At 31.8% G+C, this 66,188-nt stretch overlaps 8 protein-coding genes and 2 pseudogenes across 18 annotated transcripts; 6 read left to right on the top strand and 4 right to left on the bottom strand.

The window, feature by feature from the left end:
- The first annotated feature begins 3,321 nt into the window (after nucleotides 1-3,321).
- Nucleotides 3,322-8,396, top strand: LOC111307634 (aspartate aminotransferase, mitochondrial-like). 2 transcript variants are annotated; one of them, XM_089751584.1, is made up of 11 exons: nucleotides 3,430-3,734; nucleotides 3,821-3,906; nucleotides 4,528-4,734; nucleotides 4,863-4,968; nucleotides 5,536-5,640; nucleotides 5,726-5,898; nucleotides 6,087-6,246; nucleotides 6,363-6,458; nucleotides 6,565-6,659; nucleotides 6,766-6,874; nucleotides 8,267-8,396. In XM_089751584.1, exons 1-10 carry the CDS (start codon nucleotides 3,573-3,575, stop codon nucleotides 6,869-6,871), a joined length of 1,296 nt encoding a protein of 431 aa, XP_089607710.1. In that variant the 5' UTR covers nucleotides 3,430-3,572; the 3' UTR covers nucleotides 6,872-6,874; nucleotides 8,267-8,396. The 2 variants fall into 2 exon arrangements, with proteins under 2 accessions (XP_022761424.1, XP_089607710.1); XM_022905689.2 differs by lacking the exon at nucleotides 8,267-8,396 and having other exon boundaries at nucleotides 3,322-3,734; nucleotides 6,766-7,091.
- On the top strand, nucleotides 8,261-11,244 carry LOC111307633 (weak chloroplast movement under blue light protein (DUF827)). The gene is made up of 2 exons (XM_022905687.2): nucleotides 8,261-8,440; nucleotides 9,573-11,244. Exons 1-2 carry the CDS (start codon nucleotides 8,261-8,263, stop codon nucleotides 11,079-11,081), a joined length of 1,689 nt encoding a protein of 562 aa, XP_022761422.1. The 3' UTR covers nucleotides 11,082-11,244.
- Nucleotides 11,245-11,710: 466 nt separating this feature from the next.
- On the bottom strand, nucleotides 11,711-13,627 carry LOC111307208 (cytochrome P450 71D10-like; annotated as a pseudogene). The gene is made up of 2 exons (XR_016331954.1): nucleotides 12,586-13,627; nucleotides 11,711-12,462 (listed from the first exon to the last, which is right to left on the bottom strand). The product of XR_016331954.1 is annotated as a cytochrome P450 71D10-like (transcript).
- A 2,807-nt stretch (nucleotides 13,628-16,434) lies between these two features.
- On the top strand, nucleotides 16,435-20,896 carry LOC111307632 (uncharacterized). Of its 3 annotated transcripts, none has more exons than XM_022905684.2 (6): nucleotides 16,435-16,532; nucleotides 17,321-17,431; nucleotides 18,551-18,738; nucleotides 19,521-19,718; nucleotides 20,258-20,317; nucleotides 20,591-20,896. In XM_022905684.2, the coding sequence occupies exons 2-6, from the start codon at nucleotides 17,326-17,328 to the stop codon at nucleotides 20,720-20,722; spliced, it is 684 nt and encodes a 227-aa protein (XP_022761419.1). In that variant the 5' UTR covers nucleotides 16,435-16,532; nucleotides 17,321-17,325; the 3' UTR covers nucleotides 20,723-20,896. The 3 variants fall into 3 exon arrangements, with proteins under 3 accessions (XP_022761419.1, XP_022761421.1, XP_022761420.1); XM_022905686.2 differs by having other exon boundaries at nucleotides 16,435-17,126; XM_022905685.2 differs by lacking the exon at nucleotides 16,435-16,532 and adding an exon at nucleotides 16,577-16,714.
- Nucleotides 20,897-21,019: 123 nt separating this feature from the next.
- Nucleotides 21,020-26,092, top strand: LOC111307631 (CBL-interacting protein kinase 2-like). Of its 6 annotated transcripts, XR_016331989.1 has the most exons (3): nucleotides 23,561-23,669; nucleotides 23,757-23,815; nucleotides 24,180-24,288. XR_016331989.1 is itself a non-coding variant. In XM_089751655.1 (2 exons), the coding sequence occupies exons 1-2, from the start codon at nucleotides 21,027-21,029 to the stop codon at nucleotides 26,010-26,012; spliced, it is 1,440 nt and encodes a 479-aa protein (XP_089607781.1). In that variant the 5' UTR covers nucleotides 21,020-21,026; the 3' UTR covers nucleotides 26,013-26,092. The 6 variants fall into 6 exon arrangements, 5 of the variants coding, with proteins under 5 accessions (XP_089607781.1, XP_022761416.1, XP_022761414.1 ...); XM_089751655.1 differs by lacking the exons at nucleotides 23,561-23,669; nucleotides 23,757-23,815; nucleotides 24,180-24,288 and adding exons at nucleotides 21,020-21,086; nucleotides 24,633-26,092; XM_022905681.2 differs by lacking the exons at nucleotides 23,561-23,669; nucleotides 23,757-23,815 and adding an exon at nucleotides 23,216-23,332 and having other exon boundaries at nucleotides 24,180-26,092.
- Nucleotides 26,093-26,773: 681 nt separating this feature from the next.
- On the bottom strand, nucleotides 26,774-31,348 carry LOC111307629 (uncharacterized; annotated as a pseudogene). The gene is made up of 4 exons (XR_016331988.1): nucleotides 31,179-31,348; nucleotides 29,267-30,995; nucleotides 27,861-28,924; nucleotides 26,774-27,110 (listed from the first exon to the last, which is right to left on the bottom strand). The product of XR_016331988.1 is annotated as an uncharacterized LOC111307629 (transcript).
- A 6,505-nt stretch (nucleotides 31,349-37,853) lies between these two features.
- On the bottom strand, nucleotides 37,854-39,924 carry LOC111307628 (CBL-interacting serine/threonine-protein kinase 14-like). The gene has a single exon (XM_022905676.2). It carries the CDS (start codon nucleotides 39,403-39,405, stop codon nucleotides 38,110-38,112), a length of 1,296 nt encoding a protein of 431 aa, XP_022761411.1. The 5' UTR covers nucleotides 39,406-39,924; the 3' UTR covers nucleotides 37,854-38,109.
- Nucleotides 39,925-51,906: 11,982 nt separating this feature from the next.
- Nucleotides 51,907-54,278, top strand: SAUR21 (ARM repeat superfamily protein). Its single transcript, XM_022905675.2, has one exon. It carries the CDS (start codon nucleotides 52,102-52,104, stop codon nucleotides 54,154-54,156), a length of 2,055 nt encoding a protein of 684 aa, XP_022761410.1. The 5' UTR covers nucleotides 51,907-52,101; the 3' UTR covers nucleotides 54,157-54,278.
- Nucleotides 54,279-56,184: 1,906 nt separating this feature from the next.
- LOC111307207 (uncharacterized) lies at nucleotides 56,185-58,177 on the top strand. The gene has a single exon (XM_022905221.2). The coding sequence runs from the start codon at nucleotides 56,822-56,824 to the stop codon at nucleotides 58,052-58,054; it is 1,233 nt and encodes a 410-aa protein (XP_022760956.1). The 5' UTR covers nucleotides 56,185-56,821; the 3' UTR covers nucleotides 58,055-58,177.
- Nucleotides 58,178-62,603: 4,426 nt separating this feature from the next.
- On the bottom strand, nucleotides 62,604-65,940 carry LOC111307205 (uncharacterized). The gene is made up of 3 exons (XM_022905219.2): nucleotides 65,262-65,940; nucleotides 63,757-64,087; nucleotides 62,604-62,969 (listed from the first exon to the last, which is right to left on the bottom strand). The coding sequence occupies exons 1-3, from the start codon at nucleotides 65,801-65,803 to the stop codon at nucleotides 62,742-62,744; spliced, it is 1,101 nt and encodes a 366-aa protein (XP_022760954.1). The 5' UTR covers nucleotides 65,804-65,940; the 3' UTR covers nucleotides 62,604-62,741.
- Nucleotides 65,941-66,188: the final 248 nt, after the last annotated feature.

Below are 66,188 nucleotides of genomic sequence, written 5' to 3'. Positions count from 1 at the left end.
TATAAATTCTGATGCTATGAAGAAATACTATGCTTGAAATAAAAAAAATGAAAAAAAAAAAAAAAGAAAAAAAATGGAAAAAAAAGAGGACTCAAGACGAAAACCCTAAAATGACGGTTTAAGTCATAGGGGTTTATTTAAGTTAAAAACCTAAAAAAGTAGCTTAGATAAGGAGAATACAACACCAAATTTGAAAATCCGTTGGCATAAAGATTAAGAAATTCGAAGGAGCTCTAAGTTTTTAAATACATCAGATGGTTAGGTTTTCAGAAAAACTTTGAGATGTGTTATCATGATTATCTGATTGTTCATTTTTGGGCTTTGTCCCCCATACTTATCCTTGTAATTCTTTCTTGGCCAAAGTTTGCCAACATTTTGTTAATAAAAGATATTTTATTTCACTTTTGTGTCCTTATTCTATTGACGGTTTCTTAACCATTCTTATTTTTTTCCTCTTAATACTCTACAATGGAAGAAATGTGCAAATGCATTCTTACTTTTTGAGTATGAAATAATGACTGATAAATGAATAATGGCATGAAATATTTTTACATTACATTAAAGAAATCTAGAATGATAAAGGCAGAATCGAGATGTTCAGTTCCTGATAAGGACATTGAATTTGGAAAGAGATTTCTTACAGAAAGAATGTGAGTGGAAGAGATGATTGAGAGTTACACTGGCTCGATCTTAGAAGAGCAGCGTAATTGGGTCTTCGAAAAATCAAGGGTTCGGGGCCCAAGAAAAGAGCTTGAGAAACTTGAGTACCACAATTAAATAGGAGTTAATTAGTCAACATTTGCATAACACGCATTGAATTTCATATGCATTGCATAGCATATACTGCATAAATTCAAGAAGCATGAGTATTCCAAAATCTCACATAGAAAAGACAAATATGAAGACATTTTTAAATTTGAGAAAAAGCTTGTAAGGTAAGTTCCTAATCCTTGAACTAGGATGTCTCTTGGTATTAGGGTTGATTTATAAGACCTTTGGGTATAATCTCCTGAAACTCCTTCAAACACGATTTTCAACTCCTTTGGACATGAGTGTCAAGAAGCAATTTATTTTTCCAAAGTCGTTGAGCCTCTGTTTAGAAGAGCTTTATTTAATTTTCAAAGTTGTGATGCCTCTGATTAGAGGAGCCATTTTTTTTCAAAAGTCGTTGAGCCTTAGATTAGATGAGCTATTTATTTTTCAAAGTCGTTAAGTCTCTGATTAGAGGAGCCGTTTATTTTTCAAATTCATTGACCTCTATTTAGAAGAGCTTTATTCATTTTCAAAGTCGTTGAGCCTCTGATTAGAGGAGCTTTGATTATGTTTTTCAAAGTCGTTGAGCCTCTACTTAAAGGAGTTTTGATCAAATCTTTAATACAAAAAAATGAAAAAAAAAAGGTCGAGTTGAGTCTTAAATGGGTGTCTACGTTTTTGCATAATTTTTGTTTCACAAAAAATGTGCAAAGAGGAGCAGCTGTAGACACCCAATTTGGTCCAGGCCTGGATCAATTGGGCCTAGTCCAAATGGGTAGGCCCAGTTTATTTTGTATTTTTGTATTTCTTATATTTTTATATTTTTTATTTTATTTTACTTTATTTTGTATTTTATGTATTTATTATTTATTTATTATTACTATTTATTAATATATATTTATTGTATTTTATTTTTATTTTTATTATTTATTTATTTATATATTATTATTATTTATCTATTTATATATATTATTTATCTATTATTATTATTATTTATCTATTAATCAATATATTATCCTTATTATTTTTTTTATTTTATTATTTTATTATTTCTTTTTTCTTTTCTTTTCTTCTTTCCTTTACCCGATTGGAGTTGGATTAGGATAGAAATTTGAGTTCTACCGTGAATGTGAGATTCAATCAAAATTCAGATTGGATTCAAAGATTGAATCCCAATCCAAAAGGGAATAAGGATTGATCAAAAACTCTTCTAATCAATCCCTATAAATAGATCAACGGATCAAAAGACTGAAACACAGAAAAAAAGAGATACGGGCTGAGAGAAAAAAGACAGACCCGACCCGAGCGTCAACCCGCGTGTAACCCATGTCTCCGAGCCATTTTTCGAGCCGAACCGACACCTCGAATCGCATCTCCAAGCAGTCTTTTCTTCTTCAAGCCGAGACGAGCCGAGCCCTCAAGTCGAGCCGTTCTCAGGTTTTTTTTTCGTTTATTTATTTATTATTATTATTATTATATTAGAATTTTTAATATTTTTTATTTTATTTTTATTTTTTTCTTTATTTTTTATTTTCATTTTCATTTTTATTTTTATTTTTATTTTTATTTTATTATTTTATTTTCTTTAGATAAAATTCAAAAAAAAAATTTTGAGGAAAAATTGAAAGTATCAATTTTCCTTGAAAATAAGCTTTCTAAAAAAATATTTTTGAGAAAAAGTTGAAAGTATCAATTTTTCTTGAAAATAGGCTTTCTAAAAAATATTTTGAAGAAAAGTTGAAAGCATCAATTTTCCTTGAAAATAAGCTTTCCAAAAAATATTTTTGGAGAAAAGTTGAAAGCATCAATTTTCCTTAAAAATAAGTTTTCAAAAATAAATTTTTGAGGAAAAGTTGAAAGTATCAATTTTTTTCGAAATTAAAGTTTCAAAAAAACTTTTGAAAAAAAGTTAAAAGTATCAATTTTCTTTGCATAAAAGCAATCATCTTTTTCTCTTTTCTTTTTATTTTCTTGATTTTTTTTAATGTTAAATAATCCGACGATGGAGTCTCTGCAAGTGAAATAGTAATTTTCTTGCATATTCTTGAGGTGAGGAAATTTTTTCAATTTTTTGCTAAAATTATTAGAGTCAATTGAAAATAATTTTTGATAATTAATTACTTGGTAAATTTTTAAGGCTTATTGGATAACACAAAATTAAGTTGGTACCATCTTTCGATGAGTATTGTGAGGGTGTTATAACCTTCCTCACATGTAACCGAACTTTCAAACCATGTTCTAGTTAGTAAACCCGAACTTATTCTTGTAAGGACCCTTAAACTTAGATGTTCTCTGAAAAGATAGATTTTTTAGGTGATCAATCATACCTAAGTAAAAAAAATTAATGATGACTCATTCAAGTCAATTTCTAACGATAAATCTCCGGATCTAGACGTTATGATAAATTTTATTATTATTATTATTATTAATTTTATGACGGCGACGGTTATATTGCCTAAAATATAGGATGTGTATAATAAATTACTAATAAAAGAGGGCCATAATCAGGTCATTTCACCATGGCCCATCTGTTCTCTCAAATCTCAATATATTTCTTGCAATTCTGTTGGCTACAGCGGGAAAAAGAAAAGTAAAAGAAAAAAACCAACGAACAAAACAGAAAAAGCCCACTGAAAAACATAGTCAAAACTCCCATCTTTTTGAACAAAAAATAAAACCATGGAAGATTAAGAAAAACACCGTTGATTTTCCTTTTTCCCAGGCTTCCATCGTCTTCGTATTTATATACTCAACTATGAGTTACCTGAACACAACAGAACCAAAGCAGCGGCAGCTTTTCGCATTTCTTGGTGACGATTATGTGGAGATACCTGAGAAGAGGAATATCAACTTCCACCAGGGCCAGAGCCAGTCCATGTTCATGGTGGGACCATGTCACTCCAGCTCCTAAGGACCCCGTCAATGCTGTCACCGAAGCTTTTCTTGCTGACCCTTGTCCTTACAAGATTAATCTTGGAGTGGTATTTTTTTTCTATCACAATTGCTTGTTCCTCTTTGGGCATTATAGGAAATAATAGTAATAAGAATAACTCTTGAAAGTTTTCAGGGAGCTTACAGGGATGATGAGGGGAAACCCATTGTTCTTCAATGCGTTAGGGAAGCAGAAGGCAAGATTGCGGCTACCAATTTCTTGTGGGTTTCATTTTCATCATAGTTCTAATTTTTTCCCCTTTTTTTCGATATTTGATTTAATTCTATATTTGGTCCTTTTTAATCATTCATTTTATTAAGTTCTAATTAAGTTCAATATTTGATTTAAATCGATATTTGATTTAAGCATAAGACAGCCAGTTAATTAGAACTTAATATAAAATTTCAATTCTTTCCTATCAGATATTGATGCTCATTTTTAGTTGGCATCTCTGTAACGAATTGAAATTTGTTGAATGTCTTTGAGGGCAATATCTGATGCATATGTTGAAAGCTGCATTTGCAATGAGATTTTGGGTATAACTTTTTTTTATTGTTATTTTTTACTTTTTGATTGAGTTCATTAATTGTTGAAAATTCCAGTGCTTTTGTTAGATAATATCCTGAATTTCTTGACCTTTGGTTTTGAAAGTGCTATATCTATAGAAGTAATCCTCCTACCTGTCCTTTTGAAATGTTCTTGCTGATTTATTATTTGGTAAATTAACATGTGCTTACTCCTAAATTTGTATAGACTCTTTGCTTACCTTATGAGTTCATTGTCTTTATACATCTTCTAACTCCAAATATCTTCTAGTCTAATGTTCTGAGATGCATTGACAGGGAGTCAACATCTACTGCAGTTAGCTCGAAATTTGTTGAGGAGAGTGCAAAATTGGTTTATGGAGAGGATTCAGATGTTGTAAAAGAAGGGAGGTTTGCCGGAATTCAGGCTCTCTCTGGAACTGGTGCATGTCGTCTCTTTGCCGAGTTCCAGAAACGATTTTTCCCAGATTCAAGAATATATTTGCCTGATCCAACTTGGTCCAAGTAAGATGTCTTGTACCTTTCATTTCATTCTATTGTTTAAAGTTATAAACATGGCTATGCAAAAGATGTTTTCACTTTTAAGTCCCTAAACCTATGGCTGAATCACATTTTATTCCTGTTTCACACAGTCACCACAACATTTGGAGAGATGCTCATGTTCCAGAGAGGACATTCCACTACTACCATCCTGATTCCAAGGGTTTAAACTTTGTGGCACTCATGGATGATGTCAAGGTACATACAATGATCCACACTCTCTCCCCACCCTCTCTTGCCCTTCCTAATGGGCTCCAGGACAATTATATTAAATTTTCAACAAAATTATATGTCAAATACATTCATAAAACCACCAATCAGTCAGATATTGACATGTTTCTCACCTATGTATGATTCCAGCAAACTCAAAGAGGAACCTAGTTCCGTCAAGTATAAAATAGATCCCCAATAAATTCTTCTTTTGATATGAATTTCTCTAGAACATTGCCAGTGATTTGCAGACCTACATACATATACATATGTATAATGCACATTCACATAAATGTACATACAATGAAGAAGTTAAAACTCTGTTAAATGCTTAATGCATGTCTAAATGGACATGAAGTTAAATATTTTAGTTACAAAGATACTACATATGTATATGCATATTCATTTTTGCTACAGGAAGCTTGGATTATATGCAACACCACAATATTTGCATTGCCTGGATGCTAGATCTGTGAAATACTGTTAAATGTCTCAACTATGATCTGAAATCAGTTATTGACTGCTTTTGTTTTATTTGTTTGATGGTTCCCATAGAATGCGCCAGATGGTTCTTTCTTCTTACTTCATCCTTGTGCACATAACCCTACTGGGGTTGACCCTAGTGATGAGCAGTGGCAACAAATCTCATCTCTGTTCAAGGTAATGGCAATAATTATATTATTTTGAAACATTTTTCTCTTATATCTATTACTGATTTAAAATTCTTGACTTTACTACTTTTTAGGTAAAGAACCATTTTCCCTTCTTTGACGTGGCTTATCAAGGTTTTGCAAGCGGAGATCTAGAGAGGGATGCTCGAGCAATTAGAATTTTCCTTGAAGATGGCCATCTAATAGGTTGTGCCCAATCTTTTGCAAAGAACATGGGATTGTATGGTCACCGAGTGGGTTGTCTCAGGTTAGCAAATGTTGTTCATTTTTGTTTATGGTTGGATGTATATTTATGTAGTTCCTTGAACTTTTTACTGAGTGTGTGTGATATAATAAGTCATACATTAGAAGGCTCAAGTTTTAAACAGAACCCTTTGTATTCTGGTTTGGTCCTTATGGTTATTCAAAAATCTTACCTGGCATTGATTGTTCCAGTGTTCTCTGCAACAACAAAATCCAAGCAGTTGCAATTAAGAGCCAGCTACAGCAGATTGCCAGCACAATGTACGGCAGTCCACCTATTCATGGTATAGCACTGGTCTCAAAAATCTTGAGTCATCCTGACATTAGGGCCATTTGGCATAAAGAGGTCAAGGTATATTTTTCAAGTTTCTTTTTCCTCTTCCATTCTCTCGTTACTTCAATTTCCTCAATTACAAGTATTAGGATGATGGGCCTGATGTGCCTTTAATCATATCTACATGTCATAAGTTCATGGCAACTCACGTTCAAAGGATGAGAGCTACTGTACGGGAAGCTCTTGAGAAATTAGGTTCTCCCCTCAATTGGCAACACATAACTAACCAGGTCAGTAATGTAATTAGAAGCTTCCCTGTTGCTGCTTGAAGCGTAGAGAAAAAAAGGCATTTCAACAGTTAGCATTTTAACTCATCAGAATATGCGAAAATTACAGGTTGGAATGTTTTGCTTCTCTGGCTTGACTCCTAATGAGGTCGATCTGCTTGCGAAGGAATTTCATATATACATGACAAAGGATGGACGAATAAGGTATATTTATTATATAAACATTGGTTTTCCTATGATATGCATATCAGTAGTTAGATATTGTACAATTATGAGCTAATCCAAACTTCATCATATGGCAACATGGCAGCATGGGTGGAGTGACCGCAAAGAATGTAGATTATTTAGCAAATGCTATTCATGAAGTCACCGCATTTGATCAGGATGCCAAGATATTACATAACTTCAGTGCATAAAAGGTTAATTCTGACAGTTGCTTAACTTCCCTTGGTACTAAATTTAATTTTCTTACATTAAACAATCTTCCTAGAAGTTGGGGAATGAATTGAGCCCTGTAATGTATTATTGGCCGTAGCATATGTTGTAGAAAATTTGAAACTTTATTGAAACTAGAATCAAATTCAAATGATTTTAGGCTGTAAAGCCTGCAATGGAAGCATGAACATTTCGATCAAATTCTATTTACTTTTGGCTTTTTTACCGTGGCAATGCTACTGCTTTATGCAATGCAACGGTCAGGTAATGATTTTATACCAGTAAAAAGCGAATGCAACAGGAAAGTACGGCACTTTCCATCCCAATAACTTCTATGTCCTCTTCACTCTTTACCACGGATTAAAAATAATTGTATTTTGACAATAAAAAAATTTTAAAAATCGTAATTTGAAAATAAAAAATTATAAATATTGCAATTTAAGTTTTTTATAAAATAAAAAATAATTTAGTTGAAATTGTGTATATATATATACATAAAAAGTAGTTTAATTCATACTTCGATGAATTTTGATCTGATTGAATTTTTTAAAGTTTATTTAAAAAATAAATCAAATTTTGAGTAATAATAAAATAAATCGAGATTGAGTTTCAAGTAAACTTATTTTGATCTAACTTGATATATATTATTTTAAATTATTTATTTAATTTAATATTTATATATTTTATATTTATTTAATTTTATATTTAAATTTAAAAATAATATTTCATTAATTTTATATCGAATCAAATAAAATATAATTTTATATAATATTAAATTAAATCAAATTTAAATATTAAAAAATAAAAAAATCATCGAATCGAATTTTTGAAAAAAATGCTCGTCTCAACCTAATATGATATCCATATATATTTTCTATTATAAAAAAAAAAAAAAAATTTCAAACAAGAAAAGATGAGTTGTCTTTTCCCTTTAAAAGAAATAAGACAGAGAAATCTCAACCGTCCAACATACTCAAGTTAAGGCTTTTGTCCTAAAAAGTCCGTTAAGAAATATTGCCGTTCAAATTCTGTGTCGCCCCATTGCACCCACACGCTTTTAATTTCTTTTTATCTCTCAATATTTCCGTTCCGCACAAGGGTAATCACTTTGAGTAAATCTCTCTTGTTTTTTTTTTTTACCTCACAACTCCACTTAAACATCCTGCAAATTTCATAAAAATGAAGGATATTTATGGAAATTTACTCTTTTCCCTGTTTCCCTCTCTCATGGTTGAGTGCCGTTTCCTCTTTTATAGTACACTGTCGCTTTCATTGTCTTTCACTCGTTCAGAGTTTCAGACAAGTGCAAAAGCTCCAAACCAACTTTTTTTAGTTGTTTTTTATTTGAGGGTTTTGTTTGGTTTTTTGGAATGGAGGTGGGAAGCTGTGAATTTGGTGATTCAGCCACCAAAATGAGTGCTTTGAACGGTGGTGTCAGAGCTGAGATCGATACGTCGGCGCCATTTGAGTCAGTTAAGGAGGCTGTCTCTCGATTCGGTGGAATTGGTTACTGGAAACCCTCTCAACATAAGCTCATCCCTGAAACTGAGGTTTAATTTCTACAACCAAAAAAAAAACAATCTTGGTTTTTACTTCTGGGTTTTTTTTTTTTTTTTGGACAAATGTTTCATTCCTTTTTTTTTTACTTTTTTTATTTTCTGTTTTTGATATTTGGGTCTATTTTGTTTTAGATTGGCTATTGACTCATTTATAGGGTAAAAGTAATCAATGTGGGTTCGTAAAGTTGTACTTTTTAGCTCAGGATTTACTTTGAAAATTTAAGGCTTTGTTTGGTTATTAGTATCACATTAGGTAGTTGATTTTTCCCATTTGCATTTTGCTGCATGAGGTCCTGCTTTGAAGTAAAAGAAATGGTAGAAACCAACAATATAAGTGTTTAAAAAATGAATAAATGACTAAAATGCAGTATCAGTTTTAACATGATTCCTCTATATATTATGATGGTAACACCATTAAACTTTTCATTATTAAAATTTCTTTTCTCAAATTTATAGTTTGCTTCTTGCATTTTTTTCCTTTCCTTTAAAAGTGCGATCCAAACATAGTATAAAGTTTTATAGCTAGTAAAAGAAAAAGGTGTATTGAAGAGAGTAAGTGGGAGAGAATAGGCAAAGCTTGGCAAAGATGCTCACTAGGTGGTTTCAGAGTTGATTAGCATGGACTTTGCATGAAACTGACTTTGAAGCATTTAATCTCAGAAACTCTCGGCTTCATGTTACTTGAACCTTGAAGATTCTTCTAGTAGTCTGCTCTCTTTACAATCATCTTTTGTTATTAGTTGTCTTGAAGGTCTCTCATGTGAATCAATTGGTTGTACTTTTGGGGGGTTTTTTCTATGTGTTCTTTATTTTAATAGTTTTCATGTTCTTTGAATGTTTTACAAAGTTTAGTCACTTCTGCTTATGGAAAGAAGATAGATTGGTTGTACTTTTGGGGGGTTTTTTCTGTGTGTTCTTTATTTTAATAGTTTTCATGTTCTTTGAATGTTTTACAAAGTTTAGTCACTTCTGCTTATGGAAAGGAGATAGATTGTTTTGTTTGTCTTTTGCGCCGCTAATTGATGCTAAGTGATTAGTGCATGTATTACCTCACTTTTGATTCCTCTACGTATGCATTTTGTTGACATTTGCTTGTTTTCTGACAAGTTCTAAATATTCGCAGCATGATATGGAAGAAGTGGACATTGCAAAATTGGAGGAGCAAGCAGCACAATTGGAGAAGGATCTCATTGTTAAGGAAAGAGAAACATTGGATGTGCTAAAAGAACTTGAAACGACAAAAACAACTGTAGAAGAGCTAAAATTAAAGCTGCAGAAAGAAGCTTCCGAAGTAAATGTGACCGTTGAGATGAATACAGATGTCAAGAATGTGGCCTCTACAGTGAATGACGCAGAGAAAGAAAATCATCAAGGTGGCCAACCAAACTTGGCTGGAAATTTGAGTCCCCGCCCATCATCATCTCCTGGTTTAATCTTAATGGAGTTGAACCAGGCCAAAGTGAATCTTTCCCGGACAACCAATGATCTCGCTGACATTCGAGGTTCTGTGGAATCACTAAACAAGAAATTAGAGAAGGAAAGAATTTCTCTTGAGAAGACTCGAGAGAGGCTAAGTCAGAATTCATCAAAGATATCATCCCTTGAAGAAGAGTTAAATCAAACAAGACTCAAACTGCAAGTAGCAAAAGATGCTGAAACCAAAAGCAGTGCTGATAATCCTTTGGATATATCAAGGGGGCTCCAACGATTGAGTTCTGAGGCTGAGCAATACAAGAAAATCGGAGAAGCAGCAAGATCAGAGGTTTCAAGAGCAATATCTGAGATTGAACAGACAAGAACAAGAATAAAAACAACTGAGATGAGGCTACTTGCAGCCAAAAAAATGAAGGAAGCTGCTAGAGCTGCAGAAGCTGTGGCTCTTGCAGAGATCAAAACTCTTTCAAGAAGGAAGAGCTCGTGTGGCGTTCCTGTGCAAAAGGCTGAAGGGGTGACTATTTCATTTGAAGAGTACTCTTCCTTAATGTGCAAGGCTCAAAATGCCGAGGAACTTTCTAATAAGAGAGTGGTTGATGCTATGCTCCAAGTTGATGGAGCAAATGTTTCAAAAATGGAAGTCTTGAAGAGGGTAGAGGAAGCCACTGAAGAAGTCAAAACTAGTAAGAAGGTCTTGGAAGAAGCATTGAACAGAGTAGAAGCTGCAAATAAGGGCAAGCTGGCAGTGGAGGAGGCCCTTCGCAAGTGGAGATCTGAGCATGGTCAGAAAAGACGTTCTGTACACAACTCTACCAAGTTCAAGAATTCTTACCCGTCTCACAATCGAAAAGATTCTCACTTATTAGATGTGAATGGATTGAATCTGGTTTGTGATGGTCCAACTCCTGTTTTGAAGCCAACCCTATCAATAGGGCAAATACTAAGCCGGAAGTTGCTTCTGCCTGAAGACTTTGAAACTGAGATGCTGGCAGAGAAAGGCACTGTGAAGAGAAAGGTGTCATTGGGTCAAATGCTCAGTAAACAAAATGGTGATTTCACCTTAACTCCCAAGACAGAGAGAGAAATCGGTCAAAAGCAGTTCTCTGGAAAGAGGAAGAAGTTTGGATTTGCTCGGTTTTCCCTGCTTTTAGTAAAACAAAGCAAGAAAAAGAAGAAGCCAACTCTTAACTTGAGGTAGTGCTATAGGGTACCTCAGTTCCAAGTGAATCCACTGACTTCCAATCACTTGTATTCTTGACTTCATTTCCCTTCACTTTCCCTGTTTTATATTGTTTTCGTGAGGTTCTATATATCCTTTGTTCGACTAATTTATATCCTAATTAGATGTGACAATTTGTGTATCTTAGACATGTTTAAAATGTTAGGTCTAATCCTGATATCGTTATGTGAGGCTATGTTGCCGTGTTTGAAAACCCTGTTGCTTTAACTTTACATCAAATGTGACTAAAATGTTGTGCCACTATATTCATCTGTTGGATTTTCTTGCAAAGCATGAAGTAATCTTTCCCCATCCATATACTGTCAGAATTTACAAGACTATTAGTAAGGGAAAACCAACTTTCTAAACGTCCTTCAATAGATCATTGCCTTCAGTACCTTTCGGAACATTTTTTGTTGTTGTCTTCCTGGTATTTTTTGTTCCTTTCCAATTTCCTTTTGCTGAAAGAAACAAGAATATAATTTAAGAATATAGCATGAAGTTCAATTAGGAATCCATTTAAGAATATAGCATGAAGTTCAAGCTGGGAAATCATGACAAACTCAGCTGAAATACACACTACAGCCATAAGCAACTGGGATTACAGGTCAAAAAGAAAAACAAAAGAACTAGCTGCGGTTGCTTGGACTGTAAAAGTTATTTGAACGCCATAAAGATTCTCCTATTATGAAGAACATGGTCCAATGATTCAATGACATTGATCAAATGAACATCATGTATTTATAGCACAGGCAAAGGATGATAAGGAATGGGAATTGCAAACAACTGTTTTCTTCTTATTGACATACCAGGCGCCTCAGTCATGTCCAAATCTTCAGGCTTCATTCCATGAGGAAGTTTCGAATCAAAGTGGTACAACAATTGTGCGATTGGCAACTCAATGTTACTAAGAGCAAATGATATACCCGGGCATATCCTCCTTCCTGCACCAAATGGGATGTATCTGAAATCTGTTCCCTAAAAATCAATCGAACTATCAAGGAACCTCTCTGGATAAAATGTCTCAGCATCATTCCAATAATTGGGATCCCTTCCAATTGCTCCTGCATTTACAATGACTTTAGACTTGGCGGGTATATCATAACCATCAAGCTGACAGTTCTCCCGGCATTCTCTTAGTACCAGAGGCACAGAAGGATGCAGACTTAATGTTTCCTTAATAACTGCTTTTAGGAACTTCAGTTCATGAATGCCTGCTTCATCCACATTTCCTCTACCGTCGAAGACCTGTCTTACCTCATTTTTTTGCCTTTTCCATAAGTCTCGGGTTCTTCAGCAGTTCTGCTATTGTCCATTCAACAGTTATCGATGATGTTTCACTCCCAGCACTGAATATGTCCTGGAGGTGATTATTGAACACTTAGTAAGGGTACTTCAATCATAGATGTTACCATTGGTTAGCTATGCATCAAACAGAAATGAAGTAAACAAGTGACAACAAATAAAAAACGGGAAAACTCACCAAGATGATTGCTTTAATGTTATCAACAGATAAAGGAAAAACCAGTTCGCCATTCTCTTGAAGATCTAAAAGAATATCAACCAGATCTTTCACTTCTTCGCCATTGCCATTGCCTAATATTTTCTTCCTCTCTTTATGCTCAGCAATGATGTCCTCAAGCACCCCATCAGCTTCTTTATGTAGCTTCTCAAATTTGGGCCTTCCACTAATCAATTCAAGCATTCTAACAGAGGGGTACATATCTACAATGGTGAAGCTTCCTGACAACATACTAACTTGAGTGATGATGGATATGAATGCTTCTTGGTCTTTACATTTTCCATTGAAGGTTGCTATTGATGTTATGCCATATGTCAATGAGAAAATTTTTTTGCTAAGATTGATTGGCAGATTCTTATAGATAAAGAAATTGTGTTGATGGGATTTGACACCTCCTCTTCTCTAACTTTTCTGAATGATTCAACGCGCTTCGCACTTAAAAGTTCTGTTACACAAATTTTGCGTAGATGCTCCAGTAACTACCATAGGGGGAGAAAACAATACTTGTAGAATCATAAGTCATGATCTTGGAAGCAAGTATAGAGGGTCTAGAAGCAAAACTGATATCATTGGTTTTCAAAGCTTCTTTGGCCAATTCTGGTGAAGAAATTATAATATTGGAAACTGCTTCAGTCTTCAGATGGATGAGGGAGCCATGCTTCTTAGCCAAGTCTGTCAACGTTTGATGAGGTAGCGAACCAACAAGTTGGTGCATGTTTCCTATGAGAGGTAGTTTCCATGGCCCTGGAGGCAGCTTTTTGACAGGATTCTTAGATTTCAATATCTGAACTATTCTCACTAAGATGAACAAGAATATGAGGATGTTAAGCAGGATAGAAAAAGGAGAAAATCCAAGCTCCATAAGGATGATGAAGCAATGAAGGTTGATTAATGATTGCAATATAGTGATACGAATATGCATGAAGGGTTCTGTTTGATTGAAGTTTTGCTATCAAATGGGTGACTATTGTTATTATTTATATTGAGAGAGTCCTGTCATGAAACTAAAAATATACCTCAATCCCAACAAATAGGAAGAGCCAAAGGGAACCCTGACAAAAACAACCGACAATAACTCAAATGCAAACCCAACAATAAGAAAGAAGCTCATCGCGTTAACCTCATGAAAGCCGCCATATGCTTTAATACAAAGCCCGGCATCACAAAAGGAGAGACCTCTACATGACGCTTGTTCCTAAGAAGAATAAGCCTTTGAGTATCAATATGACAAAACAACTAGTGGGAACGTACAAAAGCCATCAGTCAAAGTTAGGAATCAAAGGCAACGCATAAACAATCATTGATTCAGCAAGAAGAAATCCGCAAGATCCACATAGCTAACAAGCCAACCTCAAAACCCCACATAAAAAAAACTACAAGTAAGCGAGTATAACTCAGACCAACAACGTCTAATTCATTTGTTTGTTTCATCACGATTTCCTGAGAAAAATTCTCTCAAACCCGTAGCTCCAAACTGGGTAGTCTCTCGACCATGAACATTTAGCAAGCATCCCTTCTTGTAAGGGCGTAAACGAACAAAATTTTCGATGACCTATTCATAAATATGTTTGGTTTATATTCATTTATTAAACAAATCGAACATGAATAAAGATTTGTTTTATTCATTTATATTTGTAAACAAGTTCATTAAAAATTTATTTAAAACTTATTTGTTTATTGTTTATTTATTTATAATAATACTAATAAAATTATATTTTTATCATCTATCTTAATTTTATTCTAAAGTTCATTTATATTTGTTTAAGATTTATTTGTTTATGATTTATTTGTTGTTAATGAATATATTCGTTTATGAACATGTTCGTTTAATATTTATAGATGAACTCGTTTAATTCAATTAAATCAAACGTGAATATCTTATCATTTAAACAAATCGAATTCAAATGAACAAAATAATATTTTTACTAAATACAAACCGAAACCGAATATCTAAAAAAAATAAATGAAAAACTACAGACATATTATTTGTTCGTAATCGGTTCGCTTACAGCCCACCTTTTCACAATTGTGAGTTCCATTTGCCATCTTTATTTTATGGGAGTATTGATCTTTAGTATATATCAGGATTCAGGATGAATGAAACCAACAATCAACTAGAAACAGACGAGCTTACAAAGGCAATGGCTAGCAACAGTAAACGCACCAATTATATTCAGAATGCAGGCAAAAACTTGCCAACTAAAGGAAAACCTTAAACAAACCCCATTGATCAGTCACATCCAAGCATTCTAAAATCAGAAAGCTTAACATTGAGGTTTTCAACCCCAATATAGTCCACCATGAAATGAATAATAATATGAAAGTGATGATATCATCTACATTTCTTCATTCACTGCTTCAAAAACTCCATGGCCCCCTTGGTGCAGTTACTGATCTCAATGATCAAAGCTTAAGAACTGAAATATTCTGATTCATAAACATCATGATGAATACTTCCATGATTGCAAGAAATTCTTCAACAAATATCTCTTGCTTTTTGTGGTACAATATCCTGAAATCAAGTCACCAATTTTGGTGTGAATTGCTTGAACTTTCAAATTTTGTTTAATCTGGGAAATCAAACAGTAATATATATATGTTGTATTTGAAGTTGATAAAAATTAAATTCTAAAGTTAACAGTTCCACATTCAAACAATATTAACATATGTTCAAATCTTTATCAAACATGAAAATAAAAATATTAAAGTTAAATATTATAATGTGAAAAGGAAAAAAGAGAAAAAAAATTTTGAGATATAAAAACAACAAATTTGTTATAAAAATGAATATTTTGTAATTCACAAAGTTAGATTGCTAAAATTTATAATAGCATCTCTTTTTTTTTTTAATTTTAAGGACGAAAAATTGATGTCCTTATGTCCAAACTTCAAGTCACTCTCACGTTAGGTAGCTGTCCTTTTCTCATTAGTATTATCGGAGGAAGAAAAGGATGTCTCTGTTTATTTAAAAAATTAAAATTTTATTTTCATAGATTAATTGGAAAAAAAAAAAGCCAATGTAACATGATAGAAATGACAAGTCACCTAAATATAAAATAACATTACGTATGTAAATTTTATGATTTTAAAATTTATTTTAATTGATTCATATAATTAAATAATATTTAATAAATTTAAATTTTAAAATCTCACTTATAATGTGTTTTTATTTCAAATTGCAACTTGGATTTTATCAAATAAAAATAGATAAATTTTAATTTATTAAATAAACTTTCTTTTAAACTCACATTTGATTATTATATATTTTTTATTTTTATTTATATAATATAAAATTAATTAATTAATTAAATAATATATGTGTATATTAATATCCAATGTCTAAATATATATTAATCATATTTATTTGTTGATTAATTTTTTTAATATGAAAATTATATTATATATTTGAGTAATGTTTCTTTGCATAAATGTATATTTTACTTATTGCAATTTCATTAAAAAATGAACTTTAGAAGATAAAAGTATTCTTTCTATTCACTTAAATTGTCATATTTTGACTTTTATTAATCAAAATTTTGGAAATTTAATTTTTTTTATTTTGTATATATTATGAATTAAAATATGAAAAAATCTAAAAAATTTAAGTGAAGCAGTTCTAAATGCGTGTATTTATAAAATGTTTAAAATAATAAAAACCAAAATTGATAAATTTTAACCCAAAAATAAAATGAAACAGTAACGAAATAAACGGAACAAATGATTAACTAGGAAAGAATGTAACAGACCGCAGCTTAGCAAAACCTCGTGAACGGATGAGTTTAAAAAGGGTGGAGCCAAACCCAAGCCAATGCCAACGACAATTCAACGCCTTGCCCAACCAGACACTCAAAAGGAATAAGGTTCCTTTCCATACAATCTTTCTCAGGCGCTGACCGTTCTTTCCAAGGGTAAAAGCTTTCGCTTCCAATCAATTTCTTTCTCTTTTTTCTTTCAATTTTCATAGATTTTATCTCAACCCCAAATATATATTATGTTAATCTGGCTTTTTTGCAATTAATTTGTTTCAATTGTTGAATTTTATGCAGAAATCTTTGATGGGTTTTCTTCTTTTTCTTTGTTAAAAACTTTGGTTTGTCTTTCATCTATATTATTGTTAATATTGTTTTTGTTCATCATGTTATGTTTTAATTTAATCATTGAAAGATTCAATATTGTTTTTGTTCATCATGTTGATGTTGATCTGCTTTTGAGTAGTTTGATTAGTTTCATCTTGTATTTGTGTTAGTATTGAAAGAATCAAGAATATATGTTAAGTATTATAAGTTTTAATTATTGGTGTTGGAATAATCTGTGAGTTTTGAAAGATTCAAGAATAATTTCAGATTTTTTTTGGTTTTCTCTTCTAGATTAAGATTAATCGAGGCTGTTGCCTCAAGAATACTTTGCTTGTTCTAGAGTTACTACCGGCTTCTTGCTATCTCGGATGTATGATGTTCTTTCGAACGATTAACTGGAAAGTGAGATATAGCTAGTGATTAAGGGTAATTTTAGTTTGTGTATTGGTATTTGTCCCTTTTCAACTATGGCCACAGCTCTTAAGTGATTTGGATGCCATTTAGAACTGGCACGACATAGTTTAAAAATTTTGTCTAAAAGACATTTATTTTTGTTTCCTTTTAGTGTCCTTCTAAATTTGCATTATGGGATTCTCATGCTATTTAATTAATAACTCCAGGCAATATGGATGTGAGATTTGGGTTCTTGTTCCTTTTCGTGTTGGGTGCTAGCTGGGCATGTGATGCTAGACAACTAGAAGTTGTTGAGGTGGTAATCTCTGATGCATCAGGTAATTCTGTTAGAGTTTTAGTAATCTCTCGTCTCTCTTCAGTTTTTAAAGATTCTTGTTTTCTTTTCCTAGTAGTGGCGGAGGGTGAATTTTTATGTTGTGAGGGTTTTGTTTGTTTGTTGGTAAGACGAGAAAGATGATTCACAGAATCACTCTGTTAATGAGTAATTATCCATATTCAGATGAAGTTACTGCCTAATAATTGCTGATCTGAATCTCATGATGAATATGTTCTAAGGTCCCTTAAATTACTTGCTTGTGAAAATGTTTGAATTAAATTAATGATTAAATTGGCAGCTGAATTCCAAACTTGGTTGGGGATTTGAGATAGAGCTCGCAATTGGAGGGCTTGGTTCAAGTTTTTGTTTGGATTTGGTTTTTCTATGTTCCGAACATTTTTAATTTTTGGCCTTTAAGATAATATTGGGTTAGCTTTAGGTCACTTTTGGGATTAATTCAGGTTGGGTTTCAGAAGGGTTCTGCAGGCCTTTTGGGTTTGGTAAAGATGGCTTGTGTTCAGGCTAGTTGTGCAGGTCAACATGGTTGGTCTGATTTTTGCACCTCAAATGTGAAATAACTTTGTATATGGTGTATGAAGATGGGGTGCCTGATGTGGTAACTTGCCACCCTATGTTACTGCTTCCTTCTGGTTATAACATTTGAGTAAAGCAGTGAAACAATATCTCCAATAACCTTTCTTCTTACCTTTTGGCTGTTTGAATTAGAGAATCTTAACATAACAAAATTTACTACATCAAAAATTGTATCCTCAAAGGTGATCTGATTGTTGCCTCAAAATATGTAGAGGCTAATTCACCGACATTGATTATCTGGGCTGTTTACTTCAACTGTTAATGTATCTCTTGCATATTGCATCATGAATTAATTTCCATATTTAGAAGATGTTTGAAACTTTGGCACATTTGCCAAAAGTGATCATTGACGGTAGTGAGATCCCTAAATGAATGCTCGTTGATTATGTACTGAGATTCAGATGCCCATATACTTTCCTTTGTCAATTAAGAATTTGATTTGCATATTGTTTAACTTTTTAAACTAAGATTGTTCAATGAAAGAGAGGAAATAATCAGCTGTAATGACATGGAATTCCTGGTTCAGTTGTGCAGATAAACCAGGGGCAAGATGGGGAAGTAGTAGAAAAGGTTGCTCGGAATGACAATGTGTGCACCTTGTGTGAGGAATTTGTTACTGAGGCAATTGATTTCCTTTCACAAAACAAGACACAGACTGAGATAGTTGAGAAGCTTCATGAGAGCTGCTCCCGTATACCATCATTTGAGCAGCAGGTAGTCATCTAGCTTAGTTGCATGGAGGTGGCTTATTGAATTTTTCTGGTGTGAATTAGAAATAGATAATTTGTGTCCATCCTCCATCCTTCAACCCCCAATTGGAAATGAAAAAGTAGAAGTAGAAAAGCAAAACTTTCTCCTTCTCCACTGACTTCCTTCTTCTTTGAGTCTTGGCTTTCTTGTTTTTCGTCATCCTCTTTTATATAGGTGAAATTCTTTCAATGTTTGGTGTTGGTAGAGTTCCATTCATCAGAACCTGCTGACATTCCACTTTTCAGGCTGTCTAGCCAGAAGCATGCCATGGTTAATTAGATGATTGGACTGATATATATACATCTTTTCCTCATGCATAATGAAAGACCAGCAGGATATATTCGTGTATAGGTCAATTTTTTATCATTATATTAGATTCATTGACTACAGAAATTTTCATCATTATATTTGATTCATTCATTGACTACAGAAGCATGATACATCAGTTTAAATGGTAAATCTGCCTTTATCAATTAAGGCCGAATAGGTTACAGGTACGATAAGCATTAAGTCTCATGCAGTAATATCAAACATATTTTACATAGGTATAGTTAAGCAAAACTTTATGGGGCAGAAGGGGATGGTTAAGTGCCAACTCAGCAGTAAACCTAAAAGCATAAAATATTGAAAATCATTTTCCCAATTGATGTTCATGGATTTTTATTTTTTTTTAAATTGGTGTTTTTCCTTTTGTTCTCCTCCTAAGTCCAAAAATACTAAATGACTATCTGATCTGTACTTCACAGTGCATTTCACTGGTGGACTATTATGTTCCTCTCTTCTTCATGGAAATCTCTTCAATACAGCCTGAAGATTTCTGTACAAAGGTCAACCTTTGTCAAAAAGTTGCACTTATATCTTCACAAATCCGTGAAGATAGCTGTGGCATGTGCCACCGTGCTGTTTCAGAAATACTAATTAAGTTGAAAGATCCTGATACACAGGTTTGCAGTACTCCATCTTTTTTTAAAAATAAATGTCTGCCTACAAGGGTTGCTCTTATGAATAATTGGATATCCTCATGCCCGAACAGAATTTCTGTTTTGTTTGAATCAGTATGTATGCAACCTTTTCCTTTCTTCTTTTGTTGGAGTGGATGGAGGGGGAGGGTGGGGCGCTGTGGGTGGCATTGTAGATGGTTCTCTTGCATTCTCTTTTCTTTTATTAGTTTCCTTTTAGCTGCTCTAAGTCAGTAAAATGTTCCTAGAATATAGATGCAATGTTGGGTTATCATGCCAAAATGTAAGCAATGTCAGTGACATATAATGTATTTACCGACAACATGAGGGTTGGCAGGACTGGTTTGTAAGTGGGGAGTGGAGATGTTGATGTGTTGCTAGTATACTGTGTTATTTCCAGATATTTGATATGGTATGCCTGCTTCCAAAGCTGGATCATGTGGATTATTACCAGTATATACCTTTTGCAATATAAGAGATGGCAATATTGCTAATTTGATACTCCTTTTCTGCCTCGATGCCAGCTGGAGATACTTGAGCTCCTATTGAAGGGATGTAATTCAATGCAGAACTATGTGAACAAGGTTAGTATAATTAAAAAAACTTGCTGGTACTTTTAACCTTGAGTTTTGTTATGCATCCATTATAAATCTCCATTGATAGGTACTTTTAATGTAACTGTCTTTTTTATTCAAGTTGTTGTGTTTAAGAGTCAAAGGGTCACATTAACAAATGTAAGAAGAAATCTCCCATGTATAGAATTTGATTCATTGCTCTCCTGCCTGGTTCTTGATTTCCCCCTACTTCCCATGGACGACTTATAACTCTTATCTGTTATCTTGTGTTTTTCTTGTCAGTGTAAGAGGCTAGTTTTCGAGTACGGGCCTCTGATCCTTGCAAATACAGAGCACTTTCTGGAAACAACTGATGTATGCACCATACTCCATGCCTGTAACGATTCCAAGCAAGCATCACTGGCAGATTCATAATTGTTGCCTCAATTATCTATAAAACCACAAGGATCTGTTGTTGTAATATAGTATAAAAAGGCTTTCACTCCCCGGTTTGCAAGTTACCATGGATAAGAATTACAATATTAATAGGTTGTAAGACACGATTTACTACTGATGCACTTAAAGCATTCTTTGGGCTTGGATTTTAGACATCTTTGCTTACGTGAAAAATCAGTTAGACACACAAACAGTACCTTGTGCTCGGCATGTGTAACATTGACATGTTGGTATCCATTGAAATTTCAAGGAGAGTGGTGATACCACAGCAGTGACATGGTGAATGAGCAATGGTTCAGTTTTGGCCAATGAAACGACAAATGGCACGTTTATCATGCATGCTGTTCAGTGTTCAGAACTGATGTATACACGTGGAATGACGGGTCGAAGTAGAAACCAAACATGAGTAAAAGCAAACCAAAACCGACAGACTTTAGTTGTCAACCTTGCTTAGACCCAGACCCACTATCCAACCTTGTCCATTTCACAGACTTCATCGTACGATATTGTCTGCAAAACGTATTGACACGTTTATAAAGTTCCAATTTGGCAAGTACAACGCAACACTAAGTTGTCTAACAATTTCCCTACCGGAGGATTAGAAAGAATAGAAATCTATCATACATTTAATTAATTTAGGTTATATTTTATATATAAAATAATAGATAAAATAATATGATAATTATTTTATATTATATTTTATTTATATTTAATTGAAAGATAAGATTATAAAAAAAATTATCATTCTTTTGATATAAGATAATTTAATTTTTTTTAAATAAAAAATATTTTTTTAATTTATAAGATTAAATTTATATATTTTATTATATTTTTAAAAATTATATCAATAATTTAAATTATATAAATTTAAAAAAAATAATTTTAACTAATAAATAAAATATCTCATCTTAATTTTTGCATACATAATCTTAATATACTAGAGTAATGATTATTAGACTGCGTCAATTATATTAGGAGAAATTATCTGTTTTAGATATTTAATGTAATTTTTTTTATGATTTTTTTTTAAAAGAATATTTCAATAAATAAGTAAAAGAATGGCTCTTGATTATAAATCACAATTCAATTGTTAATTATTAGGTATAAGATCGTTTATTCATTTTTGTAGGTAGACATTAACTTTGAGGGATTAAAATTTAATAATATCGATGAAATTTATGAGAAAAAAATAAAGATGACGTCTCATTTTATAAACAACTTTAAATAAATTATTTTTTATGACATTTATGAGATAAAAATATGAGGTCTCATAAAGAGATTAAATTGATGAAATCATAGCTTAAATTTTGCATACAATTTGACAAGGGTTTAGTGCAACGATCCAATCATTACCGCCCAATCAATTATTAAAATAAAATCATGCAATTTTTTTATTGTCAATAATAAATTAAAATAAATAAAAAATATTAAAGTGAAAATTCAATTAAAATAAAATAAAATCATACAACAAACATTCTTAAACGACTTAAAATTGAAAATTAGCAATCATATAAATGACAAACAGATGTTGACAAGCAGTTGCAAAACAAACAAACAAAAAGCAGAAATCTCTCAAACGTGGGACCCGGAAAACTAAAATCCGACCACGTAATATAACGGACAAAAATGTCCGAGTTGCGTGGCATCATGTCTGATTATTTTCAGGGACACGTGTATGGTCATGAGTGGAGGTTGAAGGTTGTCTGACATGAATAATGACGCTCGTCTGGTTACATGTTACAACAGTGCCTGAGGAAGGTCGCACCTATACGCTTATGTTCCCAGCGCGATATTTCTGTTCCAACGTGTCGTCTTCTGGTTGGTTGTTGATTCCCCGTGTCACACGAAGCTTCACGTGGCTGCTTGGCTCCCAAAGTTGAAAATTCGTTGAAAATTAGTTTTATTTATTTTTGATCACAAAAAAAATATCCTTATTCCAATTTGCTCCCTTTTTTCAACATATTTTTTTTCAAATGTTTCTACACAGGTCAACTGATTTTCAGTAAAAACTTGAAGAATTTTAACCAAAAAAATTAATTAAACAAGTTAACAGCAAATCTATGTTTAATTTTATAAGTATTTTGATTGATATATATTGAAATTTAAGTTAAACTTTAAAATTTTAGATTTGAAATCTCATCCCTTCCAAATCAAGAAAAATAATTTACATATTTTATATGTATTTTTTTATTTTATGAATTTTTATTATTTTTATATAATAAAAAATCCTCAAATTTTTATTAAATTTAATATCTTTTTGAAAAGGTTTTAAAAATACAATCTTTTATATCAACATAATAAATTTAAGATTTTACACTTAAAATATTTTCATAAAAATTGAACTATGATTAAAAAATAACTCATTTCTTCGTTATTTGAACCGATTTTCTAAATTTAAATAAAAAAAAAAGCTGAAAGAGAGAATATATATATATATATATATATAAGAAACCCACCGCACCAAATTGAATTTTCCTTTAATTAGAATCAAATGGCAATTGTTTTTATTTGGAAGCTGAATAACAGTGAATGGCATTTGGTGAATTCGAGTTGAGACATAAAATCAAAATTTTCCACTGCTAAAATAAGGTTGGTAGGCTGCCTGCTCCTTTGGTATTATAAAATGAATCACACACCTCATAAACCCATTCCAAGGGTCATAGCCAGCTGTTTTCTACTTTCTCTTTACTTCTGCATCCGTTTGTTTCCTGAGGGAAAAAAAAAAAAAAAAAGGAGAAATTTTTGCCCGTTTGACGGTACAAGTTTCAAACTCGACTTTTCAGATTAATTTTTGTTGGCTTGGCTTGTTTTGATAATTTCGTTACTTTGGGTTGTCATAGTTTGATTTGAAATCTTTAAATTTGGTTCTTTTTCTTTGGTTGCTGTGAAGATTTTGAGGATAAGAAACTAGTGGTGGTTGTTTCAGGTTTCTAGCTAGGCTTCTCAGGAATTGAATCTTTTTTATCCACTCAATTAATAATGTTGGTAAACAAATGATTCTCCTTTGCTGCAGTTTCAAAGAAAAAGAAGAGACTTTTATTAAAGATGTTTTCTTTATCTTTCTGTTGAAGGGTATGCTTGATTTTGTCTCTCAGTTTCACTTACAAATTCAGTTCCTTTTTCCTCTTAGTTTTTTTTTTTTTCATTTTTCAATTTTTTTTGGGTAGGATTGAAGAAAATCTAGGCAAAAGGGGACATTAGCCTTTGATCTTAACCTTCATAAGAAAAAGAAACAACTCCAACATTTGGCTAAACCTGAGTTGTTATTGCTTTTTCTTTATTTTGTGTGTTTCATCATGACATATGTTCTTAATTAGATCTGAGTATGATTCTTTAGGTAGTACCAATTTGATAAAGTTTTTAATTCTTTAGATTTCCATAATTTTTGTAAATTGTATTGTTATTGACTCTGGTTTTGTTCAAAATCCTTTTCCAGGTGAAACACTCGTCTATTTGTGAACTTTGGTCTAACCCGGTGCGACTCTCTCTGCTGGTCTGTTTAATCTCGTTTAGAGTATTTTCTTGTTCACAAGGAAATCAGGGAATGCTGAAAGATGTGCTTGAAAGCTGAGAACCATCTATCTGAGGTTAATGAAGTAGTAGCTTCATTTGAGCTTCCCTTTTTTGTATCCAATGATAATCAACATTTAACTTACAGTCAGGTGCGGTGTCATGCTCTGATGCCTTGTGTGGCTAGAAATTTAAGGGAACATATCATGTCAAAGCATGATGTTTGTGAAGATGGTTGAGCTTTTAACATCTTTAGGTCGGTTACACTTGCATTTATAGCCTAAATCACGTATATAGCACTAGCTGTTAAGTTAGATTCTATTGTGTTTGAAAAAGAACTTCACTGAGAATGGACAGAAAAGGGACTGTGTTGATGCAGCGGTACGAATTAGGGAGATTATTAGGCCAGGGAACCTTTGCCAAGGTGCACCATGCGAGGAATCTTACAACTGGTATGAGTGTGGCCATCAAGATAATTGACAAGGAGAAGGTGTTGAAGGTTGGGATGATTGATCAGATTAAGCGAGAAATTTCTGTTATGAGACTAGTAAGACATCCGAATGTGGTTGAGCTTTATGAGGTAATGGCCAGCAAGACAAAGATTTACTTTGTTATGGAATATGCTAAAGGAGGTGAACTCTTTAACAAGGTTGTAAAAGGAAAGTTGAAAGAGGATGCTGCAAGAAGATATTTTCAACAGCTAATCAGTGCAGTTGATTTCTGCCATAGTAGAGGTGCGTACCATCGGGATCTCAAACCAGAAAACTTGTTGTTGGATGAGCACGGCAATCTTAAGGTTACAGATTTTGGATTGAGTGCTCTTGCTGAATCAAAGCGACAAGATGGATTGCTCCACACAACCTGTGGGACCCCTGCTTATGTTGCTCCGGAAGTGATCAACAGAAAAGGCTATGATGGGTGCAAAGCTGATATCTGGTCGTGTGGGGTTATCTTATATGTTCTACTGGCTGGCTATCTCCCATTCCATGATTCAAATCTGATGGAAATGTACAGGAAGATTGGCAAAGGAGAGTTCAAGTTTCCTAACTGGTTCGGCCCTGAAGTACGCAAGTTGCTGTCAAAAATTTTGGATCCAAATCCAAGTACCAGGATATCCTTGGCCAAGATAATGGAGAATCCCTGGTTCCGAACGGGGTTGGACCCCAAACCCAAACTTGTTGATGCTGAAGTTAAAGAACCAGCTGCATTAGATGCGGATACCGTATTTAATTTGAATGAGAGTACTGCTACTGTTGTCGAGAAGAAGCAAGAGTTGCCAAAGCCTTGCAACTTGAATGCCTTTGATATCATATCCTTCTCTGCAGGTTTTGACTTGTCTGGTTTATTTGAGGAAAGAGAACAAAAGAAAGAAATCCGATTTACATCAAACAAAGCTGCATCAACCATCATTTCCAAACTGGAAGACATTGCTAAGAGTCTAAAGCTGAAAATAACGAAGAAAGATGGAGGGCTGTTGAAAATAGAAGGCTCCAAAGAAGGCAAAAAGGGTGTTCTAGGCATTGATGCTGAAATCTTTGAAATTACTCCACTCTTCCATCTGGTTGAGGTAAAGAAGAGCAATGGAGATACATTCGAGTATCAAAAAGTAATGAAGCAAGACATAAGACCAGCTCTGAGTGACATCGTTTGGACTTGGCAAGGCGAGCAGCAGCTGCAACAACCACCCCCTGAGCATCAAGAGCTGCAGCCATCTCCTGTCCTACAACCAGTTCATGTTGTTTCAACTCACAGCTCATAATGTTCACTATGTTAAATCACTTGGGTGTCGTGAAATTATTATCCTTAATATTAATATAATTAGCTGTGTTTGTATTGGTTCTTGATGCGTTTCTACATGTACTTCAATTGAACCACCCGCGATTGCAAACGCTTGTTTAATGCATAAGCATTCTTCTGTGGTAATCTCTTGGTTTTCTATTAAAGCGAAGAGCAGATGACAAACCATTGTTTAAGACGATACTCAAAAATCTTCAGAACTACGAACATTAAGATGTCGATTAAAACAATGTTATTCATGAAATCAGAGCCGTTCTGGTTTCTATGGTTGCAATGAGTTCAGATCAAATAGCCAGTTATCCCTTAACTTACATTTATTGTGTTTTCCAATTTGCCTTTTCTAAGAAGAAACGTTTGATATTGAATACCAATAGCCGCACTCAACATGTACATAAAATAAGACACAAATTGTTTGAATGATACGAGAAATGATCATCCCAATTAGGGTTAGGGTGGGATTCTCTGGGCATTAGAGGCGAAGGTGTTGAGTACAAGCGACTTTATTTATAAACAGATGCATTGTAGGCCATGCCATACCAAGTATCATCACCTTTAGGACATCCATTCAGCTGAAGATTTAGAAAAGATAAAGCAACCAAGATGTGGAATAGCTTTCCAACTGCCCATTGAACAAATCCAACCTCAAAAGGGGGATACCCCCCCGCAGCAGATTTATAAAAGCTAAAAAGAATTAAGAAACGGTATGATTACCTAGCTGTTACCTTACGCCACAAGTGAATGCATGCCACGTGTATTTCCTATCCAAGCTAATGTTAAAGTAAACGTTAATCTCCTTCGTAAAGAAGTGAAGGAAAATACAATGCATCAAGTATTCTAAATTCTCCCCCCCAAAAGAGTATATGTTTTCCCTCTTGAGAAGTGTAAACAGAGAGATGTATTTTAAAGTCCCTCCAATTGGCAATTTGTCACTCTTTTCCTATCTCAATCAAATTACCAAAGTGACTGTACATCTGAGGCGGGAAATAAAACCCCAACATGGGGCCTTGCAACCGAAGACTTTCCAACAGCTTCTCCTGAACCTTGCATACCCCACTCCTTCCTGCAAAAGATAACAGTGCCCAACAAGTATCAGACAACATATACAAATTATGAATAAAATTGTAAACCGAGAAAATGCATTAAGCAAACAAGGCGACACAAATACAACTGCCTATTTTTTCAGATGGATTATTCAATGAACAGACCTAACCACCCTCCAAAGTTCAGCAATGATAAAGATAAAGCAATTCAAGCACGAACAACTCCAAAGACACCTTCAACCACAGCTTTTTACTACAAACAAATTTTCTACAAATTGACAAACTCCTTTTCCCCAAAAGAAAATCATGAATTTTTTTGAGAACATGCTTATCAAGCATCCAAAAACAATTGTCAGCTTTATTTCTCATATGTTCTGCAGTTTCGGATTTAGCATTATGTATAATTAAGTATTAACAACTCAATTAAGCCAAAGATGCAGGAACTCTACTCCTAGAAGACTTATAAGTTCCATAATACTACAGTTTCTGTCATTCATAGCTTACTTCAAATCCAAGAGTAACGATAGGGCCAAAAGATACAAAAAATTATATTCCTCAAATACTACTAATAATTTCCACTACTACAATTCTTCCAGACAATTAGAGCTAACTTAAACTGCCAAGAGTAAACATATCTCATTCAAATAATCAAATCAATAATAAAATGAGTCAACAAATAAAATAGTCAACATTCAAGATTCTTGCTTTTCCATCTACAACTACATGAAACGTTAGCATTTAATGGCAGGATATGAGTTAGATGCACTCACTTGGGCCAACAATTTGCAGGAGATGGTTCAAATGGATGGGTACATGCAGATCCACTGGGACTTCCATAACTCATTTCACTCATTTCCTCCTGAGGCTTGATAGGAAAATGGTTATCACTGCCAGACAATGGTGGAAAGAAAGCATTCTGTAACCAAGGATCGTGATCACTTGGACCTATTACAGGACTGAATGTTCCACCATTCTGACCATTACCAAGAAAAACCTTCTGAGGAGATTGTGTGCCAGCAAGTATAAAGTCCTCTTTTGTGAACAACGATGCCATAGTTTTCTGAGTAGAGGGTTGCACAAAGTCTTCCTTGTTTGATCCATTATGTTCCAGGGGTAAAAGCCAGCTTGTGGGACCACCCACCAAACACAGACCATCCTGACCAAGGGGAGAACTGTTCCACATCTGCCATGTCCCTTTCTCATTTGCCTTAGTATCATCCACAGGAAAAGTGTGAAGATTTTGGGCCTTTGGGGTAGTTGGGAGCCAATTAGAATTGTTATGCCTTTCATCAGCAGATCGTAATCTTGACAATGGAGACTCAATAGGTGAGGGCTTGTTAATTTCAGATGAAGCAGATATATTCTTCAAAGCACAAGGCCTTTCCATCCCCATATCCATTCCAAAGCCAGAACCCAAATCCAACTGAAAATTATCAAGCGATTCTGAAACGGGCCCAAGCAAGGATACTGGATCAGGAATGTAACAGGGATCTTCAAAAAGTTCAGGTTCTTCTGGTATAAATTCATGAAACCCTTCAGAAGCACGAGGAAAAATGGGTTCAATTGCAGGGGAGAAACCTAAACTACAGCTGGGAGCTCCATGTGGGTAAGTAGATATAAATGGTGAGGGCAGTCCAAAATTGATGGGATTATCAAATGTTTGTATTGCTGAGGAATGACCAGGTAATGGTGGGCTCCGAGCTTCCGCATTAATCTTTGTATTTGGTCTACTAATAACATTTGCATTTGAGACAGGAGGAACAGAAGGTGAACGAGTGAATAACTGTTGCCAAGATTTTTTAGGTGGTGCCCTCGGTTGGGGTTCTGAAAGCACCTGCAGTTAACAGCTCCATGTTGTAACACTGTTTTCTTATAGATAAATTGTTATAATGCACCAAAAAGCATAATCCTTAAGAAACCATCAAATTCTACAGTATAAGAACATAATAATTCCAGAAATTCAATTAACAAGGAAAGCAAGAAAAGTTTCATATAGCACTGAATCTGGCTGATGGCTGCTGTTAATAGCTATAGTAATTTGCACTAGTTAGTAGTAGTTGTGCATTTGAGATAAATTCAAAAGAAAATAAATTTATTTCATATCATAAAAAGGTAAGAATTCTACTAATTTACTAAAACAATGAACTCAAATAACAAACAGAGTTAAAGAACTTACAGGGTGGTTGACTTTAACATTCTTATCATCTCCGTTCATACTCAACTTCCCAGCTACACGCTCAGATGTACAGAAATCTCTCCTATGGACAGAAGTATGGACCTGGTCTACAGAATTGTTAGTTTTGCTTTCTTTTGTAATGGAAGGAGTATTAGTACTCTTTCCAAAGAAACTACTTCCACTAAAAGCCTTAGATGATGACAAAAATGTGCCCCTCATACGATCGAAGTATCTAGTTCCAGCATTCCCCCGGCTAAAATTATTTGCAGAAGTATTTTTCATTCCATGTCCTGTTTCTAGAGTATTGCCCTTGACATTATCTGCCCCAGACTTCTGTTGTTCCCGGTGATCAAGCTCACTTTTCTTATCAGTGTCACGTTTACGTTCAGATTCCTTACCGACTCTCTTCTCAAGCTCTTCTACATCAGAATTGCTCTTACTAGATGCCTTATCTTTGTCTTTCCTTCTCTCTTGACGCTTCTTTTCTGATTCCTTTTTTATCTCTTTCTCCCTAGCAGGTGGTGATAATTTGCTGTGATCTTTTTCAGCCTCCAGTTTTTCATCCCTCAGTCTCCTTCGTTCCTCCACCAATCTTGCAACCTCCTCTCTTTGCTTTCGCTCTTCTTCCTCCAAAAGCTCTTTTTCTAACCTAGCCTGTCTCTTTTCTTCAGCTTTTCTACGCGCTTTCTCTCCTCTGCTCTCTTGGAAGTTTGTACCATTCTCACTTATCTTAGTCAACATCCCCCTGTGGTCTGCATCAGATGAAGCATCATCACTCGATGAACTAACCCTAAAAATCTTTCTCAAAAGCCACCTAATGCTCAAGAAGGAGGACGTCAGCAGCTTGCATGCAAAAATAACAACGCCAGAATAAGATTTCTCTGCCAAACAATCCTCATCTCCTCCAAAAACTCCAGTGCCATTCTTCCGCCAATAGCTAGGCTTCCCAGCAACAGAACCAGCAACCCAGTTGCCATTCTCCAACCAATCCTGCCCACACATCCATCCATTCTCAGACCACCCCTTTCCATTCAAGATTTTCCCACCTTTTCCAACAAGATCCTTAATAATCCCAGAATTTGAAATCCCCAAACCAGGTGGTACAGGCAAGTCCAAAACAGGTCTCTTTGAAATATGGCCACAATAAGAGCACATAAACCGACCACCACCAGGGTTCTGATCCCTATACGGAGTCAAGCAGTTCCGACACCTTCGTGTGGCAGTCTTACGAAGCTTCTGCAATTCTATAGCCTCAAACCTCTTCCTCTCCCTGAGATGTGCATTCCTTCTAACCCGCCAAGCAGATAACCGAGGCATCAAAATCTCATACCAAAAAAGGGTAACCAGAAGCACAAAAACGCAAGCCAGCCTTGGGGACGTGATCTCAAATCGAAAATCAGGTGGCAAAAGCTGAGAAAGGGCCCATAAGCCGATGAGAGGCATAACTAACCAAGGCAGCATGGTGGCAACCCGGCGAGACCACTTCTGAATCACACACAGTATACACATTATCCTCTAACCCACACCTATCTTCCCCGTTTCGAAAATCAATACCAAAACAAACCCTAAAAATCCAAACCCCAATCCTGCAATTTCTTCCTTTAAAAAAACAAGGTCCCACAATCGAAAACCCTAACACTAACTTCTTATCCCAAATCGAATTATATATTTCAAAGCAGCGATTCCTTCGAGCTTCAAGAACCCTAACCAGCATTCACAATCGCGAATCCTTCAAAAATCAAAAACAAAATAAAAAACCAAAAACTAACGCCGCGTTAATATTTCAATTTTTAATCAATTAAACACATTCAAGAATACAACTAAAGCCCTAGAAATGGATCGATTAGGGTTTTTTTAAAGGCTTCCTTCGAAATTCTCAATCGAACGCCTAAGAGGGATTCGGGGAACTTACAGATTCAAAGTCCATTCCGGAGCCGAATCGGGTCGGAGCGGTGATTGGGCCTTTTCTTGGGTTCTTCTTGCAGAGAAGAAACTGTGAGAAATTTTTTATGGAAAATTTTGTGAAAAAAAAAAAAAAGATAAGAAAGATGGAGAAGAAAATGAGAGAATGTAAGGAAAATTAACTTTATAAGCAATTCCTCTGATCCAGTTTTCTTGACGCGGCTTTTTTGTTAGACCGGTTCTTTGAAATAGTCGGTTTAATTAATAAATAATATATATTATCAACATTTTTTAATTGTCCTTTTTTTATCTTATCTTATAATAGATATTGATGTAGTTATGTGCTATTATGATTTATTTATTTATTTATTTATTTATTTTTATCGCAAAGCAACTCGCATTATTTTATGTATTTTTTTAATAATTAATAAAAATATATTCTAAGATACGGAATAATTTTTTAATTCGATTTTTAGTGAAAATATATAAAATAATTTTTTATTAATATTATATATTTATAATTAAGCAAAAAAAATTTAAAAGCATTTCGTGTTACTGAGGATAATGTTAATATGCTATCATTCTCATAAAAAATAATTATAATGCTATCATTAGTGGATTCATTTAGCAATTAACGTTTCTTAAATGGCTTTTATTTTTCTTTTATTTATTTTGAGATTCCACAATAAAATCTAAACATAAATATATTTTTTTCCTCAAACAAAAAATATAAGTTTTAATTTTTTTGAATGAAAGATATGGATGGTCATATCTTTCTACTCGAGTAAAAAAAATATATACCATTCATGAATTTGTTTATATAATCAACACATATCTATTTAATAATATTTTATTTTGTTAATCTTTTTAATTATAATCAAATGTGACACCATTGTAATGGTGCAATCGAAAATTTTGTAACTATTCATGTATAAGATAATTTTCTTAAAATTAAACCATTTCTTTTAAGATAATAATAAAAAAAGAGAGCATTTCTTGTAGGATGAGTAAGTGTCCATGATGAATGGGTTTCTATGTTTTTTAGGCCCAAAAAATTTCTAAGTGGACCGTTGTATTGAGAATGGAAGAATCATGCATGGGCTTTTAGTCCCATCGGATCTTATTGGCTAGTGCTCTATCATAGTTGCATGATATAAAAAAAGATATAAAAATAATATAATTTAAAATTTTAATAATAATTATATGTAAATTTAATAAAATCAAATATATATTTTATATTTTTATATTTATATAAATTATGATATATAATTTTCATATAATATATAACACGAATACAAGAAATTCAATATTTACACCAAAATATATATATAAATCGTTAGGTTAGTCTCACAATAAAAGAAACGAGATGGAATATAAATAAATATATTTAAAGGTCCAACATAAACTTTTTATGATTTTGAACATAATTGATAATGTTTGATTTTGGTGCTCCAAATCACTTGGCATCGATGGCTTTGGATATATATCCAAACATTATGGCTTCCACGAATATTTTTCTATATGTATCCAGCACGATATTGTCCGCCATTTGCTTATGTACGAAGGAAAGAGTGTAAGAAATCAACCAAACGCTGCGTTTTCTAATACAGATGTGGGAAACTCAGCTTATCAGTATTTCAAAAAGGTTGTTGTTGTTGATATGCATCTGTTTAACCTCAAATTTTAAGGGTATGAACAAAGCATAGATTGTATTCAAGGGCTCGTTTCGTTGGCTTCACAGATGAAAATGCTGATTTTGAAGGTCAATATTATATACTTAGCTTTCATGACCGATGCTGCATGCATTGGTAGGGTTTTGATGATGAGATCAGTAGTGGAGGTTGACTGGGGGACGACATGAGGCAGGCGATTCCTTCATTTGTGACATTGATATTGATATACAGCCTGTAGTTTGATATATAGGAGGGATTGGCCCTTACATTGTTAGATCTGCATCTTTGGGATTGGACATGCAGAGGACTTCTTATTGGGAAGATTTATTTGGAATTAATTGGGAAGATTTTCAATTATTTTCAAAAAAAATTTAAGATTTTCAATTTGCACGTAAATGTAACTTTTCTCTTACTATTATTACTCCTTGTAAAAACTTTACAAAAACTTCACAATATAAATTCATTTTCTTTAAAAAAAGAGAAACATAAAGTTAGTTTTCATGATCACATGAGATGAAATAAAATCACACCGTCATCATATAATTGATAAATTTAAGATAAAATTGAATTAAACTCATATATAATAAAATTTGAATAGAAGATTTTAAGGTTTTATTTAAAACCTTTTGATTACCGTTAAGATAAAGGACATCCGATTATGTGTATAATTTTTCAAAAAATTTTTGCTTGATTTTGTATCAAACACGATTTCTGTTTTAATTTACTTTCGAAAATAAAAAATAAATAACAATAACATCTAAAAACGAAGGTTAATTTATAAGAACTCTTATTTCTTTCTATATTTAACATTCATATCAATTGATTAACTACAATACAAAATAGTTTCCATAATCTTTGATTGTTTGTTTCATGACTTATACAAGTAGCTAGGCAGCAATAATTTTGTCATGCTTTGTTGTACATGAAGTAGGATAGACACATTTGCGGCTGGCAACAAAGAAGATGACATTCAAAATGCTTGAAACCACAAGGGAATGTCAAGTGCCATTTTTGCAAGTGATGCGGGTAACACTAATTATTACATGAATGCTTCAAATGAAAGTAGGGGTCGATGATTATCCAACATTTTGGAAACATTGATGTGAGTTGTTTTCCCCTTTGATATTTTATGGGTTTCACATTTTGATCTTGTTCTTGATGGAAATGTAATTATAATATAAACATGCATACATTTAATCAAAAAAATAGGGTTAAACTATGCATTTCCACAAAAAAAGATTATTTTTGTTAAGAAAAAAATCACTTAAATCGTTGAAAATTTTGCATGTGCAATGATTTTTTTCGGTATTTGCTTAATAGATTAATATCTATAAAAGTTTAAATCATATTATAAAATGTTACTATTTGAATGAAATTTTTCATTAAAAATAATAAAATAAAATAAAATTCAATATATCGATTTTATTTGTTAAATAAATATTAACTCTTACCGTCATGTGACACACAAATTTTGACATCAAAAATACAATTAAAGAAGCTTAAGCAAAAAAATCTTGATCAAAAGAATTAAGAGATTTTTCGTGACCAAACATAGATTTATAAGAAATAAATTCATTTATGAAAAAGGGTTTTTTCAATTCAATTGGTCTTATATAGATATTGACAAAAGGAAAAGAAGATTCAATTAAATTTTAATAGAAGTTAAATTCTATATATGAAAACTACTTATTGTTCTCTTTTTGGGGTGAAGCTGACCAGACATTGTTAGAGCATGTGTTTCGCAGATTTCCGATCCAACGTTTTCCTGATTTGGAGTAAACAAATCCATTACATTTGGATTTATATGTTTATATAATTATTATTCAATACATTGACGGCGAAATTTAGAGATGTTAATTTTATTTAAATTTCACAGAGAATTCTATTTTTAATCTTAATGAAGATGAAATGAGCATTAATTAAAATTTGAGGATCAAAACGAAAATAAATATAATTTTAAATTTTTTATTAAATAGAGATATGATGATGGATAATATAATATTATTCTGTACTGGTATCTTATATATTTATATATTTAATAAATTATTTTTATTTAATAATATAACTTTTATTTTAGATTTGTTAAAACTAAAATATTTGTATTTAAAAATACATATTAAAAAAATTAGTTAAATGTGTAAGATAAAAGAAATAACTTTATTTTTTATTTTCTTAAAAAAATTTAGTAAGTAAAAATTATTCATATCCATTAAATATTCGTACAAATGAGGATAGAAATAAATTTGAAATATTTGTTTCATATGAATACAAGATAAATATAATATAAAAAATTAGACTTAATTATTATATAATATTATTTTTTAATATTTATATATAATATAAAAAGTAAATATATAATATTATAATGTAAAATTAAAAATACATTAAATTATTCATATTTTAAATTTTAACAAAAAATTTTTTTAATTAAAACATCATAATTTAAAAAAAAAAATTGGACGAATTTAAACGTGCCATAAATGAACCATTTATCACCTAAGTGAGCTTAAATAAAAAGTGAGACCCAATAATGGAATGCCAACTAGATCAAGGCTGGGCCAACATGTAAATCTTGTCTAGATCTTACCCGACCTTCCTTTTGGATAGTTCTTATTTTATAGGTAAAAAAACGCATTAATATTCATGCAGTTCAACAACCACTCAAATTAATTTATTAAAAATATTAATTTAATATTAATAAGTGATTAATTCAATCGATTAAATTTATTTTTTTTTATAAAAAAATTTTAAATTTAAATTTTATCAATGATCACTTGTTAAAATTATTTCGAATATACGATCTGTAATTATATATCTTAAACCGTCAAATACGATATATTTTATTTTAACTTAAAATTTGAATAATCTATTTATCTTCAAATTCTTTTTCATTTTTTATCAAAAAAATATTAATCTAATTATAATATTAATATTTAAATAAAACAAAATATATCGGGAAACATACAAGATTTAGCTTTCAACCTTGAACTCATTGTGAGCCCACATAATTTTCGTTAAGCAAACATTAGCTTATCCTTGCAATGAGTGAATAAGTAAGTGGAGTGTCGTGTCCTCCTCGATAAAGACTTTCACTTACCTATCAATTATCAATGCATTTACAAATAAAACTAATAAAGTGTTGCATCTTTTAAACTTTATTATGATTGCAATTATTGGCAATGACGTGTCGTACAAGTTAATTATTTTATGGAAATGTAGTAAATTAGATTTATAAAATTAAAAACTATACATACCATTAATAAAGAGAATCAAAAGTTAATTATTCCCATTTTAATGGGTTTTTTTAGGTCATAGGTTTCGTTTTAACTCTCTCATTCTATAAGATTTCAAAACAATTACAATAAGATATCCCAATTGTTATTTCATTAAATAATATGGCCCAAGTTCTAATTTTGTTACCGATAAAATGACGTATGTGGCAAAGATTAAAAGAAAACCATTAAAAAGGCAAGATCTTAACCCTATCTATATCCTAGATTATATCACTGTAATTGGACAATGGACATTGCTCTGTTCCACCCGTACATCAAATTAATTTGAACTTAGGAAAAAATGAGGAGCAGAATCAAAGTAAGCAAAGGGGAATGTTTACATCATTTTCCGAACATTAAATATTTCTAACCAAATTTAGTGAATGAACTGTTTGATAAGACCGCAACCTTTTTTTTTTTTTTTTCAATTGAAGACCATAAAGTTACACATATCTGTGTGTCGGCTCTCTTTAATTTGAAAGCTAAATGACCAGTCGACAAGCTCACATGGAAAGGTTGCAAACATGTACGTGGCTTTCCTAAAATACTTTTTTTGTTGGATAATTCTCTTGCCAACATCAACGAGTGCTTCAGATTTATTTTTTTAATAAAAAAATATTAAATTTAAATTTTATTGATAATTATTTAATGAAATTATTTCAAATAAATAATTTATTATCTTTTATTTTATATTATTAAATATAATATATTTTATCTTAATATGAAAATTGAATAACTTATATACTTTAAAATTTAAACAAATCACTTCCCATTTTAATGATTAGAGAAAAAAAAAATTGTATCTCCAATCATGGACAAAGCAACAATCCAATAGCCAATATCTAGGTTTAATATGTAGTTTTCCTTTTTTTTTTAATGAGAAAATTTAATAATTTATTCATGACCACATCTTTTTTATTTACTCTTATATATACCAAATATAATTTTTTATATCTTTGAATTAAAATTAAAATTAAAATTTATTTAAATTAAAATAATATTTTTAAAATTAATAATCCAAAAAAAAAAAGTTATACTTATATAAAAGAATCTTATATATAATAAAATGATTTGAAAAAAATTAATTTGCTCAATTTCTTGATACCTTACTTATAGATCTCAAAAAGGAAGAGTGGCAAAGGCAATGATAATTTTTGTTTATTGGGAGTAAAAGAGTGGAATTTAATTAGTTATTAGCAATATTCCACTATTTGAAACACTTTATTCATTTTTGGCAACTCCAATTCTAAATTTGGCCATTTCTTTCTCTTATCAACCTTGTGAATCTAAATATAGGCAGACAAAATGCAATTTGCTGGCACCAACAAGAATTTCCTCATTATAAACACAAGATACACGAGGGCTGAAGTGCTCTTTATCAATTTAAAAAGTTCAGTCGGTGATTTTTTTTATAAAATCATTTTGAATGTAAAATTTATAATTATTATTTTTTAAATTATTAAATATAATATATTTTATTTTAATTTAAAAATTAAACAACTTATTGATTGTAAGTTCTCGTACTAAAATAAAAATTATGAACTTAATTTAATTCAACAAATCCATATAATTATTTTTGAAAATTCAATTAAATAAAATTAAATTTCACAACTTTTGAATAAGAAATTGATTTCTTATTTAAAGTGCTGGTTTTTTCCGCTTTCCTTAAGAGTGACAAAGAAAAAAAAAAAAGAACAAAAATAAATCACAATAAAGTGAAGTAAATGTAAAGGCAAAATATTAAGTACAAAATATATATATATATATAATTTAAAATTATCGTAATTGAGATTGAAAGTTAAAGCCGGGCAAAACGAGATGCAGAAAACCCGGTTAATGAATTTGGGTTTGCTCCGATTCGTCGGACAAGCTAGACGGTTTGTATTTTTTTTTTTAATTGTTCTTTTATTTTGGGTTGAATATATAAATATATTACAGCGGCCGAGACCATTTTTTCCGACCGGTTCTCAGCTCTGCCAATGAAATTCTCTATCAATTACCCAGAAATCTGCCTTGCTTCAGCTCTATATACCAAATCGGAGAGCTTTGGTTTTAATTTATCTTTCCAAATTTCACCACCTGGCCCAGCGTTAATCTCCCGTCGTCCCACCTGCACCACTACCAGCTTTTCCGTCAACTGATGAATATCTACGGCGAGAACAAAATTACTATTCTGTCCTTCTAACTGTATCCCTCTCTCTTTTCTCTTTTTTGCCTTCACGTTCTCTATTCTTCCGACCTCTTCCTCGATTCTCTCTAATATTCTCTCCGGTTTCTCCCCCGATATGAACCGCTCTCTCCGGACCGAAAACTCGCCCTCGTTGAACAAACCGGAGAGGTCGAAACCGGATGAAAAGGAGATTATGTCGAAGGCGTTTAAGCATTTGGAGCTTTGGGTTTCTTCCTTTAACTCAAAATCTTCGGTGTGGAATTTGATTTCTTTGTAATCTTTCTTGAACCAAGGATCGTTGATGATTTCATCGACGGTGATCCTTGTTTCAGGGTTGGTATCGAGAAGCCGAGATATAAATCGCCGGAGATCAGGAGACGTCCATTTCGGGAACCGGAATTCGCCTTTGTAAATCCTACGGTACATAACCATCAGGTTGGGATCGTTGAACGGTAGATATCCGGCGTGGAGAACATACAGAACAATGCCACATGACCAGACATCGACTTTTGCGCCGTCGTATCCTTTCTTCGCTAGAATCTCAGGTGCCACGTAAGCTGGGGTTCCGCACAAAGTATGGAGGAGGCCATCGGGTTGGATCTGATCCGTTACCGCACTGAGTCCGAAATCCGTTATTTTTAAATTCCAGTTTTCGTCTAAGAGGAGATTTTCCGGTTTCAAATCACGGTGGAACACGCCTCTTGAGTGACAAAATCCAACGGCCGAAATCAACTGCTGGAAATACCTACGGCTGAGATCTTCGCTGAAACGTCCCCTTGAAATTCGCGTAAACAACTCCCCACCTTTGGCGTATTCCATTACGACATAAATCTTGGTCTTGGTAGCTAACACCTCGATGAGTTTGACGATGTTAGGGTGGCGCAACCGGCGCATGATATCGATCTCCCTCTTAACTTGCGCCACGAATCCTCCTTTGAAAACCTTCTGTTTGCTCACTGCTTTGATCGCCACGCTCTGCCCTGTCCTCACGTTGCGTGCGTGGTAAACTTTTGCAAAAGCCCCACATCCCAGCAACTTCCCAATCTCGTACTTTCCGAACAGCGTCATCTCCGACAACTCATTGGTTGTACTGGAACTGGCCGCGTTTTCGATCTCTGTCATTGTCCGAAACCTTTCCTTAAATCTTTAACAAAACCCCATGAAACTACAGTTTAACTCAATAATTGAGATTCTTAACAATCACGAAAAACCGGTTCTGTTTTTGGGTTTTCGACCTTATCGTCTGAGAAAATAATTTACGGTTTCCGAAATGGAAAAGATAAAGGAGAAGAGAAAATGAAAGAGGGAATTAATCTGAACTAAAAATTGGGTTGCGGGGAGAATTGGTAAATGGAGAGGGAAACGACTGCTTTTGGAACCCATTTATCGAAGGTGGAATAGGTATTTTTGTCTTTATGTTAGTTGCCACGTGGATTTTTGTTTTTTAATTAATTAAGTTTTTGTTTTTATTTGTGCTTTTTATAAAGTTTAAATTTTGTTGTGTTGAGGGTAACGGGTGACGTGAAGACAAATTGTAGCCACCCACGTATCACGGTTTCTTTCGCGGGAATATAACATTAGTCGTTGTTAACTACAGTCAAGGGATCCGTGTAAACACGAAAGGTGAATTAATCAAACACAAACTTCTATACTCTTCTCTTTTTTCTTTTTTTTTCAATTTCAAAGGTCAAAAAAGCATTTAATTCTTTTTTTTTTTGGTTAAAATAGTATGTTTTAAATTTGGATCAACTATACAAATTTGGGAAAACCTCAAAATTTTTCTTTTTTCTTTAATGAAATATATTCAAATTTGGGACATAAGTTAGCTTAATAAGTTTGATGTTGTTTTTGATTTTTTTTTTTCTTTTTTCGGCTTGTAAGACTCCACAACATATTTCTACTTTCTTTGGATATTCCGAATAATTTCAATTATCCAAATAAATAAATAAATATATTCCAATTTGAATCACTTTGAATTTAATGTAATTACAATTTTTTTATTTGTTTTTATTGGAAGGTTCTCTTTAGATTCAATCATTCATCATTGTAAAATTAATTTTTTAAAAATAAACTTATTATTGTAAGTCACAAACAAACAATTTCCAACAAATCCTATATATATATAATATTATAAGATACAATTTCCAACTATATATATAATAATAAAAATATACGCAACTTGAAAATTATAATGAATTATCTTCAAAGGTCAAAATCATTAAATTTTGGCAATAATGTAAAAATCTTGATAGGAAATGAACTTATATATTAACCACAAAATGGAAAAGAAGTTTTAGACAAAGTCCAAATTACTATGTCAACCTTATATTAATAATAGTGGTCCAATTTAAATAATAAAATAATTGTAATATTGACCGATTTTTATTACATGGGAATTTAGAAAGCATTACTTTCTAGAATTTAACATAGTCAAATATTGATGAGATTTTTCATTTTGAAATAAAAACCAAATGGTAAGATTTATCTTTGATAAAATGAAAGTTGAATGCCAACGAATTACAGCGGTTAATTTTTAATTTTTATTAATATTATAAATATATAGTTAAAAGAAACAAAAATGGTATAATTAGTAAATATTAATTAATTGATTTGCTTTAAAATGTCATGTTTATATTAATTATTTTTGTTCAAAAAAAGTGAAAATTTAAAGGAAAATTATGTATTATTATGATGAAAAATTATCTTATACACTAATTAAAACATATTGAAAATAATTAATAAAACATATTTTAATTATTTTAAATTTATTATAAAATCTAAAATTTTATGATAAATAAAATAATAATTTTATTATTATTGATGATGTTATTGCTTACAATCAAATGGTGCCTTCTCTAAACTGTCAACACAAAGACAAAGCATTGTCCTTACGTTTTATTACGCTTTCGTGTGAATTCAATTCCACGCTTAAACAATGTGATTTTAAACCAAGCTTCTTTAATCTCTCGTACGATTGAACACGTTTTAATCAACGGAATGCACTTTAGGAACATTTTGAAAACCTTTTTATTTGGTTATAAATCAAATTTCATTGATTTTGTTAAATTAGTGTTATATATATCGAGTAAAAAAATATTTTTTTGAGATTTAATAATCTAAAATATAATACGATAATATAATACAAATACAATAAAATATAAAAATAACACGATTTAAAATTTTAATAATTATTATATATGAACATAACAGAACAAAAATATATATTTTATATTTTTATATTCACATAAATTATAATAAATAATTTTTATATAAAATATTATATAAATACATGAATTTTAATATTTTATATAATACGAGTATATAAATTATTAAATTTATTTTTATTATTGCTTTTCATTTTTATCTAAAAAATTGGATCCAATAAATTTTCTAAAATTACGTTTTTATTATGATATATATGCAAAATTAACGATGGGATTTTTATGTTTTATTGTCAGTATTAATAGTGTGATGCATTTTTTTATGGTATAGTAAAAAATAAAAAGTTAATTAACAAAAGTGAAACATGTGTGACAAAATTTCGAATTAAAAAACTTCTTTATTATAGTGTAAATGATTATAAACAATTCAAGAGCGTGTTTCGTGTGGATAAATAATTATAAACAATTAAAGAAAGTTGTGAACTTTCCTTGGAAAGAGGTATTAGTTTGAATTTGGATAATCATCAAAGCAGTTAGGACCCATTTACATTGGTATGGTTCCTTTATAATTTCAAAGCACCATAACACGTACGCTGTGCCATTCATAAGAAAAACCTCACATTTATTTCTAGCACATGATTTTCTCCATTTATCAGTGAATTCTCTCACTTCATGATTATATTTTTGAAGACTTCTAAATATTGAACAAGGAAGGTTATTTTTTTTGGGAGTGGGTGACGTGACTCTCTAAATATGTCTTATTTAGATGACTCCATTGTGTTGACTTTGATCAAGTTAACTGGTAACCAATTAATTTAGGCATAAAAGGATTAATTTTTTTAATCATTTGGATTCAAATTGAACAAGTTTCATTTATTAGCTTTTTTAATAATTAAATCAGATTTAATCAAATTCAAATCATCTACACCAGCTTTATATATGCCATCAGAAAATCTAATATAACCCCAATGGTTACATTATAAAAACATCTTAACGAATGAAATAATCAGGTTAAAACCAAGAAACACGAGCAAGCATTCCATTCCATCCCTGGCCGTTTCAGCCTCTGCTGCAGTGGGAAAGGAATCAGGATCCCAGGGTCCCGAAAGAGATAAAGGCATGTGACAACGAAATGAAGATAGAAAAAAACAAAAGTAGAACTGTTGGCCCGACTTTGCTAAAATCAGAAACCAAACGACCGTACATATATTATAATACATTTGTTCTCTCTCCTGGGTCTCTGCATTGCATATTTGCATATATTTGTTCTAATATACGGATACCACAAATCTGCCTGTGATTGCGAATCTCTCACTGGCATCGACTATGATTCTGGGATCTCTTTCTCTTGCTAGGGAATAAAAAAATAAAAAATAATTTAAAATCATGATATTTGATTTAATTTAGATTATTTTTTTAATTTGAATTAAATTTAAATATTAAATATTTTTATTATATTCAAATAAAATTTTAAATTAAAATAAAAAAATTGAATCAAATCAAATTTTATATTAATAGAATTTAATTTGAATCGGATCGATTTAAAAAAAAAAAAGAGATAAATTCAAATTCATATTATCTAAAAAAATTGAATATAGTCTGATTCAAAAAATTATTACTCCCACCTCTCGCCCTCCTTCTTGGAAGTTTCCTGTGGCAATGACAAGGCATGGGAAAATGAATATATACCAACAGTTTTCTGGATGCATTATTAATTATTGGCTGGCCACATCCCCTAGGATTAATTTTTGTGGTTCTTCGAAAATTGATGGAGAAGTATATAATTTATCTCTTCTTTTAGTTGTCTATATTCCATAGTTTGATTCAGCAGCATGTGGTATGCATATGGGTGGAGTGGGACATATCCATTGCTGTCTCTGTTGAAATTTGCCTTTGGGAAGAAATAAAAGTCTATCTCAATGAATAGAAATTTAGAATGTCGTATTGATAATCCTTATCCCTAACCCTAATAGCATTTATGAAGAGTTTCAGTCACCAACTGCCAATCTTTTTTGAATTTTCTTTTTTAAAAGGAATGCATGTTTATTTTTGAGTTAAATACTAAAAATTTTTAAAACATTTTGGTTTGGTTCGACTTTTAATTTCAATTATTAAAGTTTAAATTTTGATAGTTTTAAATATAAAAAATTGGAATTTATTAATCTCTCATTTTGATTTTTAGGGATTTTGTCGCCTAATAGGTAATATATATACACTCCAAACCCCATATATGTATAGGTGAGTGCCTCATTCCTTTTTCCTTAATTTATGAAAATGAAGCATGTGGAGTACGTTCACATGCACAAAAAATATAGTAATTCAGTTGCTTAACATCTTGAAATTGAAAGTGAATCATGTGGTGGACATTTCCGCCCATAGGTCACCATCACCATCAACACCCTGACGTAAATTAATGATTTTGAAACTTGAATTTTGTGTTTCAATTTTCGAATATATATATTTTGACAAAATTTATGAGATCATTTGATATGGTTATAAGTCATATTTTATGTGAATCGACCTGAAAATGAGAAGCAAAATTAAAGATGGGTTTTCAAGTGCTCCATTGAATCAAAACACAAGGGTAGTTTTGCATGAGTATTGAGTAGTAGCTTGAGTTTGTTTTCAAATCATTTAATTTGTGATTTGCATTCTAGATCATTAACAAATACACTATTTTTTTATATAAGAAAAACACAGCTTGAAGCTATACAATGAAATGGGTGCAGATGCTAAAATTACAAGAGTTTGCTGTAGTTGATATTCTTTCAGTACCTTAGGGTTTTTGTGTTTGTAGAAGAAGGTCTCAAATGGTTGAGGCTTTTTGAGTGACCGTTATTATTTAAACAAATACTCATCAAATTTGAATATAACGATAAAAATAATTTTAAAATTTTTATTAAAAGTATTTATATTAAAAATTAATCAATTTTTATTTAAAATTTATATAATTTATGTAACAAGATTTTTTAATTTATCAATTTTGATTTTGATTTTTAATTTATATTAAATAGTTTTTAATAATAAATTTCACAAACTTCATTTAAAAAATTTTATATAAATTTGTCCCCTGAACGATCCTAAAGCATTAATCCTCCCAAAGGGAAATATGGAAGGAACATTGCTTATATATTTACGTTAGTAGCATATATAAATAACTTATATTTTATGCTTTACCTTTTTATAATTATAAAAAGAAAAAAAAGTTATATATATATATATATATCCATCTAATACATTTATTTCAAGTACTTACATAATATATAAGTTTTTAAAATATTTATTATAACCCAGAAAAATTTTAAATGTTAATTAGTAATCAGAATTGGTTAAAGGCTTAAATCTGTTACTATTTTTTTATAATTTTGATAGAGGTTAAAATATAGGTTGACAGTGCCATTCCTTTCGATATCCTTCCAATTTGACATTCTGATTAATTATATTATAAACGAGTCCATCAATTTGATGGTATTTAACCTATTATTAATTAGTATCGATTATTCTTTAAATTAATTGATATATTATTAAAATTAACGGTAAAAGATTACGAATTTGATAGAGCTTAGATGCGTAATATCCTCTTAATCAATTATGTAGATGGGTAAAATGTTTAATTAAGAGTGGATTATAAACTTCAAAAAAAAAAAAAAAAACTATCATTAATTAGCTGTTGAATAGGTGTCAATCAGGTTCCTTTATACCCAATAAGAACTTCCAAGTCGAGGCTCAAAGTAATACCAAACTGCCAACCTAATTTTGTATGGATTGAGCCAGATCCATCTCACTTTCTGATTTCCTTAAATATGACTACCATCTTATATTTGTTGGGCTTTAATCTACGATAATTGGGCACAAGCCCAATTGAAATTTCAAAATATGCAGTCTCGATAGCAATAGATAGTCTTTTCAAAAACCCGAGATTGGGTTTCATCGTGTTCTAGTCATTTTTTGTTAGAATTTTTTTTCTAGATTTAAATTCGAATTATTTTAGATTATTTTTTAAATTTGAATTGATTATGGGTATGAATTTTTTTTAGTTTTGTCACGTTGGAATTTAAGTTATTATGATTTGAATTTTCTCGAATTTATATTTATGTATTTTTTTAGTTTTCAAGATCGAGTTGAGTTACTTACCATTAGTCCCTCAATTCCCAGATTCATACTCAAAACGGTAAATAGATTCTATCATTTAAGTGTTCTTCAATTTTGATTTTCGTTTTCGTGATATTTCAAACTCTACGAATAATAAATAACCTTTATATATGAAAGCGTCAAGTAACCTACCATGTTCCTTGGCGTTTCAAGAAAATGGACCTAACAAGAAACAAGTGAGTAATTGAGCCTAGTTATATTTCCCTCTTGTTTATTTATATGGAAACGTAAATCAACATATCTGCCTTTGTTCACAAGCCTTGTTTCAGATGAATTGACTTAAGGAAGAAGCCACTCAATCTGAGCAATGATTCTACACCTCATATTGTCTGTTTGGTAGAGGAGAGAGTATGGACATAGAGAAATGAAAAAGCTAATGTTTCCCACTTGCTATAGGTCATGCATGTCCCCTTGCTTAATCATAAAGGTGGTTGAAACCAAGCCTAAAAGTAGTTTAGATGGCATTATCACCATAGCTTGGCAATGCATCAATAATTCTAGTAGATCAACATTTCCATCTAAATAATCCAACTCTAATATATATACTCATGGATTATGAATCTTTTGAAGATGAAAATATTTTCATTTGATGTTCTAATGTAAAAGCATATTAAACAGGATTACAAGACACTATCAGCACATCAAATTGAAAGTGATAAGACTTATTTTGCTCATGCTCTTCATATCTATGGCGTCCAACGTATATCTAACAAACATGAGTATGAAAGTCCAACCCTCAAATATATATAAAAAAAGAAAAAGGTAGAAAAAAATTGAACATACTTATCCAACAAACATGAGTATTAAAACCCGAACCTCGAACGCATGAGAAAAGTTAGAAAAAGTTTTAACAAATTTGTGTTGGACACGTATTAGTATATATTCGACATTCACCTTCGAGTTCAAATAACATAAGATAAGGCTACCTAGGGCAATGATATCCACAAGGTTTTGCTTAAGACTAATTCAACTGCAAAATAATTAGAGAAAGCTATTGAGCCTAACTTTGCTATCATATCACCATTCAGCCGCCGCAATTGATCATGAAATGTAATAGTAGCTTAATGAGACTTCTTGGAATGCTTCCTATGATTTAATTCCCTCCATATGTCATAAATATGGACATTCAAGCCATGAAAAGATATCTGCCAATGATTTGAATATATGGTGAATATAATTATTACGAGCAAACATCCAATAAAGAATTAAAGATAGTTGCAGAACTTTACTCTCCCACTAATTTGTTCATTATGTCATAGCATCTAGATCTATTGATTCATTATTAGATATTGATTTAAAGAGTTGTTATTAATTTTTTTTATTTATATGTAATTAACCACTTAATTGACTCATCTCATTTAAAAAAAAATCTTAAATTTGACTCAAATACCTTTAAAAAGTAAATTTAATGTCTACTAAATTAGAACTAGATTTAGAAGTACGATTACGTGTGAGAAAGATTATAGCATCCTCATAATACCCATCAACAAATAATATCAGCTTGATTTCATATTATCTAGAAGCCTTAAATCTTTCCAAATAATTAATTATTAAAAATTATTTTTAATCAACTTCAATACTTTTGACAAAAAATTAAGAAAATTTCTTCACTTCAAGAATATATAAGAAAATTATTGTTTCTCTTTGCAAAGGCAATATTAAAAAAAATTCCGTGAAAGAACAAAAAAAATTAATACCTCAACTTTTTCTTGAGATTTCTTTTCTTATTTTATTTTTTTAAAAAAGGATTAATGTCTTTATTCAAGAAAAATTGATACTTTCAATTTTTTTTCAAAAATATTTTTTAAAATTTTTATTTTCAAGAAAAATTGATACTTTCAACTTTTCTTTAAAAACGTTTCTCGTGAAATATATTTTTTAAAAAAATATTATTTTCTAATTAAAATTGATATTTTTAACTTTTTTTAAAAATCTCTTTTTTATTATTGAAGTTTTTTAAGAAAAATTGATACTTTAACTTTTTCTCATAAAATTTTTTGAAAATTTTTATTTTTAAGAAAAATTAATTCTTTAACTTTTTTTGAAAATTTGAAATTATTTTTATTTTTATTATTATTTTTTAAAACAAAGATTTACTAAAATAATAATTAAGTAAATAAACAAAATAACACAAGAAATTCCAAATAAGTCTTGGCTCAGCTTGCCTAAAAAAAACTTGGCTACAAGAGTAAATTAGGCTTGGTGGCCCTTTTTTTGTTAATCTAAAATGCTTAAACAGGTTGATAGTTTTTTTTTTTTTTTTAGATTTTGGTGCATCATCGACATCATCGATGTCATAAGTTGCCACCATCAATATCTTTTTTGTTTTTTGCTTTTTTATTTCTTCAACCTTAAAATTTTAGTTAAGAATCATGCACCTAAAACCCTATTATTTAATCGTTATTGTTCTGCCGATGTGATCTTGCACCTGAAACTCTACTCTTTGATCATAATCATTTTGTCGATGTGAGTCATAACAGAATCATGCACCTAAAACTCTACTCTTTGATCGCCACCATTCTACGAATGTTTTACTACTCTTGAAACCCTAAAACCTTATTGTTTGATCACCGTTGCTCCAATGTAAGTCACAACCACCACTTTACCACTACATTTTTTACTACTTATTATGATTGATTTTAGGTTGATGGTAGATTGTATATTGAGTTTCGAGTATTCTGGATTTTGGGTATTTTGTGGGTGATTAATTTTTGATAGTGGATGTTTGGGCTACCGGACACGCCCATTTCAGTGGTGGTAAGATTAGGCACAGTTTGGTGGAGAAAAAAACAAAAATAAGATGGAGCTATTAGTAGTTGTTGGGTTTTGCTTTGTATTTTTCACTCTGTGTTTTTCGCTCTCAAACTAGGGTTTAAATAACATGATGAAGATTTAATTCAAAAAAATTGAGCATCCTATTCCCTATAATCTAAAATTTGAGTTTTAAAAAAAAGTACTGAAGTTTTAAACATTTAATCCGATACTTCAAATTTTAAACACAAAACCTTATCATTTGATTTATTATTTATTATTTATTTTTCTGCAAAGTTCTAATAGAAGCAAAACAATTACAAATAGTGATGGCAACACGTTGGGTTAGGGCGGGTTTTTGCTTGCGCTGAACCCGACCCGAAATTGTTTTTATTTTTTAATACCTGAATTCGATCCGATATTATATAAATCGTATATAATCTGACTTGAATTAATAAAATATTATTTTTTAAATATAAATATATAATTATATATAAATAAAGAATTAAAAAAATAATTAAAAATTTTTTTTAATATAATACAGGTCAAGTTGAGTTTGCCTAAAACTCAAACTCAACCTGACCTCGATTTCTGTTTTTTTAGTAATACTCGACCTGATCCGATCCGAAATTCGATTTTAAAAAAAAAAAATCGATCATATGAGATCGGATCGGATTAAAACTTGTTGTATTCGGATCGAATTGTAAATCTTAATTACAAATAACCTTGTTTGATTCAAAATATAATCTAGACCTAAAATTCAAATGTTAGATCCAAATAAAAATAAATTGAATCCAAAGCTCAAGTCAAATTAACTCGAAATTCGATGATAACACATGTCTACAATACTAATTGAAGAAGCCTTCAATACTTTGTTGAAAACTTCCTCGAACTAAGAGCAAGTCCGTGATCTCTTAAATTAAGGCCTTCAATTTCATCAATAAGTTGAAAATTTCTTACCAGTCATCTCTTAAAAAATATCAATTAATTAGTCTAAATTTCACATATTTATGCTGTTTCTGGATATACAAATTTGACCTTTGTTGATATGTATGATTTCGAGCTCACTGAAATTGTCTTCTTCGAGGATCAGTTGCTGCTAATTTTATTGCTTATTTCGAATTATTTTAGAAGCTTCTTTGTTTGATTTGTATGAGCTTTTGCTGTGATAACACTGACGTTTGCATGAAAAAATACATCTCATTATATAATGCCTTAGAGAATTAAATTATCAATGAAAAACATTATCTCATTACGCGAATGTCGATTCTAAGAAGTCATGTGGTTCATTAGGGTATGGACGAAATAAACAGTATTTTTTCCCTTCGGTCAATGACGAAATAAATAGTATTCAATAATCAATTCATACTCCTTTTACAAAATAAGCAATCAATTTGCAAGAAATTCGATTTTTGGAATTAGTCAGTAATAAAATTATTCGAAAAGAAAATTAAATAACACTACAAAGGTTCAAATTTTCAGTGACACTTTTTTTAATGTTTTGTATTATTTATAAGCGTCATTAAAAAATTTATAAATTTATAAATTTATAAAAAATGGCAATCAAAATATCAATTATATGCTTATAGTAAAAATTAACGATATTTTTTTATAAAATATCGTTACATTAACTGTATTTGTATTTGAAAAATATCATTATATTAACCCTCCGACCATACAAAAAAAATTCATGGTTCTTTTCCTTGATCAATCTGTCCAGAAGCAAAAGAAAAGATGAACCATTTTCCACAAATCCTTTATCCATTAACAGAAGATAACCTAGCAGTTTCAAGCTTCTCGTGTTTGTAATTGTTATTTCATATCAAGTTCGACAATGTCATAACCAGAAAACTGTTTAATATCAATGAATTTTTATTGATGAATTTTTTTCGATAATTATCGATAAATTACAAATGATTCATAGCATAAAAAATTATTATAAATTTATTGACTAATATTAACACGGAAAACAATAATTTGTTTACTGTACTGAATTATGATGAATAGACTAAAACCAACTCTGATGTTGACTTTGATTAATTCCAATGACGGCGTGCTAAGCAGACTCTTCCCCGAAACCAGAAACGGCGCATGATTTTCATCATTGTCATCCTGGAACTTGCTTGTCTTTATGAACATTTCCTTCCTTTTTTTTTTTTTTTTTGTTTGACCATGACCATAACATTATTTCATGAAATTATCCTAACCCTAAATCCACGATCCCAAACCTATATCTTTACAGTTAATCATCCATGCTTTCATATATCATTTCTTAAAAGTAAAAGAGAAAAAAAAAAGGCAAAAAAAAAAAAGGAAATAAAGCAAGAAAAAAAAAAAGGTGTCATTGATAAATGCTATATCTGGATACATAGATGCTTAAAAAGAAAAGCACAAATAATGCATAGATTATTTTAATATTTTTATAAATGCGGATGACGATTCAGATCAAGTTCCCAACAAACTTTACCTAATGTTGTATTTGCCAAACAATTATATGATTATTTCCATCGCATTACCAGTTCATAGTTTGTGCATATTTTTTTGTATTAAACTTTATATTATATACTCAATCAATTATTATTTTATTTTATATGCCTACCCACCTGCCGGCTGCTGGTGGACTTAATCCAACGGCTATTCATCTTATTTTTCTTTCCTCAACCTTTCTGCCCCAACTCAACTTAGTAAAATAATATTAAACATTTTTCTTAGTAAAATAATATTAGACATTTTCCTATTAAGTGTTATTATATGGTAATTTCTAGTATCAAAATTCATGAAGTGATTATAAATTTATTTTCTAGAAATCCCATCCCTTTTATAAATGTTTTAAAATTAATTATTGAATTTATATATGCCAAATATTACTTGCTTTTAGAGTTGTTGATAATTTGATTTTAATCGAATTAATCGATATAATCAATTTAATTTAATTAATTAATTAACTATCAAATTAATTTTGTTTGGTTATGAAAAATAATTTTAGAATAATTTTAGTTTTTAATTAATTCGATTTGAAAATCGAATTAACCAAATGATTTTATTTAATTTATTTCATATATGAAAAAATAAAATTTTTTAAAAAATTTAACTTAATATATTTTATTATTTGATTAATTAAAAAAATTAATCGAACTGAATGAATTAATTTTAATAAATTAAATTTTAAAATTAAATAATTTAATTTAATTAATAAAAATAATTTAATATTAAATAATTTAATTCAAAATTAATCAAATTAATCAAAAAAATTAACCGAATAAATACCTCTACTTACATCTAAGTCTAATTAATGAGCTGTAAAATTATAGAGGGTGTTGGCAAAGTGGACTATAGCAATTTGATCACATTTTTTGCAAATAGTATTGTACATAAATTCTTACCTAGTAAACATGGGGCCCAATCAAAAGCATTATCTTTTCTTAAGCTAAGACCAAAAACCAAGCAACAAAATAATATTTAAAAAAATTGAAAAAAGAAAGTCAAAAACCAACAAACCCTACCCCCAGCCCCATATGTTTCATGTATATTTTGTCCAAATATATAAATTACGTATTGTATTATTATTTCTTTTATTATTATTTTTTTTTAGATGTAAAAGGCCAATCTTTATCTTGAATCAACTACTGCTATTCCTTCTTCTTCAATCAAAAGGCCACAAAAAACCTACCAAATTTCATCTTCCATTAACCCAAATATCTCTGTTACAGAAATTCTTCGAAAGTTTTCTTTTTCTGATATTGTTTTGTCTTCCATGGCTGTTTCTCCTCAAGTTTTCCCGCCAAGAAAGCGGCGGCCATCGGCGGGAGCTTTCATTTCTCCGAAATTGACGGACTTAAACCTGGTACAATCTCTTCTTTCTTTGTCTCAAGAAATCTCTTCCCTTAAACCTCTTCAATGTCTTTTAAAAAGGAACTCCCTTTCCATCATAAACAAATCCAAGCTTCTCGCAATCTTATTCGAAGAGCTGCTTCGAAATCCTGTTTATAATTTCTTCTCTCCTTCAACTCTCCTATGCTTTGAAGAAATGTACATAGTTTTACAGAGAATTAAAACCCTGATCGAAGATTGTTCCAATGGAAGCAATATGTGGCTGCTTATGCAAATCCAACCTTTGGCTAACAGTTTCCACGAACTCACCCTCGAGCTGTCGACTCTCCTCGATATTTTCCCTGTCAAAGAAGTGGATTTGAGTCAAGACGTTGAAGAACTCGTTGGTTTGGTAAGAAAACAGTGCGCCCAATCCAAACCTTTGGTAGATCCAAGAGACGAGTTTCTCAGGCTAGAAGTTTTTGCCATGCTTGATCGGATTAAACAAGAGATCGTCCCTGATCATTTAAAGCTCAAACAGATTGTCGAGAGTTTAGGATTACGAGACAATTCAAGTTGCAGAGAAGAAATCGAAAGTCTCCAAGAAGAAATTCAGAACCAAATCAATGAAAAATCCAAATCAGATATTGTTTCTTTGATCGGTCTCGTTCGTTACGCTAAATGTGTTTTGTTTGGATCGTCAACGACGAAGAAATTAGACCATCACCGACGAAAATCAATGTCGGATATTACAATCCCAGCGGACTTTCGGTGTCCGATAAGCCTCGAGTTGATGCGGGACCCAGTTGTCGTGGCATCGGGACAGACGTACGATCGGGAGTCAATAAACCTGTGGATTGAATCTGGACACAACACGTGTCCTAAGACAGGTCAGACCCTGGCCCACACCAACCTCATCCCAAACCGCGCTTTGAGGAATCTTATAGCCATGTGGTGCCGTGAACAAAGAATTCCGTTTGAAACCGCGGGAAGTAACGATAAAGTTAACGGCGTTAAAGCCGCTAAAGCCGCATTGGGAGCTACGAAAATGACGGTTTCCTTTTTGGTCAACAAGCTTTCGGTTTCACCATCCATGGAGGCGGCTAACGGCGTCATTTACGAGCTTCGTGCCCTCTCTAAAACTGACTCGGACAGCCGAGCCTGCATTGCCGAAGCTGGAGCAATTCCCATCCTCGTCAGACATTTAGGTTCGGATATAGGTTCCGAGCACCCAAACCTCCAAGTCAACGCCGTTACCACGATTCTTAATCTTTCCATCTTAGAGGCAAACAAAACGAGGATCATGGAAACTGACGGAGCTTTAAACGGTGTTATCGAAGTATTACGTTCGGGTGCCACATGGGAAGCCAAAGGAAATGCGGCGGCTACAATATTCAGCTTATCAGGTGTACAGGCGTACAGGAAAAGGCTAGGGAAGAAGACACGTGTCATCAAAGGATTGATGGATTTGGCCAAAGACGGTCCCACGAATTCCAAAAGGGATGCCCTCGTGGCAATTTTGAATTTGGCCGGAGATAGGGAGACCGTTGGGAGGTTACTCGAAGGAGGGGTGATAGAGATGGTGAGCGGAGTCATTAACGCTCTACCGGAAGAAGCTGTGACGATACTCGAGGGGGTGGTAAGGAGAGGCGGATTGGCGGCGATTGCGGCGGCATATAATACAATTAAAAAACTGGGTGTTATTTTGAGGGAAGGATCGGATAATGCGAGAGAAAGCGCGGCGGCTACTTTGGTTACTATATGTAGAAAAGGGGGATCGGAGGTTGTGGCGGAGTTGGCAGCGATTCCAGGGATCGAAAGGATTATATGGGAAGTGATGGGGACAGGTACCCTGAGAGCGAGACGAAAGGCGGCGACGCTGCTGAGGATTCTTCGGAGATGGGCTGCTGGGTTGGATATTAATAATGTTGTGGATAATTCAATTATGATGACCACGAGCACGACAGTGAGTACATCCAGAATAGTATTGCCAGCATAATTGATGATATTTGTTTCATTCAATTTTTTTTTTTTTTTTTAAGATGGCTATGTAAATGTTGGATTGCAATTAAATTGTGTCAAATCTCACAAGTGAAAGATCATTCTTTGATGGTTCGTGAATCTTGGTTTCACTGATTCTCACAAATTCTTTTTTTGTTGCTACCATGGTCATCAATGTTTTCAGGCTTTGCTTCGAGACAATCTCAAATTGCAGCAACTTGTATTTCTTGATGTAACAATTAGAGACAGGGATCATCAATGGAAAAAGGAAAGAAAGGGACAAATAAAATGAATATCCGCAAAGTTGCAAAGAAATGTCAAATTGGCTAAAAATAAATTGAAATGTAAAAAAAATTAAATGAAATGTCACTCTCAAATTATCCAAAAATCTAGTAATATGAAACCTGTGGACAAGGAAACCAACAACTTGGGTTGTTTGAGTTTCAAGGCAAAATGTCAAAGCTTGGTATTGCCTTCTCCACTGGCCTTCTAAATCTCTTCTTCGTAAATTTCATCCAAAGAAAAGAACCTCATTCTACAGTCTAATAATGGGATTGAATAAATTTGGCTGCTTCATCACAGTAACATTCATATTCGCCATGCTCATATCTCTGGCCTTCTGGGCCAAGGTCAAACTCTTGGATGGTTTTTTTCAAGCTTCCTGTATTAGGTTACTGACTTTTCACAGTTTTATTTTATGTCCATTAAATTCAATGTATTAATTCATTCTTTTTGTTCGACTGCCGTCAAATTTTGACCCAATACATTTTTTTAGTCCTGGCATGGCCCAATAACTTCTGCTTGGGACATATGGTCGAAACATTTATGGGTTGCTCCAGCATTTAGCAGAGGAAGAATTGCTTTAGGCCTAAATCTCTATCCATTTCTCGTTTTATGAAGCCCAACTACATGGGAAATGATTCCTGCTAGCAAATCTCCGTTTGACGCACATAAAATACCAACAGGTAAAAGGATAACCAACCTAAACTTATTCTTTGTCCTTGGTTAAGATACCAACAGGGTACCAAATTACCAATAACTACAAAATGTTCTAGGCAGGACAAGAAATCACTAGGTCCTCACTCTAATTGATGAGATATTGGACACATCTACAAGACTATTGGTTATGTTACTCTTGTCAGTGACCAGTTGGCCAAACCTCAACCTGCATTATAGGGAACCCTTCTGTCTGAATCCCATACAGGCTATGAGCTTTTAGTTTTTACTTATAAACCTGTTCCAAGTGACAATTAAGTCTGCTAACAACATATAATTATATCCAATCCAGTCTACTGACTCCAAATCTGTCGGTGATAGAAGACGGATGAACATTTGTCATACTGTGTAAAAACCGTACTGCCAAACTTTAAGAAATTTCTCATGATGCTTTTGGACACAACACATCAGCAAAAGCTTCATTGCCAGGACAATCTTCAGTTGCAGTCGTTTCATTTTGCTACTTAAGAATGACCAGAATTCGTACAATGATGGGATAAGCATCACAAAGTTGATAACCCAATTGCCACCATTTTCTTCTCAATCCGTCTACCCGGGACTAGATAATGAATATGAAGGCCCATTACTACTTGAGAGAGAATTCATGTGCATCGGGCTCTTTCTGTCTGACTCGCAATTTTGTCCTTTTAAGGTCTAATGATAATGAGATCCACCCCGAGATAAAGGTTGCATGGTCTTAAAGAGATACATTTACCTAAAGTTTAGGTCCTAAACACCCTGTAAGGCCTAACAAATCAATGAGTTTCCAGTTCCAGTAAAATTAATGTATCCAATTGGTTGGGCTTTCAAATCCATCAGAAGAATTAAGCGTTCGAGGCTCTGAAATGGGCTTTATTTAGGCCTTAACGACTCTTTGCACTGAAACAGAAAGAGTAATCAGTAGCAGAATTATTTGTTAGGTATTTGCAAATCTGGATTGATTGATCATAGAATTATTATCTGCATTTCCAAAAGCTCTTTTTTTAAATTTCCTGTCTTTTTGTTTCGATTGCTCAAAAGCTGAAAGCAAAGTGCTACCAATGGGGGGAAAAGCATTGATGAAATAGTCTATCTATAAGTGTGTATTACACCAGCAAGCAAATGCAATAGCAGATAAAAGCTGAATATGAAGCTGCCCTTGTCCTTTCCTAAGCCTAAACTTCATTTCCAGTTTAGAATGCTGGTGAAATAAAGGAGGTTTGTCGAGTCATTCTAAGGGCCTGCATGTGAGCCACGTCGATGGAACATATGGAAAAATCATGGAAAACCGCTGATTTTAGCCATGGTACGAAAAACATAGATGCTGGGGCCTGTACGAAAAAAAAAAACAGGTTTAAGTTGCAGAGGAATCACATTTGTTTAAGAAGCAAACAAAACAGTAATGATGATAAGATACAAAAATTTCATCTTGGTTTGGTGATTAAGCGTCATAGCCAGCAAAAGCCAGTTACCATCTGGCCCCATTGTTTTTTTCCTTTAGGCCAACTTTTTTCTCCTGTCGTGGACCCCATCTTTCTCCATTTTCAATTACTCTCCTGTTTTTATACAGCTTCCACTCTTCAGTCAGTCCCATATCAAGGAGACTGATCGAGAGTTTACGTTCAAATACATTTTCATTGCTTTCACTTTCTGAACGCTTGCTTTTTTCATTCAAAGAGAGAATTTTGATGGGAAATTACAGGTTTAGGTTATCTGATATGATGCCCAATGCCTGGTTTAACAAGCTGAAAGACATGGGGAGAGCTAGAAACCATAGCAATACTAATCCTTCCAGGAAAAAAAAACACCAGATATCTTCTGCTTCAGCAACAACACAGCCATCAAAAATAAAGCAACCCCACCAATTTTATCCAAGAAAGTCTTATTACTTCACTAGAGAGCTTATCCCAAGTGATAAATTCTATGTTTCTCCTACAAACACCAAATCTCCGGATCCCCGTTTCCCTGACCCACCAAGAAAATCTTCTAAACAACGATCTAGAAAGAGAAATATCAGGTCGTCACCCGAGCTTGTTACTTCCTCTGTTTCTGCCAGTTGTAGCTGCCGTGCCACACTCTGGACTAAGGCTGATTCTTCACCAGAATACTCAGCTTCTTTCTCTTCTTTGTCCTCTTCTGATGATAGCTCTTCAGACCAAAAACTTTGTGAGTCTTTACCACAAGAATTCAGGTCTGACTGTATTCTTACTACTGAATCATTCGATAACATGGTATCCTGGTCACGTCCTTGTACCTGTAAAGTCATGAATTCTAAAGCGAATGATACTGCTGTCGATGCTGATAACAAGTCTTTTGTTAAGAAATTCGACAAGTTAGATGAGTTCGACAAATTGTCTGAGCTTGAACTCCCTCGGATCATAACCAAGCCGGTAATATTCAACGATACGGTAAAGGATATAAAGAAGAAAGAACAGAACCGTGAACCAACCAAGTATAGAAGGAATTCAACTAAATTTCAGGAAAAAAATGCTCATTGTTCACTTTCTGTCAAGGTTGTCGAGGAAGAGAGACCTACAGTGAAAGAGAACAACAAGAACATCAGTCCTGTTAGGAAATTTTCTGTCAATTCTCCTGGTATAAGGCTTAGAACAAATTCTCCAAAAATAGCAAGCAGAAGAATTCAGGGTCATGCTCGAAAAAGCGTGTCATCAAGTTCAAGCTCGAGATCAAGGAGGAGTCTGTCTGATAGTTTTGCTGTGGTGAAGTCGTCGTGTGATCCTCAGAGAGACTTCAGGGAGTCAATGGTGGAGATGATTATGGAGAATAACATCAGGGCATCAAAGGACTTGGAAGATTTACTTGCCTGTTATCTTTCCCTGAATTCTGATGAATATCATGACCTTATCATTAAGGTTTTCAAGCAAATCTGGTCTGATATGAATGATGTCCAGATGAAATAATTTCCTCCCAAATATAATAATCTCCTTCTCTTTCTTTTTTAGTCTTCATTATTATCCCATCATTTTATGATTTTCTTGTCATTTTCTCTTTTCAAAGTAAATACTACTAGTTCTTCCTTCTTAGATCAATCAATTACATATCAATTTACAGGCTTTTCCTTCTTTCCTGAGAATAAAAACATTTGGCCAAAGAGAAAAAGGAAAAGGAGGAAAGAGAAAATTTTGGCAGGGTATCTTAGTGTGCAGCTGATGACAACAGAATCCATTGAAGACACGCTTCTTATTTTAGTGCTTGAATAATTTAACATTTCTAATTTGTCCTATAATCAAGATCTTTTGCAGTAAAATTTTGCCAGACAGTGGGGACTCCCAACAAGAAAAAGAAAAGTCTATGATATTGCAACTTTCAAGCCTGATATATAAAAGGACCAGCTTCTTTGTTAGTTTTTATTACTTTGATACCTTTTTCTATTATTTTGATTTTTTTCTCATATTTCATATTTTTGGTTTTTTATAGACCAACCTTGAGGAATGGAATGCGTGTTTTATAAACCAAAAGGACAGAAATTTTGGTTGAATGAATAAATCAGTAACCGATTTGAGAATGGTGTGCAAAACCATACACAATATATATATATATATATATATATAGAAATTTTGGTTGAAAGAATAAATCAGTAAACAATTTGAGAATGGTGTGCAAAATTATACAATATATATATATATGATTCTATGAATATGAATTATATGTAAAAGGGTCCCTCGATCTGACAATTTCTGACAGTTTCTTCCATTACCTTCAGGTTTTCTCTTCCAAAACAAGATACTCTTTTAAGTACAGAGTTCAAATTTTTTTAATCTTTTTTCACAATTCCAATGCTAAGATATATATATATATATATATATGTCTCCTTCTCCAGGCAAGATATCCAGCTTTCCCACATCCAGAGAAACAGTACATTGTAAGAATTTTGAAAGGGTGAAATTCAAATTTCTGCACTGTGAAACTCAGAGGCTTTTGTTGTTGGACAACTTAGGCTTAGAACGTTGCCTAAAGTTGAAAATTGATCTATATCAGTTAGGGTTTTTATAATTTTTATACAATAATTTTTTTATTATTAAAATGCAACTTCTTAAAAAGAAAGTTAAAGTTACATTGACTATTACAAAAGCACACATGTTCACTTTTCAAAAAAAAAAAAAAAGCAAATAATTTTTTCCTTCTTTTTAGTTTTTTTTATCAATCAAATAAAAATAAAATATTAAATGATGGGATTCGAATTCTTACCTTACTTTTTTTTTAATTTTATTGTCAAGAACACGAAAACAATGACTTGGAAAGATGATCAGTTGAGACCCATTGATCATGATCAAGGGTTCAGATTGTCTAAAAAACTCTTTTTCTTTTATACAATTGAATGTTTTTTTATTATCAAGTGATTAATTCAATAGATTAAAATTATTTTTTTTTAAAAAAAATTTTTTAATTCGAATTCTGTCAATGATCGTTTGTTGAAATTATCTTAAATGCACGATCTGTAAATCATTTATCTTAGATTATTAAATACGATATATCTTGATTTAAAAAATTAAATAAAATTTTGATAACCAAAAAATAAATTGAATGCTTTTGATTTGTGACAATAACAGGTTTTTACCATTCCTTTCTTTTTTTAATTTGTGAAAAGAAAGCATGTTGTTTCTTTCGGTTTCACCTACCCTATAAAATCAAAAAATTATACATTTTCATAATAGGGTTTGTTCTATTAATCCCTAACTTTGCGGTTCCTAATACTTTTTCTAACTAAAGTTTCGAATTATGCATTGACTTAATGACTTTCACCACTAATAATTATGTATAGTCTTTCAAATCTAACCACTTTTATATTCAATGAATCTCATTCGCCAACAAGAAACAATCACCAAAGGGGATGAGTCATTGTTTTATAATCGTTAAAAAGAGGTTTTCAAACTTTAAATCTCATTCTTTTTTTATTGAATCAGCTCAATATTACAATGCTTTTGTTGCAGAAAATTTTTTCCAGGTTTCTTAATTTCTTTGTTTATGCTAAATGCAAAACTCTTTTCAAGAGAGAATCCGATTTTTTTTCGAATGAATATTCAATTAAACATACGAATATATAAAATTTATAATAAAATAAAATTTTTAAATGAATCTTTGATTATATGATATGAATATATAAATTTTATGACGGAATAATTGGGAAATTAGTATAAACATGCTGAATTCAAGCAACTTCGGGGTGTGTCGGCGAGCAGAGTCAAAGAAGGAGATCAAAGACCAGACGACCAACATTAATCCGCAGATTCTGGATGTTGCCAAGACGTTGCACTTCTAATCGTTCATTGTATCTGCATGCTATGAGACTATTTTCTACCCTACAAAAATATTATATCCGAGCAAACGAAGGGTTATGTACCCTACAAAGTTACAAGGGTAGGGTAGGTTTGGAACTTGGAAGGTTAATATTATTCGAAAAACAATGCCCCTACCAACTGCTGCACGTGTGTGACTTGTACTTTGCCCATTACTTACACGCCCAATTTGACTTTGTCCTGTTCTATCATCAGATACCCATCTTTGCCTTCTAAAAAAATCAAAATAACAGTGTCAGGCTGATTCAAGTTCCTGTTCGATGCATATAAATAGATATTTGAGTTTATATTTAATATATTATTAATATATTATCAATGAATTAAATAATTTTATTTTATTAATAAATTAAATTAAATGATATTATTTGATTAATAAATAATTTTTTTAAAAAAATTAAAATTTTATATATTTATTTTAAAAATAAATATTTATTTATTAATAAAATAATATCATTGATAATCTATAAACAAATATTTTGCATACAAATTTTAAGAGATATACGCATCAATTTGAACTTTGTTAATATTCATCTGTCCAGTTTGATAAAGACATTTAATTAAATTTTATAATATAAATATAATATAAATATAATATAATTTAAAATTTTAATAATAATTATATAAATTTAATAAAATAAAAAATATATTTTAAATTTATATAATAATATAAATTATGATACATAATTTTTATATAAAATATAATATAAATATATAATTATTAATATTTTAAACGATAATCAATCCTACATTTAATGTTGACAAAAAATAAAATATTAAATTGGATTTAAGTGCACGAGTGGGGGACAAAAATCTTTGGGAATCTAGGATGGGAAAAGAGAGTCATTGTGGATTGTACACAGCAAAGAGCAGATGGATGAGAGGTAGTATTTCGCTGACTCTCATGTGCCTTTGTCTCTATTATTCATATTTCTACTACGTCCTCTCTCTGTCTCTCCAAATCTTGCCAATGCAAACGACGAAACCTATACAAAATAAAGACGAAATTACTTACAACATTATACAAAATTTGCTTTCCAAACCCACCCATCATATTTTTCTTGCTATACACTCTCAAACTCTTTTCTTTTTTTCTCTCAGGCAACAACGCCACACTAAAATTTTGCTTTTAGTTAGAGGTAATGATGAATCAGGTTGTTCATTCAAGCAGGTTGGTTGGGTTGGGTTTAAGTTAAAATTTTTAGCTGTAGATTCAACAATATTTTTATTTAAAATTTAATTGTTTTACTAATACAAATATTTAAACATTTTACTATTAAATATTAGTACTGATTATATGCATGTTGATCAAAATTTTTAAAATTGTATATTTAAAAGGATTTAAATATGTAATGTCAATAAATTAAAATTAAAGATTAAAAAAAATGTGGAAATGATGAGCAAGTGGTTTCGGGCCCGACCGCCATTAAAATTGTAGATATATATTAATTGAGGTAGACTTTTTGGCAAAGTAAAAATCGATCTGTGACAGTTTGATATGAATATGATAGCAATGTGACTAACAAAATCTTCTGGGGATTATTTGGGTGGGGATTTTCTCTTCACCCTATCGTACAAGTTACATAATTTATATATTTAATGATTGTTGATGAATGATGCATGTAATTGAATTTCTTATATAAAAGAAATTACAGACTGAATCTAAAAAAAAAATATGAGTAATGAAATTTGAACTATAAATTAAATTGTTGATTGATGATGGATGCATTTTAACCTAAATGTATAGTTTGTAATCTTTAGTTGTTAAATCATTAGATTTAGGCGGGGCCTTCAAACATTGACATCTTAACTAAAAAAAAAAAATCTGAAATATCAACTGCCAAGGCCATGTGATGCAATAGCATGATCATTTCACCAATTCGACAACAAACCAACCTATATGAATTATCCTATTAAGTTCAACAAAATCCAAGACGATAATCATTTTACGAAAAAGTTACAAATAATATTTTTCTTTTTCGAAAAAGTTTAAATAGTACTCTTATCATATTCATACTAATTCGTAATTGCATGTTTTGCATGGAAATTATCAGGGTACAATTTCATTCACAAAAATCAAACAATAGGATAGGCTTTTTTATTCAAAAATCAAGCTATACATATAGTAGAACAAGACTTTGGTATATGAATTAAATTATTTTTTCCATACCTTTCCCCTTCCAACAGTACATTATTCAATCCATTTCTCAAAACCTCAAAATTTCCACACCAAGATTTCATGTGATAAATTTGTCTATGAGAGTTTGAATGTATAAATGTAAATTCCTCAAAATCATGGAGAGATTTTTAACGTAAAAATAGAATAAAAGAAAACAATAACTAGAGCAATGAAGAATTGATCTGCTAAGGAGATTGTTTTGTAAGTTGTTTTTTTATAAGTGCGATTTATATTTAAAGATGACCACTTGAGCTCCATGGATAAAGAGGATTGGGATCCACAGAGTTCTGGCTCATATATAATTCGCCCCGAAACACATTTGAATTCTCCCAGGCTCCATTCCTATCGCCCAAAAAAAAAAAAAAAAAGCATGTCTTAGGCTTTTATTTAATTTCTTTTGGCTCATATGTACAAATTGCATGATATTTAATTTCATCACCCATAATTTATATAAGGTTAGTTTCCTTTTTTTTTTCTTTTTTTTTTTACAAAGGAACATACCTTGAGGATAAAAGAATTAAGGTATTATAAGCACTGAATTTTGAATATTAGATTTTTTGTATACCACTTTTTAAAAATAATTGAATAGACAATCTAAACTAAGTTCTAATTTCATGGAAGTGCATAGATTTTATTTCTACGTAGATGTATTTGATATTCTCATTTGACAAAAACACATATAAACAATTTCGATTATCAGTTAAATCAAAGTTTTTTCTTTATTTTTTTAATATATTAAAGTCTTACTATTGAATCTCTAACAGAGAAACATAACATATATACATTACGAATATTTAATTCAATGATAGATGCATTTTTTTTTTCCCAAAGTTGACAGAAACAAGAACCAAGTTATAAAGGTTTTTACCATATGATTAAGAGCCTTTCTAGTACAAACTTATCTAAAAGATAGCAAAGGGTATTAATCAACCCGGTGTGTTAGGCTAGTTTACTGTCAAAACTCAAAAGCTTTTGCCACTGACTGTTGTATAAAGGATTTGATTAGCTAGAATTGGAACATAAATAAGCAACAAAGTTACCAAATACTACATATAAAAAACAAAGTAACTTTAACCTAAAAAGCAAACAGAAAAGAGAGAGAGAGAGAGAAAGAATTGAAATTACTTGCCTCAAGTTGTTGTCCAACAGTGACAATAATGGTGTCTGGAGCAGCATCAAAAGTTAAAATTCGTGGCCCAGATTTGACAGAAAATTCGCAATGCTTGGTTGGGAGGTGGAGGCTTAAAGTATAATCACGAGAATGGTTGTTTTCTTCTTCATTTAGATGTGGGTTTTGGTCTGTGATCTTATCATGCTCGTAATTGTACTTGTATATGCTCAAAAGGGACTCCCCTCTTTGCAATCTCTTCCTTGGTTGCTTGCTTACATTTTCAACCAAAACCTTCAGCAATTCTTCCGCAATTTCTTCAAGTTTGCTCGCTAGTTTCTCCATCTTTTCACTATTTAAAAGTGGAGGAAACAAATTAAACAATTGATAAATACTATACAAAAACATTGAAACACATGTCAAACATCGTTATATGCATACATAGTTTCAATGAATTTTTGAACAAATTTAATAGGCTGACTCTAGTTTATCAGTTTTTTAACCCCATTTGTGAATACGGAAAACGAAATATATATAAATATTATCAGCTAAAAATTTATATAAAAGTATATATATATATGTGTGTGTGTGTGTGTGAATTTGGCAGGAAAATCAGTTTTTTTTTAAATGATTTATACTGCCAATTAAATCATTGTGTAGTTTGTTAATGGAGTATTTAATTATGCTTTCAAAACAATTCATATAGCTTTATTATTATTATTATTATTTACAAATGAGGTTAAACGGCCGCAATAGTATAGAAAGAAAACAGGATTCTAAGTTAGGCCCAAGTAAATTATATATATATTTTTCTAAACTAAGCCCAAGTAACTTAAGTGTGCAGTTTCTAATAAACCAGAAGGCCCAAAAAGCCCAATAAATAAACAATAATACTTTTTTGTCTGTTGAAGGAGCTGGATAGGATCATTTGGTTTATATCAAAATGATTGGATAAAATATTTGAGTTTAAATTTGATTTAAAATTTATTATTTAAAATTTGATTAAATCTCAATTAATTTTTAATTTTTAAATTTTAAGCCGGTTTAAAATAAAAATTAAATTATTTAAATTTATTTAATTATATTCATTTAATAAAAATAAATTTTATTTTCATATTCGATTTTAAATTTAATTTTAAACTCAATTTTATTTTCAAATTCAAACTTTGAAATATATATAAAAAATATAATATAATATTTTATTAAAATAATAAAATATATTAAAATTAAAAAACTGATTAAATTCGTTAATTATTGAAGTCCTTATATATATATAAATATATATAATAAAATAATATTTTTATTAAAATAATAATAATATATTAAAATTTAAAATTCAATTAAATTTGTTAGTTGTTGGAGTTTGATACTGAAATTTTTAAATTTAATTTATTTCATAAGTTGAACTCAATAAATTAAATTAAATAAACTTAAATTCAATATAATAACAATTAATTAAATTTTAATTTTATTCAAATCAAAATCTAAATAATTTAAGAGCATTAATGTGTGGTTTATATACTTACCTGAAACTCTGATATAATTGAGGGCCGATATATTGACGTGCCCACTCCAACCTCTCGTCTTTGCAACGGACCCATACAATCTCCTCCCTCTTTCCCGCCGTGTATCTTCTAAATCCAGTATCTTTCTCTTCCAACACTACGAACACTGTAGCCGCCTCTTTCACCAACGCCTTCAACTCCTCCTCCCCCGTATTATCAATCCCATGCCACCCGATCCCCACCACCCCAAACTCCCGCGCCGATCGCATGAACCGTTCCACCGAATCAGTCTCTCTTAAGGCGACCGATTTGAAATCGATTTTCTCAGGTGGGCATTGGTGGTGGAGGGCCTGGGACACGGGTAGCGTGAGGTCGGGGATATGTAACGATTTCTCGAGAAAGTCGGTTAAGCTTTCGTTGGCAGCGGAGCGTGATCCGGTGGAGGTTAGGGTAGGTGATGGAGGTGGGGCCTTGATGTTAAGCTGGCTCATAGAGCGTATGATAGCCATGGAGGCGTCGAAGAAGAAGAAGAAATGAAGAAAAGGAGGGTTCGGTTTTGGCATTAAGAAAGAAGTTGGCACAATGTCTGTTTGTTGCACTTGACACGTGTAAGCTTTTGACTGCCATGGTGGAATTTTGATTCATCTGATTTGCCACGTCATCACAGGCCTTACTTTTTGCTTTGGGCCTTTACTTGGGTTTTGGGCTTTTTACTGTACTAACTCATGAAAGCAATTAAGGATTCTAATCCTTTTTTTCATATTTCTTTCCAATTTCCCCGCTCTTTCACTATTACTCCAATAGGATCAACTTTCTTTTGGGGCAAAGGAAATCAAGAGGCAATTATAGGTGATTTATGCGTAAAGGCAAACCAAGTCTTATGCTCTCATAATAAGATTTCAGGTTTATAATTTCTAAAAAATATTTTTCCATTAAAATTTTTATATA

Source organism: Durio zibethinus, chromosome 22, assembly GCF_047325235.1.
Source record: "Durio zibethinus cultivar Kanyao isolate XHJ-2024 chromosome 22, ASM4732523v1, whole genome shotgun sequence".
NCBI lineage: Eukaryota > Viridiplantae > Streptophyta > Magnoliopsida > Malvales > Malvaceae > Durio > Durio zibethinus.
The sequence above is the reverse complement of the archived record's forward strand: the minus strand, read 5'-3'. Positions and strand labels throughout refer to the sequence as shown.

What these genes read in the sequence shown, in the direction of transcription:
- LOC111307634 (XM_089751584.1), top strand. Translation starts at nt 3,573, where the DNA reads ATGTGGAGATACCTGAGAAGAGGAATATCAACTTCCACCAGGGCCAGA. An exon ending in ACAAGATTAATCTTGGAGTG is followed by an intron (nt 3,735 to 3,820) that starts GTATTTTTTTTC and finishes GAAAGTTTTCAG; the next exon opens with GGAGCTTACAGGGATGATGA. An exon ending in AAATCTCATCTCTGTTCAAG is followed by an intron (nt 5,641 to 5,725) that starts GTAATGGCAATA and finishes ACTACTTTTTAG; the next exon opens with GTAAAGAACCATTTTCCCTT.
- LOC111307633 (XM_022905687.2), top strand. Translation starts at nt 8,261, where the DNA reads ATGGAGGTGGGAAGCTGTGAATTTGGTGATTCAGCCACCAAAATGAGT. An exon ending in AGCTCATCCCTGAAACTGAG is followed by an intron (nt 8,441 to 9,572) that starts GTTTAATTTCTA and finishes AAATATTCGCAG; the next exon opens with CATGATATGGAAGAAGTGGA.
- LOC111307632 (XM_022905684.2), top strand. Translation starts at nt 17,326, where the DNA reads ATGGATGTGAGATTTGGGTTCTTGTTCCTTTTCGTGTTGGGTGCTAGC. An exon ending in GGTAATCTCTGATGCATCAG is followed by an intron (nt 17,432 to 18,550) that starts GTAATTCTGTTA and finishes TTCCTGGTTCAG; the next exon opens with TTGTGCAGATAAACCAGGGG. An exon ending in TGAAAGATCCTGATACACAG is followed by an intron (nt 19,719 to 20,257) that starts GTTTGCAGTACT and finishes CCTCGATGCCAG; the next exon opens with CTGGAGATACTTGAGCTCCT.
- LOC111307631 (XM_089751655.1), top strand. Translation starts at nt 21,027, where the DNA reads ATGAGCAATGGTTCAGTTTTGGCCAATGAAACGACAAATGGCACGTTT. An exon ending in GCACGTTTATCATGCATGCT is followed by an intron (nt 21,087 to 24,632) that starts GTTCAGTGTTCA and finishes GTGTTGATGCAG; the next exon opens with CGGTACGAATTAGGGAGATT.
- LOC111307628 (XM_022905676.2), bottom strand. Translation starts at nt 39,405, where the DNA reads ATGACAGAGATCGAAAACGCGGCCAGTTCCAGTACAACCAATGAGTTG.
- SAUR21 (XM_022905675.2), top strand. Translation starts at nt 52,102, where the DNA reads ATGGCTGTTTCTCCTCAAGTTTTCCCGCCAAGAAAGCGGCGGCCATCG.
- LOC111307207 (XM_022905221.2), top strand. Translation starts at nt 56,822, where the DNA reads ATGGGAAATTACAGGTTTAGGTTATCTGATATGATGCCCAATGCCTGG.
- LOC111307205 (XM_022905219.2), bottom strand. Translation starts at nt 65,803, where the DNA reads ATGCCAAAACCGAACCCTCCTTTTCTTCATTTCTTCTTCTTCTTCGAC. An exon ending in CAATTATATCAGAGTTTCAG is followed by an intron (nt 64,088 to 65,261) that starts GTAAGTATATAA and finishes ACTTTTAAATAG; the next exon opens with TGAAAAGATGGAGAAACTAG. An exon ending in CTGTTGGACAACAACTTGAG is followed by an intron (nt 62,970 to 63,756) that starts GCAAGTAATTTC and finishes TTTGGGCGATAG; the next exon opens with GAATGGAGCCTGGGAGAATT.